Genomic DNA, 71,591 nt, shown 5'->3' with positions numbered 1-71,591 from the left:
ATAATCACAACTAATACCAACAGGATTTAGCAAACTTGGATGAAAATTAACATGGATTCAGCAAAACACAACCACTAATAAATGAAAACCTTACACCAATAGATTCTAACAATCACAACTAATACCAAACAATAAAATCCACCAACTATGAACACACATAGAGGTAGGCACACATGTAAACTAAAATGCTATGCTCTATAAAGTGTAAACTATAATGCCCTATAATTCATTAAATACTAATAATTGAAAGAATAATTGATAATAGAAGTTACCAGTGGAGTAGTGGACTGAACTGATTGAAAATTTGAAGGCAACGACAAGCACGGATACAGAGCCTCAGCCACTGACCACAGAAGTCCGAAGCAGAGGCACAGAGAAGGTGAGAAGCAGAGGAGGCAGTGAGTGAGAGTGAGAGGCACCAAAGTTTGAGGTAGAAGAAAACAAACAAACAATACACGGATTTTTTATATGCATAGATTCAATAATCCCAAATGGGTTTGTAAAAAATAAGAAATATATAATAAAAATAGCACAATGGTGTGTGTATTAAAGGAAAACGAATTTAAAAAAATATATATATAGGAGAAAGATTCCGGGAAGAATGGAAAAAAAAAAAAATCAAATAGCAAAAAAAATGGAGAAGATCATACCTGTCTCGATTGGAGAGGAAATCAAAAGACCCCTTGGCTGGAGGAAAAAAAAAAAAACGGAAACTAATGAGTACATGGTAGATAAACGAATGAAAAAAAAAAAATTGAATGTCATATGAAACCAAAAAATCAACAAGAAAATGAGGACAAGAAACAATAGATCACGTTGAAGAAGAAAAAAAAGAGAGAGGAGAACTTGGACCACTGGACGGTGTGCTGTGAAGGTAAGATGAGAACATGAGAAAAAGTGATAAGGATTTGTGGGCAAAAGTCATCAGGTGGGGTAGGTGAGAAGGTCAAGAATAAGGGTAGGTGGGAGGGCATTATGGTAAAAGTGCTATGAGGCACTTTTCTCTCATGGCTTTTCCTCTTGATTTGGGAGGAAAAAATTTGTAGGCTCGAGAGAGAAAATTTTCTCCTGGGTTTTCCACCCTTCCTATTTTCTTTCTTTTCCCAAACAGTGGAAAACACTATTTTCCACCCTATTTTCCTTCCTATGTTTTCCATCCTTCCTAAATTTACCCCAACCAAACATAGTGTAAGAATCTCACATTTCCTAAAGACTAAAACCTTACTCACACACATACCTCCTCCACCATCTGTTCAAAAACACATTGAGTATCTTTGAAACTCAAAAAACTCTTAGGGCTTCCTAGCAAATTGAAGTTTCTCTCTCTTTCTCTCTAGAGTTTGTACTAATAGGGATAGTTTAGACCTCCTAGTCTTAAGTTTCCAACCTTTTGCTTACAAATCCCTCTAGAAAGTGTTGTCTAGCTCAAAGTGCTTGGAGTGCTTAGGAGTGTTGATGCATGTAGGTAAGATCTGAGCTTGGAGTGCTTAGGAGTGTCCTAGACTTCCTCTTCATTTTTATGCCTTAACTTTTTAGATCTGATCATGACATATTCTTGTATGTGTGCACGTTAGATCTAGGATGTTCATAGCCATACATGAATTAGGGCTTTTCAATTTCAATAAACTATTCACATACTCTTAGCATAGGGATTTTCAATTCAAATAGTATGTTCATATACTCTTAGACTAAGGTTTGTCACACATCACACACATATTTACCATCTCTTTCAATATTCGACCTAGGCATGCCTAGAATAGGGTTTCATCATGTTCTTGGATGTTTTACCTTGCAATCACATGTTCTGGATGATATAAACTCTTGAATGATGTGATATGATCATTAGCTACCACAACGTAGAAGACTTGTTTCACCAGGCAGGTTTGTTGCCTAACGCCTTCCTAATCCTATAAACCTAGCATCCAAACTTAGATCAATGGTTAATAGATTAGAATTATCCTTGTAATTTTCTTTTTCTAAATTGTAACTAGGAATCAAAATGTTGTACTTTATTTTAAATAGTATCTAGGACCAAAGTAATGTAATTTTTTGGTTATTACAAAGAGATATACATTTTCAATTCATGAATAAGATGATGTACTTTTCAATTTTTGGTTTTCTTATTTTTCCGATTAATTAGGTGCCAACTTCATTGTAAAACCCTTGACCTAAGAGGGATGATAACAATAGTAGAACCTCCATTGTCTCTTAAGAGACAATAAACACAACTCTACCCATTCGTGTGGGTCAATGCCCAAGACCATTTGAAGGTTCGGGGCTTGGGGGGCTATGGTCTCTCTTAAAATTTTACATTGGGAACCTGTATAGTAAGATTTGTTGCTAATTTTGCTAGAGCATTGGCTTGATTACTCTCACTCACTGGGACATACATGATATTAGCACAATCAAACAATTTCAAGAGCCTCGTGGCATATTTACAATATGGGACTATTTTAGAGCTTTGATGGTTGGGTGTTTTTTTTTTTTATTTTTTTATTTTTTAAGGCTTTAGAGCTTGATTCCAATAGAACTTCAAGGTTTTGAACAATGATTTAAATTAATACTCTTCAAATGTTCTTCGACGCTTGAAATGTTGGTCACAAATGAGCTAGGGATGCCCTGCATTTATGGTGTTTTCTCAAAACAAGTCATTAATCTTTGAGGATAATTGGTCAATTTTAATTAGCCCAAAATCAAAAGGTCCCACTAGGACTTGTGTCTATTGATAATCTATTTTATTTCTTGGTGAAAATACACTTTTGGTCTCTTCTTTTAGGTCAATTTTCCACTTTGGCCCCCACATTTTTTGAGCTCCTATTTTGGTCCCTAAAATTCGAAAATCATTTTTTATTTAGTCCCTACTATGATCTCACTAACGAAAATAGTCTAGGTGTCAGACGGAGTGCACCGCTAGTAGGTATGAAGTTGAAGGGGTCATAATAATAATAATAATAATAATTTATTTGACACTTGAAATATACTACGTTAACATTTTAATTAAAAAAATTAAGCCACATTAGAAAATTTAAACAAGAAATAAATTAAATTGAAAAACAAACCTTCAATCTAATTAAATTAAATAATTAAAATAAATTTTTGTTTTTGTTTTTGTTTTTGCTTTTCTCTATTATTTTTTTGGAAGAACATTCATGTTCTTCCCAAATCAAGACATACCCAACCGACTGACCCACTCACAATCAAACTCATCAAATTTTAACAGAATCAACACCGAAAGCTCCAGCAAATCAAACTCATAAACCCATAAAATAAACACATAAACCTAGCAACCAAACCAATCTTTAGAAAATCCAGAAATCTAGTAATTTTCTTAGGAAATAAACACAAAAAATACAAAAAAATTACCTCAAAACATAAGCTTTTGTTCTTCCACAAATCAAGACATACCCAATCGACCAATCCATCCATGATCAAACTCAGTAAGTTCTAACACAATTAACACCGAAACCTCCAGCAAATCAAACTTAAAAACCCAAAAAGTAAACGCATAAACTCAACAACCAAACCAATCTTCAACAAATTTGTAAACCCATAAATTTTCTTAGGAAAGAAAACACATAAAAAACCTAGATAATTCAGCTTAAAAACAAAACAATAAATACCAAAGCCCCCATTCTCTCAAACCTAAACAAAATCATCAAATCCCAAAGCCCTAAAGTACCAAATCAATCAAAAAATATAGCCAACCCAAATAAAAAATCTCAAACAATCAAATCAGCACCATCGATCTCAATCTCTATCTCTCTCTCTCTCACCCAGATTAAACAATCAAACCTAGATCCCAAAACTAAGTCAACCCTCACCACTGGGTTTTCAGCTAGGGGTTTAGAAAGAAAGCCACCGCCAGTTTTTGGCCATGGATATATATATATATATATATAGAGAGAGAGAGAGAGAGAGAGAGAGAGAGAGAATTTGAACCACTAGATTTGGTTGGTTGTGAGAGGAAGAGCCATTGCCGTTGGTGGCAATGGCGTGATCTATAGGCTAGGCCTGACTTGGCCAATCATGATGATTTAAAAGAATGAGATAAACTAGTTGAGAGAGAAAATTGAACTTGTTGAGAGAGAGAGAGAGAGAGAGAGAGAGAGAGAGCTTGAAATTTTTTTAAAATTATAAGTAGGTTGGGGACCTTGGGGTTTTGAATTGGGTTTGTGGAGTTTCAAACGATTTTTGATGATTTAGTATTAGGTTGATTTTTATGTTTCAAGATTGGTAAAATTGATTTTTGTGATGTTGTGTTTGGTTGTCAAAAAAGTTAAAGAAAAATTGAGAAAATTACTACAGATTTTTTTTCTCTCAATCTTTAAAATTAAAAAAATGTAATTTTTATTTTTATTTTTAATTAAAATGTGGTATATTTTAAATGTCAAATAATTTTTTTTAATATTATTATAATGATCATGTCAACATCGTGCGTTCTAGCAGTGCAATGTAAGATATTTTCATTAATGAGATATTGGTATGAACTGAATTGAGAATAATTTTTTACTTTTGGGTATTAAAATAAGAAGAAAAAAAAAATAAGGATCAAAATAAAAATTGTCCAAAAAATATAATGACAAAAATGGTATATTGCCAATGATAAACACAGTTGTTTGAATATCCAAAATCTATTGGGTCGAAACATCAAACATAAACACAAATTTCAGAGACAAAAAAACACAAACACAAACACACGGAAAAATTCAAATGCTGAAACCAAACCTAGACGTTTGGAGACGAACTTGACTGCTTCTCCAATCTTGAAAACCTAATGATTTTAGTTTTTAGCGAAAGAAAATTAAGAGAGAGAGAGAGACAAAAGAAATATCATATCATTCGTTGATCCGCGCTGCCATATCGGGTGTTCAACTTAAGGTATGCCTTCATACACACTGAGCGCAATGAGTTATCTCAAAAATTCATGTGAATTTTGTATCGTCATACAAAACCTGTTACCGGGATTTGTATTTTGGGTTATTTGAGATGATTTAGCAAATTAAGCTTTTTCTTATGATATTTCTGTATGTATATCTGCAACCAAATAGAGTTTATATATGTAGTATAGGATTTGAACTTCAATTATGTACTCTCAACTGTTGGAAAAATTGTTAACGATTAAAGAATTTGAGGTTCATGAATTAGTCAAAATTAGGATATATGTAATGAGGGTGTACTGAATTGAGGGACTAAAATAAAATCATTCACGAGCTAAAGTTTGAGGACTACCAATGTATTTTGGTTTGAATTTCGCTTCACTAACAGAGTACTTCCTTAGTCGCCTCGCCTGTGATAAGGTTTGCTTGCCGGTGGAGGGAGGTGGTTTAGGGATCCGGAAGGTTGGGTTTGCTTGGCAAGTAGTTATGGCAATTTGGGAAGGAAGTTAACCGTTTATGGCATCAAGTTATAACTAATAAATACATTGAGGATAAAGGGGGCTGGTACTCTAGAGCTGTTAGAGGGACTCATGGTTATGGGATGTGGAAAGAATATTTGGGCAGGTGCAGAAAGCTTCTTCGGACAAGTGGTGTATGCTGTGGAGAGGGTCATCGTATTTGATGCTAGAACGATCCTTGGTATGGGCATACTCCTCTAAAAGATCTGTATCCCGATATGTTTGCTTGCTTTGTTTCTAAAGAAGCTTGGATTTCTAACTTGATTATTCCTGCATTAGAAGGGGTATAGATGTTAGAATTTATAATTTCACCGAGCTTTACATGACTGGGAATTGGAAGGTGTGTGTAATCTTTTCAAGCTCCTTTACTCCAATATGCCAAGGGGTGAGGGTGATGATAAATTGACTTGGCAGTTGACTGGACTCGTATTTTTTGATGTGTGCTCCTACTATAATTTTTTGTCCAGTCCTTTTACTTATCTTTTCCCTTGGAAGAGCATTTGGTGTTTAAAGGCACACAAAAGGGTGTCTTTCTTTTTATGGAGAGCAGCTAGACGTAGTATCCTTACCATTGATAATCTTGTTAAAAGAGGTTTGCCCCTAGTTAATTGATGTTGCTTGTGTCATTGTGATAGGGAATATGTGGATCACCTTTTGATCCATTGTAAGTTTGCTCATGCCCTGTGGAGTGAAGTTTTTTGATATTTGGGATCCAGTGGGTCATGCTGAAGAGAGTTGCTTCTCTTCGTTTTGCATTGAGGAATTGGTTGGGGAAACATCATTCAAATCTTTGGAATATGGTACCGGCTTCTTTAATGTGATTAATATGGAGAGAATGCAATAACCGCACTTTTGAAGATACTGAAAGACCTTTAGATCTTTTGAAGTCTCTATTAGTTGGGACTTTGTATGAGTGGTCTCTTATATGGGGTTTTACACTACTTATTTCCATTTCTGAAATCCTACTTTCTGTTAGGCCTTTTTCTTGATGTATCTGTTATTTTTTCAATTATATAATGTTCATCTTTATGAACACGATGTACTTTTCTTTCAATAAAGCTTTTATTACCTATTAAAAAAAAAAAAACACTAACAAAGTACTTCTTAATAGAGAAATTTATATGTGAAAATGTGGAAATGTGAGCCTCATGTTGTGAAAAATCTGCTTAATGTATCTCCAAGTACTAACTCATCTACTTTTTTTCATCCATTCTATATTAGTTTTCCCCATAAATAGCACTATGCCCTTGTTTCTGAAGTGACATTGTTTATTGAACACTTTGAATTGAATTGAAGTAAGATACTCCAAATTCAGGTGTAGTTTGATGTCAACTGTTTGCGAAGGATGCCGTTGAGCATGGCTTAAGCAACTGTTGATGCCATGTGTTTGGGCCTTCACACTGAATGTCTGTTTATCCAGTACAGGTCTTTAAGTGTTATAATGGACTAATGGTACAGGTCCAAGCATTCTGGAAGGTCATTTTCTAAGACTTGAGCTACCTTATTGATAGCCTTGATTTCACTGTTTTACGTTTTTGTGATTCCCTACCCTTTTTCTTGTATAAAGAACTAATCTTTCTTCTAGGTATCCTTTTTACGATTCAATTTTGAACTGATATTCCCATGTTGTTTATTTTCTATTATTTATTGAATTAGTAGGTACATATGATACAAAAATCTTCTTCTTCTTCTGTTTTTTCTTCCCCCCCCCCCTCCCTTTTTCTATTTTGCTTGATATTCTTTATTGAAATGTCTGAAATTACACAGGAAGAAAAGAAATGGTTGGAGTTGCTCCTAATGAGGGAAGTCGACGGCGTTTACCAGTATGGATGCTGGGTGTAGCTGCTGCTGATCAAGAGAGAAAGTCTGATGATGTAGATAAAAACAATCACCATGCAGATGAAGGACTTTTTCCCCAAGCTTGCCATTCTGAAGCAAAAAATATGACTAAAGCACCTGGAAAAGGGATTCTGGTCCAAGAAAAAGGGGTGAATTCACATTTTCTTTTAAAATGTGAAACAAAGAAAAGAAGAAAAGCAAGTCTACAGGATTCAAACCTTGATGGTATCATCACTGAAACTGTTACCAAGAAGAAAAAGGATAATAGGCTTGGGAGAAAAGTTAGAGAACCTAGTGCACGGAAAAGACAAAAGGCAAAGGGTTCTGACTTTGGAAGGGGTGAAGATTTTGACATTCAGCTTCCAAATGATGATGATGTGGAGCTGACAATGGATGATCTGATGACCATTGCTGAAGAGGTGATTCGCTCTTTCTCCATAATTAGAAATAGCTTGTCTTGTTATTTGATTCTTAAAATTTGCATAGATATTGTTTACTAAATATTCTACATTTATTAAACAGTGTTTAAGGGTTGTGCAATTTAATACATGATAATTAAGTGGAGAAAATTTTAGCTATGGATTTGTTCCTAGAACAGTTCTGTTAAAAAATCTTAAGTTTCTGTCATCTGCTTGCGGTATGTCAAAGCTGAGAAGAATGGATTTGTTCCTAGAACAGTTCTGTTTAAAAATCTTAAGTTTCTGTCCTCTGCTTGCAGTATGTCAAAGCTGAGAAGAATAAGGAGCAACAAGTGTCAAATAGTGAATGCAGATCAGAAAGAATAGTCCCCACAACGGTCTCTTCCAGTAGTGTCTCAGTGAGTTTGCTTGATGCCCCAAATGGTAACCAAAGTTCACCCACTGAAGAAGTGACAGCTTCTCATAGTTCCACTGTGAGTTTAGCCAGTGAAGAAACTGCAATCATTGACAGGAGAACAGGAGATCCTGCTCAGGACATGTTGGATCTGTTTTTGGGTCCCTTGCTCAAGAAACCCTTTGAGCAGGAAAATAGATCTTTTATAAAGGATATGGAATTTGCCTATGAGTTTCAAAGGCAAAGTCAGAATACTGTTGTTGGAGAAGAAATAGAGCCCCTGATGAAAAAGAAGAGCAGTCTCAAAGATAAGGTAGCAATGTTTCTTGACTAAATTAGTTATCTGAATTTGTTTATACAACCTTGTACAGTACAATACAGCATTGAGATGTTCCATGATCTTGTATAGCACTTGGTTAATCCATTGGGCGACCTTTTCAGACTTATCATCTTAGTCACGTCTTCAGCTCCTCGCCTCAGATGATACTCCAGTAGGTGCATACCTTTGACCCCTAGTCTTTCTCTGTCACTTTTTATTTGATTTGTCAGTCTTTTAGCTAGTGTTCATATACATTTTTAAATTTTGAGACAGTGAAATGGGAAGGGAATTCTTTCTGTAAATATTTTGGACATAAAGGAATAAAACTTTATAAGAGCAGATCAGTAGTCATTTGGGTAAGTTAATCCTTAAAATTTAACTTTCTTGCTTTCTCCTTTCTTTTTCCTTCCTCCCTTAACTTTCTTGACTCTTTACCCACAAGACAGTTGACGTTAATTTAGCATAGAAAAATTTTCCCTTTGCTTATCACAAGTGAATCTCTCTGTCAATGTTGACTGTTTACAAGAAGTAGACCTATCTATTTGAATTTTCGAGACTTAGTAAAAGTTTTTAGAGTGCCTTAATTGTGAATGCCCAAAGATTAGTTTAGAAGTGTTGCAAGACAAAACAAAAATGATGCAGTAATAAATTGAAGAACTGAAAAATGAAGAATAGATGGTGCAGGTAGCGTAACCAAAATAATTTTTCAGATATTTTTTTTTCTTATTTAAAACTCATATATTATTTGTTAAGTTTGAATTTAATGTTGTTTAGGATATTATGAGTTGTAATGATGACTTTATTTACTTGTTGAAGTCTATTAAAAGAGACTCTCAGGATAGTTTTGGGGATTAGAATTTGATTATTTATTTATTTTTGTTAGAGATGGTTATCTAAGCTTGGTGGTGATTCCAAGCACCCCTAGGTGGTGAAGTATAGGATTTCAAGCAAATTTAAGTTGGTGATGCATAGAATTTGTCATGTTTTCTCTTCTTTTCCCTTATTTCTATTTTGCCACCAACCTGTTCTACATCAATAGATAATTTAGGGGTCAACATCTAGGCTTGCTTGGAGTCAATACCAAGGGAGTGAACCTCCAATAGTGAACATTTAGGGCCTGTTTGAATTGAGGGGAGAGAGAGGGAGAGTAGAGTAGAGTTGGCTGAAAATAGGCTAATTTTGGGTCAATTCTTATCTACTCTACTCTACTCTCCCTCCCTTTCTCTCAATCCAAATGAACCAGAGTAGGTTGAACTCAACACCAAACCATTGGAAAATTTCTCAAAGAAATTTTATTCATCAATCAAATTGTAATATGATACAATATTGTGCCAATATGAACTACAAGGATTAAACCCTAAATATCATAATGCTTTTGTCTAAGGAAGATTGATCTTAGATTTGATACTCATAGTTAACGAGTCTCTAGACAGTAGACTATGAGACAGGAAACCTGGAGTGTTATATAGGTTACGAGGACTAAACCCTAAATATCATAATGCTTTTGTCCAAGGAAGATAGATCTTAGATTCGGTAATCATAGTTAATGGGTCTCTGGACAGTAGACTACTGAGAGACAGGATACATAGAGTGGTAATTAAGTTGGATAAAAAAAGGCATATGATCATATAAACTGAAACTATTTATTTTGGTTAGAATAATGTGGTTTTGGGGAGAGGTGGTGGAAGTGGATAGCCTTCTGTCTCTCTGTTGTGTGCTTTCTTAGTGTTGGTGAATTTGGGTTTATTTAGTAGCTCCAGAGGGTTGCGCCAAGAGGATCTTTTATCTCATTTACTTTTTATATTTGTGATAGAATGAGATATATTATTATACGTCCAGTGGTAAAATGAAACATGTTAATGTACGTCCAGTGATAAGTTGAAATTGAAACAAAAGGGTTTCAACAATTAATACATATAAAAATTCAGCAGTAAAAGCTAGTCGTTTGTATTAAATTTGGGCCTTTTTTGGGTTTTGATGAGAACCCAAAACTATTATTTCTCGCTTGTGTAAAATAACATGGGTTGTCCAATAAAAATTGTGCCTTGTGGTTGAGGAGGAAAAAAGTTCCTCAAGTGATAAGTTGAAATTGAAACAAAAGGGTTTCAACAATTATCACATACAAGGACCACCATACACTCTTGGTGCAATAGTTACTCCATAAGTATAAGTGCTTGTGGGGTGTGAGGGGGAAGAGCCGGGGTTCAAATCTCCAGGAGGGAGTTTTACACACATATACACTTCGATTAGGTTAGAGTAGAATTTCTATCTTGTATATATAAAAACATATAAGGATTTAACAGTAAAAGCTAGTAGTTTATATTAAATTTGGGCCTTTTTGGGTTTTGATGAGAACTCAAAACTATTATTTCTTGCTTAGGTAAAATGACTTTGATGTGGTATGGGGTTGTCCAATAAAATTGCTTACGTTAAGGGTCTATTTGAGATTTACTTATTTTGCTGAAACTGAAAATTGTTTGCTGAAAATACTGTAGATAGAGGTAAAAGTTAGCCGAAATAGTACAGTGAGGCCTATGAATAGTGCCAAAAAGGGCAGTGGATCTCATGAATAGTAGCAAAAATAATCTGAATAGTAAAATAAGTTGGTTTTTTAATTTGGAGCCAAATGTACACTAAGATTTTTGATTAACTTGGTATTTATGAAAATTTCAGATATGTGATTAATGGATGTGTGTATAGTATATCTATATGGATAATTGGATAATGATATATACATGAAGTTACTTAAAGGATACACAATGTTTGAAGCATACAATTTGAAATCTTGTAGCATGTATTCTATCAATCTACGAAGATCCTTATAGAAGTAAAAACAATTTGGACACGTGGTACAACCATCCTACTGAAAATCTATTGAAAGAATGATTTATGAATAATCCAATTTGTCCATGTATTTTTATTAAAAAGTTATTGATTTGTTATTGTTGTAGTATATGTTGCCAATCTTAATATTGTGGGAGCTCTTAAAGACCTCACAAAAACCGCTAATTATTTATTTAGAGTTTGATGCCAAAGATCTCTATAAATCAAATTTTTTGTCTCAACCTGCAAATTGAACATCTTTCATTTGAAATTCTTGTTCATCCGTCGTCGCACACAACAAAGGTCTTGTAGCCCTTTCACATGGATAAATCTTATCCTTTGACCACTCTTATGGTAGTTTGTCACTTGATGTAAAAGAATGACACTTTTGCCATCAAGCAAATGATGATAAAACTCTTGGCTCTGAAGTACCATATATCAATATAATGGGTGTTTTAATATATTTTGCGGAGTACACAACTAGTTCAATCTGAACAACCACCGAATGCGATGGTTCACGACAGTAAGATAGTTGGATTGATATTTGAGCAAATTTGTTTTCTAAGACCAGCAAATAAGGCCATTATTTTGAACGAATTTTCCCACCATTTTAGAAGCTATTTGAAGATTAATTGGTTACTTTGTCCAAGAAGTCAAATAGCAATTAATTGGGGGTTTCCCAGGGAATATTCAACTTTTATGTTTTAGTTCTCCTAGATAGACAAGTCTTTTATTATGTTTCTAGTTTCCATAAGTCAAGGTTTTGAAAGTATAATGTTTTTAATTGCTATTTTCATTCTCCCATACTTAGAGGAATGTTTTAAACTTTTATATAAGTTATTTGGCTGATATGAATAAAGGAGAGAGATATTTTTATCAAAAAATAATAATAATAAAGGAGAGATATAGAGTGCTTTTAGAAAACTAGCATTTTTGCTTTTCAAAAGATGGATTTCTTCTAAATTGATTCTTAACCCTTGGGTGGATTCTTTTAGGTGGCGAGTTTGGTTTATGTATCTCTTTGGGTGGTGATAATCTGTATACTATTGAGTGATGAGCTAATTTAGTTTTGTATCCTTAGCTAAATTCCTTTGGGTGGTGATATATGTATCCTTTTGGTTTGCTTTGGTTGTGAGCTTATCTATTTTTAATACTTGAGTTTTTTTTTTTTTTTTTTCCTTATTACCAACAAGTATTTAAAAAAAATAATATATCCACCCATCTCTCATTCATCATATAAGACTAGTTTGGGTTCCCCCTTACAATTTTGGTATCACAACCCCATTTGGCAATTCAATTGTCTCAGTGGCGATTGGATTTGTTGGTTACCAACGGTTGTTAAACAACCCCAAATATGCAGACATAGAATATCTTTTTGATTGTTACAAAGGTGATTTAGAACAAAATATTTGTTCACTTGTGGCTGTTATTTCATGGAGATCTGTTAAGAAAGCAACATCTGCTACTTTTTCAAATCACTGAGAGATTATAGCAGTTCATGGAAGGAGTCATGAAGCATTTACTAGAGATTGATAACTCAACATATTCAAGAGAAATGTGTATTATCCTCAATGAAATATAGTCTAACGACATTATATGAATATAATGTTGTTTGTGTTACACATATTAGAGTAGGCTATATCAAAGGTGACAAAACAAAACACATTTCACTTAAATTCTTTTAAAAACATGAGCTCCAAAAGTGTGGTGATATTAATATCAAGCAATTATGATATAATGATGATAGATTTATTCACTAAATCATTACCAACTGTAGTATTAAAAAAGATGTACAACATTGGAATGCAACAATTGAAAAATATGTTCATCATAGACATGCTTTGCATACTTATGAGGGATAGTGGAGGATATGTATTGCTTGTACTCTTTGCTATTTTTTCCCCTCATAGGGTTTTCTTTGCAAACTTTTAATAAAATAATTTTTTTTTGAGAGTTTCAACTTATGGTGTCTGCTTTTGATGATAGATGACTCTTTATCATTAGATTAAGACACTAATCAGGTTTTGGTATGACGGTAATTGAATCACAGATCTCTTATTTAACTATCAGAGATTTTACTAATTAAGCTATTTGAAATCTTTAATAAAGCAATCTTAAAGTATTAAAAAAGACAAAAGAATACTATATTCTTTCCTTTGTCAAGAATTTTTTTCCTACTAGATTTTTCTTTAACAATGTTTTGATAAGACATTTTTGGTGAGTGGTCATCCGAGAATGGTATATGACAAGTGGATACTGCCATTTAGTGCGCATTAAGTGCTGCCTATGTGGCCAATCTTAGGTTGGCTTAACTTTTAGTCTTTGTTTGGATTCGTGTCCACGTCTATGTGTTTACGTTTTCAGTTTTTTTTTTTTTTCCTCAGCACGTGAATAGTAACATCACATGAATTTACTGTATAGGAGACAAAACGCACTGTTCACGCATTGTTTATGCATTGTTCATGCATTGTTTACAGGTCTTACGATACTATTCACACATTTAAAAATCATTTTGTTATAGTGTTTTTAGTTTTCAGTTTCAACAAAAATAAGTTGTATTTGAATAGACCCTTAAACTTGAATATAAACGAAGTATGGAGATTATATGCATTCAAGGAGATATAATATTGTATGGATGGACTTCCTCAAAAAAAAAAAATTGTATGGATGGCGATTTGAACAGAGAAGTTGATATATTTTCTCATCTTTATTTTTCTTTATATTTTGTTTTTTCTTTTTTATTTTACAACAATGTAATTGACACTGGCATATCAGCGTCCAACCCAAAATAAAAAAAGAGAGAGGAAAAATATTCTATTTTATTTATCTATCCTTGAAATGGTAAACACTGGAAATTAAAAAAAAAAAAAAAAAGGACTTTCTCTTGAATACAAGAGATAAATAACAAACATCACGTGCAGTACTGTTGTATTCTCTTGGGGCAAACAGGAAAAATAAAAGCACTGCTCTATTGTCTCTCTCTCTCTCTCTGCTTCTTCTTCTTCTTCTTTTTTAATAGAAAATTTTAAAATGGTATTGTATGTATGAACTTATAACGTATATAGATGGTGGGATATAGGGTTTTTGGCATCAATATAAACGTGTAATCTAGATTGTTCTTGGTGCCTTTTTTTTTTTTTTTTTTTTTTTTTTTAAAAAAAAAAAAAAAAAAGGACTTTCTCTTGAATACAAGAGATAAATAACAAACATCACGTGCAGTACTGTTGTATTCTCTTGGGGCAAACAGGAAAAATAAAAGCACTGCTCTATTGTTTCTCTCTCTCTCTTCTTCTTCTTCTTCTTCTTTTTAAATAGAAAATTTTAAAATGGTATTGTATGTATGAACTTATAACGTATATAGATGGTGGGATATAGGGTTTTTGGCATCAATATAAACGTGTAATCTATATTGTTCTTGGTGCCTTTTTTTTTGTTTTGTTTTTTTTTTTGTATCCAAATTCCAAAAGCGTTGGATATAGTGTTTGACTTGACTACTTGTACTGCAGCGATGTCCTGATTGTACTATATATATATATATATATATGTCCTAAACAAGAAATCTTGGAAGGCCTACTTTATAGCCGTTTTTTTTGACATCTTCTTGAACTTGGCTCCTGTATTCTCCGAAAGTGAACTTCCTATATATTGAAGGTTCTCTGCAACTCCCAATTAAAGAATCATAGGAAGGGCAAAGGAAGTAAGCTATAGAATATCTTTCGGTCGTCCTATTAGCCATCACCTTGTGCTCCACGCTTTTATAAACATCATTGCTCCATGCCTGTAATTTCAATTTTTAGTTACCACATGGGAATTAATTTTTTTAACTATCAAATGTTGTAAATTAATAGAAAGTGGCTTGGTTTGGTCCATCCTTGCTTCAAACCTTTAAAGCTTAGTTTGAGAGAGCAGAGATAGATGCATGACCAGACCAATTACAAGCATAAGAGCAACCATATCAGTGGCTGCAAAGCCTTGCAAAATATAAAAAAATAGCTCATTTTACACATTTTGACCGTGTAAATATGTATGATTATTGTAGCTCTTTTATACATTATTTTAGTATTATTTCTCTCCCCTCACATTCTCTCTTCCCTTGACTCTCTCTCTCTCTCTCTCTCCAACTCATAATCTCAGCACCACCACCCACATCGCTACAACTTAGCACCTCCAAACACCACCACCGCAACCCAACACTGCCAACCACTACCACCACAACTTGGACACACCACCAAATCAACCAAAAATTAAACAAACCCACACGCGGTCACACCACAAAATCAATCAAAAATCAAACACACCCACACCCACACATGGACACACCAACAGAGATAGAGAGAGCATTTTTGTGAACTTGTGATTGTGGGTTGATTGGAACGGTACTTGTGGTGCTTTGATTGTGGATCATTGATTGGTGATCGTGGATCGTGGATTGGAGAGGCGATTTCATCACCGTCGCCATCGCCACCGTTGCATGTGGATCGGTGATGTGGATCGGTGCTTGTGGGTTTTGATGGTTGTGGTGCTTGTGATGGAGTGTTGATGGAGATTGGTGGTGCTTGTGGGTTTTGATGGTTGTGGTGCTTGTGATAGAGTGTTGATCTGACCGTGAGGGAAAGAAAAGGAAGAAAAAGAAAGAGGAAATGGCAGAGAGATAAGGAAAAAGAAAGAAGAAGAAAGAAGAGGAAGAATAGGAAAAACAAACGGTAGAGATAAAAAAAAAATTTAAAAAAAATGTAAAAATATTATTTATAAAAATATAGTATATAATAGATGAACAGATGTGAATGTTTTGTAAAAATGATGATGTAAAATAGAAAAAGTAAGTTTTTGTGTAAAATATATGAAATCTTTTAGAAAAGCTTATGCAGTTGCTCTAAGCTCATTTAAGCAATTTTATGAGCTAGGATATTACTTAGTGACGATAAATTGTTAATGATTGACAATGAAATGATGTTGGTGATGAGCTCATATATGAATCAATAAAAATTTACCAATTTAGATTTGAAATAATATTGTAAATGTAACATTATATAGCATAATAAACACTAGAGTACATGGAGATTTAAGAACAGACTACAATTATAGTATTCTTAATAGCAGACACTCTTTTTCAATTATACAATTTTTAAAATATGATATAAAAATGAAACCAAAATTTACCTGGAAAAGATCTCCAATGTTGACGATTAGAGCATCTTGGTTGGGTTTTACTGCTACCCATTTGGAATCTTTCATGAGTTGAAGCCCACCAACTTGATCTTGATAGAGGATTGTGAGGAAATCACTATCAGTGTGGGGCACTAAGCCAAACATTTCTGGTGATAATGGACATGCTGGGTAGCGGTTCAAGCGAATAAAGCATGTGCTTTCATCACAAATATCTTCAAAAACTCCCTTTTGGTGGCCCAAATTCTCTGCTAGAATCCCTGCTAGTAGCCTAGCTAGTTCTGACATAGCTGCGGCAAATTCCTTCATCACTTCCCTGTTGATAGAAGTGAAAACGAAAGTATAAGCTTGTGCTTTATCCATCTAGTCTATGGCATTTCCATATTGCTTTTGGCAAGTTGAGACGGCCATTAGGTTGTATTTGGAAGCAAATAGAAGGGACCAATTCAGGGTTAAGGAGGCCATGGCCACAGGCTATATAAATTGCTTGCCTGCTTGAGATTGTGTACCAGTAGTTGCAAGTAAAATTATATTTGTACTCTTGAATCACATGATTCATTGTATCATTTAAAAAAGTCACATGACTTATTTACAAGTGGATGCTTGTTAGAGTTGCCACGTAGTGGGTAAGAGGAACTTTACTTCAAATTGGAAAATTGTGTCCTATTTGGACATGAATAGATGGAGATAAGAGATAAGCTTTAGTAATAATGTAAAAAAAGTAGAAATGTTGAAAAAGAGTAAGCGTTATGTTCAACAAAGAAGTTAGTACCTTAGAGAGCTAAACTCTCCATAGCAAGCTTCTTCTGAAATCTTTGTGAGAGGAATGTGGAAAGCTTCAGACCAAGAGAACTGCTTTGGATAAGTAGCTGTTGGTGTTCCCCACCTGTATGAATTGTTTAGAAGCCCACAAGAAGCTTTACTCTCAAAGGGGGTTTGGAACAACTTCAGTTGCTCTTTCTTCATGGTCCCAAGTAACTCGGGGCTTATCCCGTGGTTCACAACTTGGAAGAATCCCCACTCTGATGAGGCTTTACATATTGCAGTAGAACAAGCTAGCCTCTCCCTTTCATTGTGATGTTTTATTAGAGCACTGAGGTCTATCAATGGGAGTTGGCATTCTTCCATGACTGGTGCATTCTGTCTCTCATCAAATTCAAGTGCAGGAGGAACTTCAACTGGGTGGCGGAAAAGTGCTCCATAGTGCTGTAGGAGAGGTGGATTTGGTTCGGTCATTATTACTACTAGTTATAGGCCTAAAGTAGTTAAGTAGCTGGAATTGTTTTAAGAGAAACAAAGCAGCAGTACTGTGAAATTGAGAAATGTTCTTAAGTGTATTTATGTGGCTTAGGGGGGAGAGAGTCCAAGGAGAGGCAATGAGGTGAGGACAAAGAGCAGAATGGCAAAGCAAAGAGGAGGAGGGAGGGAGCTTCCAAATGGCGTCAATTGTCACAAGGAGAGATTGTTTCTCATTGAAATTGTCCAAGGGGAAGAGGGCCAAGTCTACACAGATTTAAAAGACATGTCAAAGGATGAGCAAGCATAACAATAAATCAGCAAAAGAAAGATTTTAACATAACAAAAAGAAGTGGGAAATGATAAAAAAGAATGGATCCAAACCTAATTCATCTTTTGACTTTATTGAAAAGGTCTATTCAACCCTTTCCCTGTCAAATGCCAAATTTGTCCCCCATTTGTGGAATTCTTCTTCTTCTTCGACCGCCACTTTTTATTTTAATCTAAGATTGGTTTGGAAGTAGGAGAATTTGTTTGGGAGCCCTGACCTGTCATACAAATTTGTATTTGGTTGGATGATGTTGATTTTGTTTTAGTCAATTTATTTTGATTATTGTGTCCAAGTACAATTCTATTAAGAAAAAAGTGAGATGAACCAAATAACTAAACAAAATCAGCTAATGGTCTTTAGATCTTTCATAGTAGTTCAAGCAAAATTGAAGAACCGAAGCTTGATTTCCAATTCATGGAATTGGTCCATATTGGTTCTTCTGAAAGGAAAATTTCTGTTTCTCAAAACAAAAACATAATAATAATAATAATAATAAAAATAAAAGGAGAATCTCTCTCTCTCTCTCTCTCAGAGGTGAAATAGAACTGACATGTGTCTTAAAATAGTTATACATTAATTCTACGCTCAGTATTGTGTTGCTGTGTACTGAACATAAACCTCACTCCAAAATAATAACAAGAAAAAGAAAAGAAAAAGTAATGCCTATGCAATATATTCACAAATTGTATATGTAATTAGCCACCGGATTCAATTGTCAACGCTTGGTGTGTAAAATGATTGCATACATTTTCTTTTCCATGTTCATACCGTTTACTCTTGCATTAGAATCTTCAGGTTTCTTGCAATCATTAAAGTAGTCGTGTGAACTGATTGATTTTTGACTCCCAACTAACTTCGGCGCAATATACAGGAACGGATTTTGGCTTTTATGATGAAGAATTACAAAATGCAAATATTGAAGATAAATACATGAATTACAGAAGAGGGAGAGACGGTGATTCAATTTGCATTTGATAAGGTTCTCCTATCTAAACAAACTGAATAAGTTATTAATTCTATAATTCAATATTTTTCATAAATTATTTCACTGCTAATATGATTTTTTGTAATTTTAATAAAATCACTTTTATGTAGATCCATTACTTACATTACCTAATTATGTACTCAATCACTTCAAACTATTTCAGTAATCATGAAAAAAGTAGTGAAAAATCTTGTAGGCCATAATTATTTCATGCCTAATTTTTCCCTATGAGCCCTCTAGACTTATTTGGACAAGGAGTTATATCAACTTTATTTCCTGCGGGATATCCAAAGAGGAATTATAGGATCTACTCCATTTGGAAACATTGAAAAGAAAATCTATCTAACAAAAGGTAGTGAATCATCATTTACAATCTTTAGAATTTAGACTCCCCTTTTTCACTCCCAATTTTGACCTATGGGGTAGGACTGATCCATGAATGATGATAAGCCCCGATTGGGCAAAAACAGAAAATAATTAATGTGAAAGCACCATTTTTTTCATTTCTTTTAAGTTTTATAATGATATTTAAGACTTCAAATTCTAGAAAATAAATATTGCCTAAACTTTATTTTTGTCAATCATTAAGTCTCCAACCACTGAACTCTTTACTTTAAGTGGAATTTCCCCAAATCTTATGATCCGTTTAGATTGAGGGGAGAGAGGAGGAGTAGAGTAGAATAGAATTAACTCAAAATTAACTTATTTTTAGCTAACTCTATTTTACTCTATTCCCCCTCAATCCAAACAAGCTCTTAAAGTTTGGGAGGTTAGGAGTTTAGGTAGTAGTGCAGAAACATTTCTAACCAAGATTAAAAAATATATATATATATATATCATTACGTCCCCAAAACAAACACTCTCACTAAGGAGTGTAGTGGCACATAAATGACAACGCATTCTCTTCAAGTATATGCTACAACATGAAAAAGAGAGTAAAAAAAAAAAAAAAAACCCTTGGAATATGGCCTAATGTCAAGTGCTACCAAGACTTCTTAAAAATATCTAATTTGTTATTTGAAACACCATTTAGGCTATTTCCTCCAAAAACTAACTTGTGGTCAAATTACAATCCTTGCATCTTGACTTTCACCCTCTCCAGCTACCAGGATGGATGGAAAATTTATCACCAAAGTTGTTTAAAATCGGTCTAAATAGTGGGTTATAATTGAATCTCATCAATGAACTTGGATACCTTTGCTTATATTCAATAGCTGATTATTCGGGAAAAAAAAAAAAAAATCAATAGCTGATTTTGATTGTACAAGTCTTATAGTGACTACTCTAGGACCATTATATGCACAAGAGAGTGTTTGGGTAGTAAATGATAAATAGATAGCAGTTAAACATGCAAAAATATTGTACTTTAAGAAGTAAAGAAACTTTCTACAGATGTTAAGTTTCATTTTTGCTTTAGGATCAAAGTGGATATATTGTCATAATATATATATATATATATATATATATGTATATATATATTTTTTAGTTTCAGCATTAAATGATATTAGCCCAACCTTTGTACTTAGTTTTAAATTAAAAAATTCTCAAAAAAAAAAAAAGTTTTAAATTAAAAAAAAAAAAAAACAATTATAGAAAAAATTGATAATGATGGTACCTTTAAAATTGAACATACATGACAGGTTTACTAAGTATTTAAACCAAAAAAGGTTTACTAAGTATAAAGTTGAAAGTTTGAAGCACACGTGAGGAGAGCCGAAAATGATACTGAATTCAACGACACAGTGCCGCCCAGAAGAGTCTAGGCCTGAAATTAATTAGGCATTAACAATCTGATGCCGCCCTAACATGTCTTGTCAGCAATTATAAGACTGGGAGACCAAATTGTACAAGACCACCCAAAAACAATAGTGTATTACTGAGCTCTATAATATTTACTTTTATTGCACTAAAGGAATAAATCAAGCGGCGAAAAGTATCCTGTGCTCAAGGTAGTAAGGTTTATAAATAATAAAACAAATGGATGGTTTGATCCTTGTCTTGGTTGCATATATATGCACTATTTATTTTGAACAAGGAACATGAGCCTTTTCTGTTTGGAGGAACATGTTATTGACGAAGGATCGCTTTTTCTTTTTCTTTTTCTTTTTGATGATGTCAAAAGAAGCATATGCATCATAATAATTAAAAACAAAAAACAAAAAAGCCCATCAAACTCATACCCTATTAAGCCGAAGGTGTTACTTTCTGAGTGGAGAGAAAGTAAGTCTATTCAAAGCATAAAGACAACTTGGGATGTAAGAAACTGTGGTAATATATTTAGCTGGGAGTGACTGAGTGACTAGTTTTTGTCCGTTTTCATTTGGTAGTTAGTGCATAAACAGAATGTTATGTGATAAACACGTTCTTTGGTATTATGCCTTTTTTTTTTTTTACCATATCATTATCAATTTTACTTTTCTGGTTGAAATATTCGGAAAATAGTACGGTTTTATAAAACCATAGTAATATGACTCAAATCCATAATCGGTCCAATTTTTTTATGGAAACGATTGACAATTGAATTTAATATTTCCTTTTAAAAGATACTGATATTGGAAAAGCTAAAAGAGTTAATCCCAACTGAACCACGTAAAATTAATGTGCTTAGTAGTCAAAGTACAACATGATTATCTTGAAATTATATGCTGATAAAAAGGAAGATGGTAGGAATGGCAATGGGGTGAGGTCCCATCCCTGCCCCGTCCCGCATGATGAGTGATAAGGGTAATTTTGAGAAAGACATTAGTCTTGTTTACATAAGATAAAACCATTGGGCTCAAAGAACCTGTAGCTTTACTATGCAAAGACGACGACTCTGCCCCAAACCAATGGCTTTTAGTTGGATGACCAGACCGCCTGGACATGATAGAAAGCTGAGGGGGTGAAAATGCTCTTGACGGATCCAGCATGGCTCTTTGCTTGGGCTCCACAATAGGTTATAAGGAAATATCTTATGACCCACGGTTAACCCTAATCAAAAGAGCCCCTATAAGGAAAAGATCAAGAAAATATGCGCATTAACAACTCCAAAACCCTCACAACAAGTACGCATAATTTCTCTTAGTTTTGACAATCTAAAGTTGTGAAAGTTCTCTAACTTGACCTTCGGAGGACATTTGGTCGTACACATCGGTACTTTATTAAGGTCTTTCTTTTCTGTGTTGTGTAGGTGTTGTCTTGAGCACATGAGGACTGTGTGACTTACTGATGATTTTCGCATCATTAGTTGGCACCGTCTGTGGGAAACACAACTTGTAAGCCCTACTATCGCTTCCCAGACAAAGAGTTGCATGGTGTTTACTCCTCGATGGCGACCATCAACAATGTTCAAGGAGACGAACCATGCACCACTACCCTCGAGAGATAGGTTCAAACTCTCGCCGTGTCGTAGAAGCCTCACCAAGCAAAACCATAATCTAAAGAGCAACTCGCCAAAAGAACGCGGGTTAACACTTAGGAGGAGGACCAAGAAGGCACCAGTGCTGAGAGAAGGGACCAAGAAAGGCTGGAAGGTAGCAACGCCCTAAGCAGACTAAAGCGGTAGGACACGAGTCACCCATCTGCTGTAGATATGGCTCTACCTCACATGGTCGCGGAGATGCAAATGATGAAGGAACGATGGACTTCATGATGAACGCCCTCAGAGGATGGGTGTCTAGTGACCTCAATGACTTGGTCCATAAACTGATTCACCATTCACTGCATCCGTCACTTCGTTCCCCTTTCCATCGAAGTTCCATTTGCCACAGGTGGAGACCTATGAGGATTTAAGGATCCCCTAGATCACCTGAGTCTTTCAAGACCTTGATGCACCTACAAGGAGTGTGTTAGGTTCTAAGGTCTTAGGATTTTTATATTTAGAACTCTAATTTGTAATGTTGGCAAACCATGATCAAACAATGTATTTAGTCTTATTTAGACTTGCTCAAAGTTGGTTTAATATTGTACAGTTGGAATCGAGTGGCTTAATTACTTCACACCATTTAATTTAATTTATTAAAAAAAAAAAACTAACTAACTAACTAACTAATGGCAGCGATCCTAGCCTTGCTGACATTCACATTCTCTGTTTCCAGTAAAGTCAACATTTTTTTGTTTGTTTATTTTTAAAACAAATCACGTTATTATGATTATTATTTATGCAGAAATTTATTTAACTAACGTTAAATCATTCCAAAAGCATCCTCTGTGTTTGTAATTTCACAATCACTGTTGGTATAAGACTGGAGAAATTCAGATACTATAAAACAAAAAGTCAAAACCCAGGAAAAAAAATCCGTCTGTTCCTCCCCTTTCCCTCTGCTTAGACTGCTTTCTCATAATCCAAAAGAAATCGAAACATATAAATAAATATAAAAACAAAGAAATAAAACAGAGAATTCACACAAAACATAGCATAAGAGAAGAGATAGGACCTTGAGGATGCGAGTAGGCTTGAACAATTTGGTGGTAGAAAAAACTTTGTACGTGCTCAGTTTGAGAGAGAAAAAAAAAATAGAGACAATAATTGAAGAGAAACACTATTATAGTTTTATGTTGCAGTGTTAAGGAAAGTTGTAGGAAGTTTTGTTATTGGAATTGCCTTTTACCCGCTCCACTCCACTCCTACAGAGAATCAAATACCTCCTAAAAAAGAATCAAAGTTATTGGCTTTTTTTTATTAGTTGGATAAGATTCCTGTGCAACATGTTCTATATTTTACAAAGCAAACGAAAAGAGGAGGAAAAAAAGAAAGAGTACTTTGCCCAGTGTAAAACGATGATTTGATGTTATAATTTCAACACCTGGTCCTATGGACGAATGCAAAAGGACACACCATGTGAATGTGAGTCGTCCACTAGTATTATGCTCACTTTTCTTGACTCTCGTAAATCTTATCTCACCGTTCAACTATGCTTTTAAACAGCTAGTGGCACTTGGAAATGCTTTAAAGATAATTGAAGATCTTGTCCCTATCTTATTTTACTGTTTAACTATACTTTTAAATAGCTAGCGGCACTTAATTTAATTAATACCTGTTAAAATGTCCTTTTTTTTAGACTTTAAGATCAATTTTGGCCTTACCATCACATTTCATGGTAAATACTAGTAAATTATAAATAAATTTAATGATACTTAATTTTTTTCATAATTACTTATGTGACTTGTTATGGTTGATGTGTAATAAAAGTAGTATTAATGTTAGGTTAAAGTGAACTCCAATCACAACTTACCATTTTATCAAGTTATGACCAAAGTCAATAACTTTTATCTCTACTCTCTAACATTACTCATAAATTAATTATTTTTAAGTAATGACAAATTTCAAAAACTTTTGTCTCTAACATTACTTATAAATTAATTATTTATTGGTAGATGGAGTTTGGCCACAATAACATAAAACTGTTATAATATAATCATGGAAATTGCAGTGAGTATTTTATTCAAGAAGCTTAATGAGGTTAGGAAAAGATGATTCATTCAAATAACTAATGAAATTTTGATTGGGAATTTAGAACTTTAGCAAATAGGCCTCCATAATAGTATTTAAGCCAAGAAAAAAAAAGGGGGGAAAAAAGGAGTGAGGAGATACAACTAAAACTAAATAAACAATACTAACAAACTAGTTAACAAATAACAAATTCTAGCTTTTTACGAAAGACACAAATGAAAAAAAATACAAAAGAAAGAAATATATATTGTGATTTGCCCTATAAATAAATATTAAAATAAATAAATAAATAAAACAGAGAATTCACACAAAACATTGCATAAGAGATGAGAGAGGAACTTGAGGAGGTGAATTGGCTTGAACGATTGGTCGTATAAAAAATACTATCCGTGTGCTCAGTTTGAGAAAGAGAAAAAAATAGAGAGACAATAATTGAAGAGGAAAAGTATTATAATTTTATGTTGGAGAGTTAAGGAAAGTTATAGGAAGTTTCATTATTGGAATTGCCTTTACTTGTGGGATCAGATAATTAATCTTTGTTTCATTTTCTCTTACCTACTCCACTCCTGAAAAAAATCGAAGTTATTGACTTTTTTTAGTTCATGTCTTTGTTAATACAAGTATATGCCCTTTTGCCAATGTTGGGTGGTTCCTGGTTGTTTCTAAATAGATTATATTTTTTGTGTTTTTTTTTTTTTTTTGATAGTTTGTATTTATTAATGATTTTAGATGTAACCATTTTTTAAAATGAATAATAATAAATGAAGATTGAAAATGTAATCTTAAAAACTATAGTGTGAACCCCATCTTCAAAATTCATGACTCTGCGAATGGATATGCGTCATGAGGTATATGAGGGATTCGATAAGTTCACTAAAGACTTTTAAATTCTCTAAGCACTAATGAGATTTCTCAATACATTACCAAGTGTTGTGAATTCTCTACAACTGTTTGTGTTCCTTGGCTGAATGATCATGTTATGCAGCATAGCAATAATTCACTACTACACGCTTGAAAAGACTAGATGGTTTTGCCCTAGATCCTTCTAAATTGGAACAAATTATGCAATTTTCATCATTCCATTAACAAACAAGAGAAGCTATTCTAAACTTTATTTATCTTCTTATTATTACCATTCTAACCCATCTGAGCAAAGTTTTTCTATTGGAAATTTATATAACGTGACTCAAAAGACGCATATCTTGTTGATGCACAACAAAAAAATGTATACAATTGTCCCCCAGCTAGAGCCATTAAATGGTCAAGTCTTTTTTTTTTTTTTTTTTTTTTGAGAAACCAGACAAGAAGCCTGGGCTTTTATTGAATAAGAACAAGGACTAAATGAACATCAAATAACAAGGAGGAGGCAATATCCTTAGGTGGATCGTTGAGCCACACCTGGGTACCCCGACTGCCTTAGCTTTTTTCGCTAAAGCATCAACACAGTTACAAGAACGATGGCTGAATCCCTTCAAAACTTACTCTCTGCAGACCAATCTCAGCAGCAAATTCGACAGCTTTTCAACACGCTAAGGCTTCCATATCAGCAACGGTATGAGACAGCGGCACAGAGATAGACAACGCGCCAACAAATTCACCACTCCAGTCTCTAACAACTACTCCAATTCCAGCCGAATTTGTAGCTCTGAATATTGCAGCATCAAAGTTGACTTTGTGCTGGTTTAGCTCCGGAGGCCACCATTGTTGCAGGATGGGGGAGCGAGCCACCACCGGGTCCAGTTCTTGAGTAGCCAGGAAATCTTGCAGCAAGTTACCCGCCAATGAGATGATATGAGCCGAAGGGTGCACCGGTCGGCCAAAATGGATAGCGTTTCTCCGATTCCACAAGAACCAAGCTGATATAGCAAACACCTCCTTTCTGTAATCTTCCTGAACCTGCAAAAACCGAGAGAGTAAGTCACAAAAATTCAGGTGTTGGGGGTGCTCGATTGGTGGAAGCATTGGACTGAGCTCCAAGTACTCTCAACATCCTTGCAAGACCAGATGGCATGCAACGGGTCTTCTGGGCAGAGTTGGCAAAGTTCACACTTATCAGAGGACGTAATGTGCCGGCGAAAGAGGTTGCTCATAGTTGGCAGAGCGTCATTACAAGCTCGCCAAATAAAATGTTTAATCTTGTTAGGAACCCGTAGCCTCCAAACTCCCTTCCAAAAATGTTTTTGAGTATCCATATTCGAGCTTCCTGCATGACTGACAGCATCATCGGATACAAGAAGCTTATAGGCGCTGCTTGTGATGAACAAACCCGATGGGAGTAAGCCCAAGCAACTTTATCTGGAGGGAAGCGACGACTCAACTTTATCTGGATACACTTGCCTTGGTACTTTCCTGCAGTCACTCTGATCTGCCTGATGTGCAATAGAGGCTTATGCATACCTGCAAAACAAAGCATTATCACTTCTTAAGCACACTCTTTTGCACCCTTAACCATCAATCTATACAAATTTGGATCATCCATCCATTGAGCTAACCACTGCTTCAAAGAGCAAGGAGAAATTAACTTAGTTCTGAGGCTCAAATCTAATCCAAACAAGATAGCATGAGCACTTAAGGGATAAAAGATCCAAGTTTTCTCTTCCTCATTGCATTAAACACACTGTCACTCACCATGTTTTGTTTCACTATTTTGATTTGATGAGTAAGTCCTCATACGTTCCACACACAAATTATTAACTTCAAAGGAAGCTTCAATCCCCACAAAAATGTCTCCTATAACCTAAGTTCCCCTACGTTCAATGGTAGCTTATTTTGACCTTATATCATTGAGACCATATCAGCTTATCAATAGCTCCTTACCTTGAGATAGGGGTGACTAAAATTTGACCAGACACCTCAGGAGAGTATCACTCCCTAACTTGGTGCTGTTTCCAAGTCGGCAGTGTCAAGATAACTTTGAATTCCTATTAACAGATGCAGGTTGTTTTGAATGACAAAAAATATAAGATTTTCAAAAAATGAATGACAATGATTATGAAAGCTTTACATGTTTCCACTATGATTATGATACATCCTTCTAAATAATAAACCCAATGGAATTAATATGAGAAAACTTTAATTCTAGATGTAATACAGCAATGATAGCAAGTAAAACAGGAGGGCTTACCAATCTAGGCACTAAGCAGGCTACCTTCTACAACTTTCAACCTTGTCAACACAGTTGTTTGCCTTCTCGAGTCTGATTACTGTAAAGATGAATATGTCTCAGATGATATGCTTAGTAATATATAATCAAGTTTGTTGTATGGTCAGGTTCTCTACCGTCTATTGCTGTCCTTTAATTTAAATTCTAGTCAAGTCTCTTTGCTGGGTATAATCTAATTAAGGTATGATTCTGAGATAGGACTTTTGGTTTGTTTCAGCTCTGCCTGGTCTGGTAATGATCTGAAATGGGTATGGACAACCTTAAGCCAAGAATTTGATTCAGAGTGAAAGTTTTAGAAAGGTGGAAAAACTTTCAAGTACATTAAGGGGCAAAAGCACAAAAATCTTATGGTAAAAACTTACATAATTAAGACTTTTAAACTGCAAATTTTACATAATTCATGTCGTAGCAACCGTGTTCTTTTAAACTCAATCAAGGTCTCATCAACACTTCTACACAAGCAATACATAGGTTATAGGACAATGATGTGAACGATGATTTCCTTACATTCCAGAACAAAAGCTGCACATAGCTGATTCATCATGGCATGTCTAACAATCGAGCAATATATAGGCATTCAAAACCTGTTGTGGTGACAGATAAATCAAAATTAAATGCTTTTAGCATAAAGGATTGTCTCCAGTGAGAGCTTTTTATTTAGATGTTTATCACACACCTGTTTACATATAGGTACAAAAGCTTAGCTTCCTAATTATGATAGCTTAAGCAAATTACTAAAACCGCTACTGTGTAGATATAGATCCTTTTCAGTTGACCCACGAATCAACTGAGTTGAACCACGAATCACATTAGCATCCTACTTTTTTTTTTTTTTTTTTTTTTTTTTTTNCTACAAGGATTCTTAAATTACCTTTGCTCCTTTCCAAAGTTGTTCAATGTGGCAACAACACATGTAAAGTTCAACAAGATCATTTGATTGGAAATTTAATGGCAAAGATTTTGAAGGGTATCCCCCCCACTCAAGAAATCTTAAGCCAATAGGAAGATGTTTGGGTTCATGGAGAAGTTGAACATTATCAATTGTGAGCAATTTAAGATGATGCATCTTTAAGAAAGATTCAGGATTCCAATATGCCTCTTTTGATTCAGGCAACTTTAGGACTATGCCTTGAATTGCTTCTGTTCCCTAATAATCATGAACAAAAGGGATTAGTTAATTGCAAAATGTCTGATTACCAAAACTACTCTAAGTTGAACTTTTTTGAATAATATTATAGGGTATATGTTCAAGTTTTCTAAATAACCTCTTACCGTATTTTTTGTTAGTACACTATTAATGTCTTCGAATGACCACAAAATACTACGCTTTCCAGGCTCTTCAGGGCACTCTTCATGAACTATTTTCCTGCCCATGTCTTGTACTAAATCATGCATCCACACTCCAACTTCATTCATTTTTATGAGAGATTTCTCAACTAGAACCACTAATCCAATAGCAGGGTAAAGGTCAAGATAATCTAGTTTCCTCACTACACTATTTTTGTTCTCATGATTAAAGAAACATGCAATATACAAAAATATTTTTTTCTCTGTTTCATGTAGTCCATCATAACTTATTTTAAGTGCTTCGAAAATTGCACGATCTGGAAATTTTTTAACCCTAAATAATATACTTTTCCATTGATTGATGTATCTATTGAACAAAGTGGAACCCAAAATCTCAATAGCTAAAGGAAGGCCTTTAGTATATTGTACGACATCTTTGGATAGCTGTAGATAATCTTCGGGAGGGTGGTCTTTTTTAAAAGCTTTCAAACTCAAAAGATGAAGAGCTTCATCATCGCTCAATGTTTTAGTCACGCATATTTCATCTACTTCATGTGTATGTAGTAAATGCTTATCTCTTGTTGTTATGATAACTCTACTACCAGAACCAAACCAATTATGCTCCCCAACTAACTTTTCCAACTGGTCTAATTGGCTAACATCATCAAGAACGAGAAGAATTCTTTTATGACGTAATCTATTTTTGATCACAAAAACTCCCTCATCGACATCTTGTATACTTTCGTTTAATATTTTTCTAATAAGTTGTTGTTGCAATGGAAGTAAACCTTCTTTTTCACAAACCTCCCTAACATTATGGAGAAAGCAACAACCATCAAACTCCCTCGAAACCATATGAAAAACAACTCTAGCAAGAGTTGTTTTACCTATTCCCCCCATCCCCCAAACCCCTATTATGCGAACATCATTAGACCCTATAGCCAAACATGATTCCAATTCCTTCACTTGAGATTCTATTCCTACAAGGTCTTTAGTATCTTCAAGGAATGCATAATTCAATTTATGCCATAACTCTCCCACAATATCTTGGATAAGTTGTGCCTCAGACCTGCAATGATGGGAGAATGATATCTAGTTAGTACCACCCTTAAATAGTACCAAAAAAGAAAGTAGACATCCAATGTTCTATTATGTTGGCTAAACCAAAAAAATGTAAATAACTTTGTGCAAGAAAAATTTGAAAGAAATACAAAATGTAAATTAATTAGATCAAGTCAAAATAAAAATGAAGTGTGAACATCTATGTTGCTTTACTCAAAGTTCAAAACAAGGCTTAAGATAAGAAGAGTACTTATTTGAAGTTTGAACATTTAGAAGCAAGTAATATGTCAAATTGGATTACCTATCCAGTAGGTGCCACCCTTTGAGATTTGCCACTTCTTCTAAAGCAGCTTTCCACATTTGCACTTTCTCTATGTCGTCCTTGAAACGTTCTTCATGTTTAGAAAAGGCTTGGGCAAAGGTGCCTGTTTGTTTTCGTACATCAGATGGGTCCACATCATAAAAAATTGGCAAAACAGTCGTGGTCTTCTCTTTTAGGCATCCAACTATCTTTGTAAGTTCATCCAAGCACCATGTTGATGACGCAAAGTTTCTTGAGAGAATGACAATTGCAAATCTTGATTCTTTTATTGCTTTCAAGAGTTCCGGTGAAATTGATTTTCCTATCTCAAGATTTTCCTCATCCCTAAAGGTAACTATGCCCCTTTGTTTCAAAGCAACATATAGATGGTCCGTAAAATTAGAACGAGTGTCCTCACCTCTAAAACTAAGAAAGACATCATATTTCCACCAAGGTGTTGAAGATGAAAATGATGACGAAGAGGAGGTCTTCTGAGAGCTAATAGAAGACATTGGAAATATGTTGACGGCAAGTATTGAACTACAATAAAGATTAAAAAAAAAAGGTAGTTTTCAATTAAACTTTGAAAGAAAAATTAAAAGAAAAAAAAAAAAAAGATTTGATATGGATCTTTCATTTTAAGGAGGGAGTGAAAGGATAGAATAAAAGAGATGAATGTGTATGAAAGGTTAAAACTTACTGATTTGAGAAATGAATTTGCAGTAGTGATTGTAAAGCTCAAAAATATCTTAGAAACAACACGATTCAATTCCTATTATATAATTGCTTTTTTAATAAATGAATGATCATTATTTTTTCTTTTATTTGTGAGTATGTGAAAGAGAGACGAAAGGCATTAATAAAACTAAGGCCACAACAATCTTTCAACTGCACCCAATTAACAAGTTGCTAATTACCTTGCACCATATAATTTTGTTTAAAAAAATAATAATAAGAAAAAAAAAAAAAAAAAAAACTAGTGTCAGTGATCCTAGCCTTGTTGGGCATTCTCATCCTCTATCCTCTGTTTTCAGTGAAGTCAAAATTTTTTTGTTTGTTCATTTTTTAAACAAATTTGATAACTTACGTTATTATGATTATTATTTATGCAGAAATTTATTTAACAAACATTAAATCATTAAAATTCTCAAAAAAAAAAAAAAAAAATCATTACAAAAGCAAAACCCGGGAAAAAAAAGTCATAACCCAGGAAAAAAAATCTATTTAACTAACATTAAATCATTGCAGAAATTTATTTGTAATTTAACAATCACTGTTGGTATAAGAGGAGAAATTCAGATACTATTAAACAAAATGTCAAAACCCAAGAAAAAAAAAATCTGTATGTTCCTCCCATTTCCCTCTGCATTCTCATCATCCAAAAGAGAAATCGAAACATATAACTAAATATAAAAGGAATGAAAGAAAGAAATAAAACAGAGAATTCACACAAAACATTGCGTAAGAGAAGAGAAAGGACCTTGAGGATGCGAGTAGGCTTGAACGATTTGGTGGTAGAAAAAACTTTTTGTGTGCTCAGTTTGAGAAAGAATAAAAATAGAGACAATAATTGAAGAGAAACACTATTATTGTTAAAGTTGGAGAGTTAAGGAAAGTTGTATGAACCATGAAGTTTCGTCATTGGAATTGCTTTGACTCGTGGGACCGGATAATTCATCTTTGTTTGATTTTAGTTTATTGGCTTTTTTTTTAGTTGGAAGATTCCTCTCCATTATGTTCCATAGTCTACAGAGCAAACGAAAAGGGGAGGAAAAAAAGAGAGAGTACCTTGCCCAGTGTAATGATGAAATAGGGCACACCATGTGAGTCATCCACCATTATTCAGCTCACTTTTCTTGACTTCTGTACATCTCACTTTTACCGTTCAACTATGCTTTTAAAAAGCTGGTGGCACTTGGAAATGCCTTTAGTAGCCAAATTTATTTTGTTTTATTTACTTGATAGCCACATTTTTTGTTAAGTTCTAAATGTTTAGAATAATTGGCAAATTGTGAACACAAACTTGTCTAGATGTAGATCTTAGAGTATATAGGTTTTATTAGATAATGCTCAAGGTGATTCAAGTCAAGATTCAAGAACATACAAGCTGCAGGAAGAAGACTTCATATTCTGCCTGGTTCGATCAATCGAAGAACAGGCTCGATCGATCGAAAATTGTATCTGCAGAATTTTAAGTCGGCCCAAACAGTAGCTTAAGCCCATTAAGGATTAGGGTTTCAGATCTACTTCTCCCACTATATAAAGGAAACCCTAAGCCACGTTTTTGGAGAGCTTTTGAGGGAGAGAGAGAGAGATTAGAGTGCCTCTTGTGCCTCATTTTATTTTTAGGGTTTTGTACCCAAACCTCTCTAAGCCTTTGTTGCTCATATTGCTGTTTTGTGTAAATCTCTTATGAGATCTTTGAGGAGCTTTCCTTTACACAAAACTTAGGGTTTTCAAGGTGGAGATATTATCAAAACCTTGATGATCATTTAGTTGCAGATTCAAAAACTTAAAGATTATCAAGCGGGAGTGCTTGTACTTGATTGAAGAATTCAAGAAAGAAGGAGTCCGTGGATTCGGAGCTTGCACGTGGTCGTGTCAGTAAGTTCTACTGGTGGGTAGCATTAGGAAGTCAAGCGAGGAACTTGTAGTTCTTCTGTATGAACTTCGATTCTTTCGCATAGTGGATTCAGGTTTACCTTGAGGATAGCTAGGTCAAATCCTCCCCAGGTTTTTACCGTGTGGTTTCCTGGGTGATCATATCATTGTGTCTTTTACTATTCCGCTGCTTTATTATTTTGATATGATTATTTGATTGCTTTAACCTAGAATGCATAATTTAACTAAGTAACAACTTGGCTAATTAATCTAGGCTAACCAATCTAGTTGTTTTAAGGGGTCTAAAACCGTTCATTTTTCCTCTTAGGTTCGGCATGTTATAGGCTTGGCATTTCCATGGGATCTTTGAGAAAATATCCAGTTACTGTAGTTCCTAATCATCCACGAAATCATTCATCAGACCCATAAGTGCCCGTTTGTTTGGGCGTTTTGAGCCCAAAAGTTGGCTTTTTTAAAAAGCCAGCCTAAGTTCAGCGTTTGGTGAGTACAAAACGCAACTTTTGTCAAAAAGTTGCGTTTTATATTTCTGAAGAAACGCGCGTTTGAGTTATGGGAGAGCTTCGGTCCATTTTACAATATCTTATTCATCAGATGTTTTATTCTTCAATTTCATACATTATAATAATATTTACGACACATTATATTAATATATTAACTCTTCTCATCATCTACAACAACAACAACGGCACAGCCATCACTGCCACAATGGCCACCAACAACAACAACACTGACAACCACCACCGACACAAACCCACATCCAACAACTCCACCTTAAAAAAAAAAAAAAAAAAACCACAAAAAAAAAAAACCACAAAAAAAAAAATCCACAACAACCCAAAAAATAACCACCATAACCACCAAATTACCGCCACAACCATAGTACCACTGCCATAACTAACCCAAACCCACCAATTTCACAAACCTCAAAACCCATCCCAAATCAAACAAACCCAACCTCTAATCCCTCTAGATAAACATGAACCTCACAACCTAACGACAACAACAAAAAAAGCCACCACCACTACCCATGAAAATCAACCAATAGCCACAACAATGAAACCCACGGTAACCAAAATTAAAAAATAAAAAAAAAACAAAAAAAAAAACCCACAACCAGAGAAAGGCAGAGTGAAAGGCGGACAAAGAGGAGAGGGAAGAGGGGGAGATCAACAGTGGCCTCGAGGTGAGATCGGCCGTGACTGGCAGAAGGTGAGACTGTGAGTGAGATCAGCGAGATCGAGCATGGCTGAGCGAGATCAATGGTGGCTGACGATATTGACAGCGGTTGGGCGAGTTGGACCATGGGCGAGATCAACGGCGGCGGCTTCAAAGGGTGAGAAAGATTGAGAGGAATCGGTGAAAGGAACAGGGATAAGAGAGATTGGGAATCGGTGAGAGAGAAGAGAAAAGAATAAAGTGAAAAGAGAGGAGAGAGAAAAGAGAATAAAAAAAATACTAAACTTATACAATTTTTTGTCTGTACGCCTCATATTTGAGAGTGTACTGTTGACTCATGCCAAATATTTTGGCATATGAGACATCTCATGATGGTTTTTTTTTTGGTGTTTGGTGTGCCAATGCCAAATATTTGACATTTGGCACACTTGATGGGAATGCTCTAAGCTATGCTTGTCTAGGCCCAAATGTGACTATCCCAAACACAGTTGAGACCCAATTGTATAAGAAATTTGGCCCAATGACCTTGTAAGAGCATTCTCATAAGCTCTCTCATAAAAAAAATGTCATTTTAACATACCAAAAATCTACTTTATCATTTTAGCACATCATTTTATAATATCCTATTTATCAAATGTTTTATCCTTCAATTCTATACATTAAAATAATACTTACTACACATTAAAATAATATATTAAATACTTCCCATCATCATCATCATCAACAACAACAATGGTACAACCACCATTGCCGCAATAACAGCCACCAACAACCACTGCCACAACAACACCGATAGCCACCACCAGCGCAAACCCACATCCACCAACGCCACCTCACCAAAAAAAAAAAAAAATACCACAACCAAAGAGATCGGCACAAACCCACATCCACCAAATCAAACAAACCCACATCCCAAATCCACCAAATCAATTATAAAATTAATTACAATTTACACTAAAATCATAAATTGAATCGGACATACACTGAGACATTTTTTTTTTCTCTCCTCCTTCAGTGTTTGTTACCTTTCAAGAGCGACAATCAGATTAGGACAACCGCCTTTGTCGCTGTCGTTGATGGAAGTTTTCACTTCTGGCCACCGTGTCCTTCACATTGGAGTTCCTCTTCGTTGCAAAGTGGGTCAGTGATCAGTGGCGAGCCTGGGTGGTCTCTGTCTCTCGGCGTATGAGATTATAGATCAGTGAGGAGAGAGCGAAAAAAGGGGAAAAAAAACCGGTGAAGGAGATTTTATAAATCAGTGATGGTGGAATTAGTGAGATGGTAGAGAGGAAATCGGTGGTGGCTCATGATTCATGAATGGGAAGAGAATAGAGCAAAAGGGAAGAAGGGAGAAGAAAAGAGTATGGGAGAGTGGAGATGAAGAAGCAAAATATGAGTGGCTGAACATGAAGATGATGATATATTTTAATCAGGATGAGAGAGAAAGATGAATAAAAAAATAGTAAACGCATATAGCATTCTCATCCGTACCATGACAAAGATGAGAGCGTACTGTAGCATGTCTCAAAATTTTAGCACATTTAGCACACCTCATGATGCTCTGTTTTTGGTGTTTGGTGTGTCAAATGCCAAATATTTGGCATTTGGCACACCTAATGAGAACACCTGATGAGAATGCTCTAAGTGAACATTTTAAATAGAAAAAGGACACGTAAGGCCCTTCTAACATTTAATTAAAGTTAGGCCCATGGGACAACAATATACATCGATCTCTCTCTAACAAAAAGATATACCATGCATCTCATGGATGTATTGCCCATTTCACATTGGGGTGGGGCAATACATGCACCTAATACATGGTCTAATACCACCTCCTCTTCAACCCTTAACTACATGGTAAAAAACAAAAATAAGACTTTGTTTAACCACTAAACCATATAATTACAATATAATTATCCTAAATCTATTGGTATTTCATAGGAAAAAATTGCTAAAACCATAACAAATTATACTAGTTTTGCTACAACTCACCACATATCATTACAATATAATTATCCTAAATTCATAGGTATTCCATAGGAAAAATATACTAGAACCACAACTTTTTGCCATGTGGCAAGTTGGGCTGGAAGTTGTGTAATCTGTTGCGATAAGTGGACATAAATAAATAGAAATCTTAACCATAAAATTGATAAAATGAAGAGGATTCTATTACGAGACGCATTAGAATTCAGTGGACTTGAATAAATTTTTTCCTCTAGAAAAACATGAATAAAAAATTAGCTCAGAATCCACTAAGTTAAAACTATGGTTTACTCTTTTTTTTTTTTTTTTTTTTCATCTAATCTTTTGACTTTCTTCATAAGGGGTTTAGGTTCAAATTCCAAAACAACCTCATGAATAAAATCCTCTACATTTCATTAAGTGGCTCATTAACTAATTATTAATACAATTTGATAATATTTATAAAATATTTTTATCTATTTTGCTTAAAATTTCAATTAATTCGAGGATATACTACTAATAGTGCTTAGTTTACTCAACTCAATTGCCAAGGGACAGTATTTTCAACAGAAACCTTCAAATCTTTCTTCCCTCATTATAACTATTGAAATTATATATATATTTTTTTTAAAAAAAATGTTTACTCAAATGGACACTTATAAAAACACCACTAATCTAAAATCTCAAAAAAAAAAAAAAAAAAAAAAACACCAATCTACTATTAATTGTCACATAAACCACCAAATCCACCGTCAAATATTCAAAATGACACATATACCCATTCTATTAGTCTAAAATTACCACCAAAAAAAAGAAAAATAGTACGAAGTAGCTCTATTTCCATGCTTTCATTTCCTATTGTCCAATGCTAAAATCTCTCTCAGAGCTCAAAGAGATCACTTGATCCCTTAATTTTCAATCGACACTCATAAAAATTATAGGTATTAATATTTTATTCATTTTTCATTTTTTTATTTTTTGAATAAAAATTTTGGTAGAATTTAGGCTTTTTTTTTTTCATTACATTTGGTGACTTAGAAAACCAAGGAAAATTAAATAATTGAAAAGGAAAAATAAAGTGTTTAATTTTAAATCTTGTGCCTTTAGTTTATTTTTTCATTGTTCTTTGAAAGAATGAGAAACTAAGAGTTAATCATGATCGTGTTAATAGGTGTTGTATTGGCGATTAAACGGTGCGTTTTAGTTGAATTTGTTGCATAGATATTGGAAGTAGTGTGTTTGTACGTGCAAATTGGAGTTGCATTAGGATGTGTTTGGTAGCCAAGAATAGCAATGAAAAGTGAATAATATAAAGGAAAAGAATTGATTTGAGGAGTTTGATTGTTTTCTCTGTTTGCTGATTTGGTTTTGTGATTTCAGTTGTGCTTGGCTTTTGTTTTTGTGATTTGATTCCATTCTTGAGCTTATTTTCTGTAATATGAATATTTGTTTCTTTGTTCAGGTTTTTTAACTTTTATTGGTTTCCTTACTCTCTGTTTGGTAGCCGAGAAAATTGAGGAAAAGAGAAGGAAAGTAAAAGAATTGAATTGAGAAAAGAACCTTACTATTTGACTTGTTTGGTTTTGTGATGCAAGTAGAATGAAAAGGATAGAAATGGGAATATAATCTTGTTGGCTTCATTATTATTGGTTTGGTTGTTGAGAAAGTTGAGGAAAATAGAAGAAAAGTCAAAGAATTGAATTGAATCTTAGTTTGATTGTTTGGCTTTGTGTGTATGTTAAATGAAAAGGAGAATAAATTTATATATTGGTTAGCTAAATGATTAGAATAGGCTCACTAATCACTATTGTGAATTTTCATTTGGATTGCAATGGGGTTGCCCATATTTATAAGTATTTTAGTTTTTTTTTTTTTTTAAATCCATGCTCATTGGTCTTAAAAATTGGTTGATCCTCAAGGAGAAAACTTGTATTGAAAATCCTTTAGCATAAGTTTTGTAGCTAAAAATATGGAGGAATATATATAATGTAGAAATTTGAATCTTCAAATCTTATTTTAGCTGTTTTTGTTTCTTGAGAACTGAAAAATAACTAAATACTTAAATTAAGTGCTTAATGTGGCATCACCATAACCTCACATGAAAATGGACGGTTCACTTGTTCAGCAATTGATTGAAGCTTTTCTTAAATTTTTTTCTTACTTTTCTGTTGAAGATTCTTTTTTAGATGAACAAAAGGCAGTTGAAGACATTATTACTGATTTTAGATGCAACCGTTCTTACAAAATTAGTAATAAACTAATAATAACTGAAGATTGAAATGGAATATAAAATTCAATGGGAACCCCATCTTCAAAATTCATGATTTTGCAAATAGATTTGCATCATGAACTATATGAGGGTTTCAGTAAGTTCATTAATGACTTTTTCCCCCTCTAAGCACCAATGAGATTTCTCAATACATTTAGTAAAACATTTAAAATTGAAAATCTATCACAAAGCACGATGTCATGTTCTAGAATTTATTAGGATGATGCTTTTTTCTTTTTTTCTTTTTTCAAAAATATTCCTTGAAGTAACATATAGATGAAAGATGAATTAATTACACCTTAAATGGATCACAATTCTATTACATATTAGCCTATATTCTTAAAGGGGTTCATTCTCATTAATAGGATCAATTACAAATATTTGTAATAAAAAATTTATATTTAAGGCTATGTAGCATCTTAAATTTTAAGGTAAAATATATTTTACACTCTCAAAGTCTAGGGTCACTTTTAAATTGATTCATTAGTTTTAAAAACTTATAATTTACACCATTTACCATTACAATGATATCAATGTGTCAATTTCATCATAGTCCGTCACATTTTTGTGGTAAACCCACCTAGAACAATATTTTTTTATATTTTCCTATTCAAAGTGATATCTTATCTTTTTTTGAGTGTATTGAAGACAAGATTCAAATGAATGTTGATAAAAATGGCAAATTGATATCAAATCAATACTTGATTGTGTAAATTATAAATTTATTTAATATACTTGGTGTATTACACCTTCTTCTCATATAAAAGATGGAATCCATATAAAGACTCACATTTATATAAGAAAGAGGTGTAATATTCCAGATTTGGGGAATAATTTCTCATGCAAATTGCATACTTTATAAGTAATCAACCGCCAAAGGCCTTATAGCTGAATTGGCACCTCCCCATACACAAAGTGCTTGGGGGTTTAGGGGAGAAAGGGTTAGCAGCAGGTTGTAATTATCTTTAAAAAAAAAAAAATTAATCAACCAATTTCAAGAAAATCTTAAATTAGGTTGTGTGAATGGCATTTTAGCATATCTTTTAAGATCGACATGTGCCCTTACCACATGAATTGGCGTATTTATGACCTATATGCCAATCACAATAAAATCATTTGAAATCTTGAATCTTGTTGATCAAACATTGCTTTGCATATCCATGTTTGTAAATATAATGGGTGCATACTAGGCATCTTTAATTTTAGCCATTTGAATTTGATGGGGTTTAATAAAAAAAATTATCAAGTAAGTCATCGACATAATTACCATGAATTAAAATCATGCTTTTCAATTTAAGAACCAAACCCTTGGTTTTTAGAATTTGTGATTATATATAAGTATAGTCCGAATTGGTTTTCAAAAGACCCTTAAAACTTTAGATCTTAAACTCATACATTCTCTCCTCCCTAACATATATATGCTAAATACGCGGATGATGTTATAATTTCAACACCTGGTCCTATGGCTGCATAAAATAGGTCACACCATGTGAGTCATCCACCATTATTGTGCTCACTTTTCTTGACTTTTGTAAATCATATTTTACTGTTCAACTATGCTTTTAAATGGCTAGTGGTGTAAAGGCAGGTGACATAACATCTGATAAGGCTAAGGCATGTGACAAGGCAGAAGGCAAATGACCTGCAGTAGAGTAGATTTAGAGACTAAACTGTATGTAGCTTATGCTTAAATGTAATGATGAAGTCAGTTATGGTTGTAAGTCCACGTGTAAGCAGCTGATGAGTCATGCTACAATTAGTTACAGTGATCCCAAACTTTACGGAATAAGTTGGGTATATGTACTAGATTAAATGAAGGAATGAAATCAAGAAACTCAGATTTTAGTTCATAAATTTTTTTATCTCTTCTTTGCTTTCTTCTCTGCTCTTTACTCTGTTTCTTCATATTGCTTTTCATGGTATCAGAGCCACCATTAATGGCTTCTGCTCCGAGCTCCAATTCTGCAACAACTCCTTCTACTTCCAGTACAACAACTACTTCTACAAACTCCTTAGTGAATCCATCGTTGCTACTCTTATCTAGTATGGCGAGTATGATGACGATGAAGCTGGATTTCACCAATTATATGGTCTGGAAACACCAAATCGTTGTGATTCTTGAAGCTTATGCTATGATAGGTTTCGTTGATGGTTCAAGTGTAGCACCTAATCCTTTCTTGAAGGATAGTTTTGGAAGCTTTACCAGTGAGCCAAACCCTGAGTATCTCAGTTGGAAGAATCGAGAACAAGCCTTATTCATATTCATCAACTCCACTTTGTCTCCATCGGTTTTAGCCATTACAGTGGGTCAGAGATCTGCCAAGGGAGTCTGGAATGTTCTTGAGAAATGGTTTGCTTCTGTTTCTCGATCTCATGTTTTAAGTTTGAGGAACGAATTGTTGAGTATTAAGAAAGGTTCTAAGAGTATTGATAGTTTCTTTCAAAGAATCAAAGAAGTTAGGGATAGATTAAGTTCTGTTGCTGTTGTTATTGATGAAGAAGAACTTATACAGCTAGTTCTTAAAGCTTTGCCTCAAGAATATGGTGCATTTTGTTCAGCAATAAAAACTAGAAATGATGTGTTTACTTTAGAAGAGTTAAATACTCTGTTAAATGCTAAAGAGAGAGCCATTAAAAAGAAATTTGAGGCTAGAAAGGCTAGAGATACTTCTATGGCTATGCTTCTTCAAAGTGGGTTTAATTAGAACAACAATAGAGGTAGAGGCAGGAATGGTAATTAGAGGGGTCATGGTAGAGGTTTCAATAACTTTGGTCCTAATTTTGGTTTTAATAATGGCCAAACATCTGGGAATCCCAATTTTGGATTCAATCATGGTCAATCTTCTGGGATTGCCAATGTTACTCCTTAATTTCCTGGTTCTCAATCACATTCTCAGTTCAAGAATGGTGGACCTAGTTCTGGTTTTCATCAGGTTCAAGGTCAATCTTAGAATTCTAGACCTACCTGTCAAATTTGTGGTAAAAATGGACACACAGCCTTAGACTGCTATCATCGTATGAACTTTGCCTATCAAGGTAGGCATGCTCCAACTAAACTAGCCTCTATGGCAGCTAGTTCTATGACAGCTTCAGCAACTGCTAATTCTGCTTGGCTCATTGATACTGGATGCTCAGACCATGTGACTCCAGATTTATCTCAGCTTTCCTTACATTCTCAGGTCACTTCAGGGAATGAGTCTGTTATTGTTGGCAATGGGCAAGAATTGCCTGTGACTTATATTGGAAATGGTAAGCTTCTTACACCTTTTCATCAATTTTGTTTAGACAATATTCTTAGAGTCCCTGCTTTGGCTTCAAATTTGTTGTCTGTTCATAAACTTTGCTTACAAAACAATGCTTATTGCCATTTTGATGCCACTCAGTTCTTAATTGTGGGCTTACCTACGGGGAAGGTTCTCTATCAAGGCCAGAGTAAGAATGATGTCTATCCAATCCCTCTTTCCTCTCAACTATCTGCTGTTCCCACCCTTCTTCATCCTTTGCATTTCAATCATCTGTAAATAGTGCTGTCTCTCCATAAGCTTTGCTATGGCATCAAAGACTTAGACACCCTTGCTCTAAGCTTCTTCAATCTGCCTTGTCTTCTTTCAATAATACTATCAAAATTTCTGTTAATGATGACATTTGTTCACAATGTACATATTGTATAACTGCTAAGATGCACAAGTTTCCTTTTCCAAAACATGTTATGTCAAGTACTTTTCCTTTACAATTGGTTCACAGTGATGTTTGGGGCCCTGCTCCTGTGAATTTTGTGCTTGGCTATAGATTTTATGTCATTTTTATTGATGATTTTACTCGATTTACCTGGTTATTTTTGCTTAAGCACAAATTTGAAGTGTTTACTATTTTTCTGCATTTCAAAGCTCTTGTAGAAAATCAGTTTGGGTCTACCATCAAGACTCTTAGGATTGATGGTGGGGGTGAGTACACTAGTAATCATTTCAAGTGTTTTTGTCTAGAAAATGGTATCCAACATTAGTTTTCATGTCCATATTCCCCTCAACAAAATGGGGTAGTTGAAAGAAAACACAAACAAATTGTTGAGAGTGGTTTGTCTATGCTTCACCAATCTAAGCTTCCTTCTTCTTTTTGGTGTTATGCATTTAGTACTACTACTTTTCTAGTTAATAGACTTCCTTCATCTGTTCTTGGTTTCAAATCACCTTGGGAAAAACTATTCCATACTGCTCCTTCTTTGCAGGGTTTAAAAACCTTTGGCTGTGCTTGTTTTCCCTTTCTTAAACCTTATAATGACAACAAGCTTCAACCAAAGTCTACTTAATGTATTTTCCTAGGATATCCTCCTTTATCCAAGGGTTACATTTGTTATGACCCTCAGTCACAGAAAGTGTATATCACTTCACATGTCATCTTTCATGAATCAGTCTTCCCTACTCTTCCTGCACCTTTATCTGTTCCTCCCTCATCTGCTCTTGTGCCTAACTCTAGTATTGTTCCATCACAATCTGCCTTTTCTGAGTCCCATAATTCTGTCATTCAGTCTGATTCTTCTTCTTCCCATAATACTCATCCAATGCTTACCAGATCCAAACATGGCATATTCAAGCCCAAAGCCTTTGCCATTGTAAGGGATTATTTTCAGGTAGAACCACCAAGTTTTAATGTTGCTTCTCAGTTTCCTCATTGCCTTAAAGCTATGGATTCTGAGTTCCATTCACTTCAGAAGCAACATACTTGGTCTTTAGTTCCCCTTCCACCTGGTAAGAATGTGGTTCATTGCAAATGGGTGTACAAGATTAAAAGAGGCAGTGATGGTGCTGTTGCTAGATACAAGGCACGTTTGGTTGCCAAGGGGGTTTTTGCAACAATATGGTTTAGATTATAGAGAGACATTTAGCCCTGTTGTCAAACCAACTACTGTGAGAATCATTTTAGCCTTGGCTGTGTAGAATCAGTGGTGTTTGAAGCAATTGGATGTGTCCAATGCTTTTCTTCATGGTATTTTGCAAGAGGAAGTGTTCATGTCTCAGCCCCTTGGCTATGTTGATGCTGCTCACCCTGATCATGTGTGTCTCCTTCATAAGGCCATTTATGGTCTAAAACAGGCACCACGGGCTTGGTTTGACAGCTTCACCTCTGAACTATTGCACATTGGTTTTAAGGCTTCTGATGCTGATTCTAACTTGTTTACCCTTCATCATGACTAATTTGTGGTTTATCTGCTGCTATATGTTGATGATATCATTATCACTGGGAATAGTCCTTCCTTTATTGCTCATAATGTTTCTAGACTTGGGAATGCTTTTGACTTGAAGGATCTTGGCCCTCTGAAGTACTTCCTTGGTCTTTAGATTGAGTACACTTCTCAAGGTCTTTTTGTGCACCAGTCTAAATATGCTTCCGAGTTGATTACCAAGATCAATATGTTGGATTGCAAACCTTGTCTCACTCCTTGTTCTCCCACTATGCATGTTAGCTCTCAAGTCAGCCCTTTACTTCCAGATCCTACTATCTATAGGAGTATGGTTGGGGCTTTGCAATACTTAACATTCACAAGACCTGATTTGTCTTATTCAGTTCAGCAAGTTTGCCAATTTATGAGTCAACCTACCCAACATCACTTAATGGCAGCCAAAAGGATCCTTAGATATCTCAAGGGTACCTTGCATCATGGAGTTCATTTTCAGCCTGGTCAATTAGCTCTGTCTGCACACTGTGATGCTGACTGGGCAGGTGATCCTCTTGATCATAGGTCCATTACTGGCATGGTGGTTTCTCTCGGGAATTCTCCAATTACTTGGTCTACCAAGAAGCAATTGACTGTGGCTAGGTCTTCAACAAAGGCTGAGTATAGAGCCTTGGCTTCTACAGCTGCTGAACTGTGTTGGATAAGGATGATTCTTAAGGATGTGGGGGTCTACTTATCTCTCCCTCCTATGCTTTGGTGTGATAATGTATCAGCTTTGGCTTTAGCTTCCAATCCTATTTTTCATGCTAGAACCAAGCACATTGAAGTCGATTATCATTTTATCAGGGAGAAGGTTCTTAATAGGGACTTGCAAATCAATTTTATTTCCACACATGATCAGTTAGCTGATATTTTTACTAAGGGTTTTTCTTCCCCTCAGTTTATGGATCTTGCATACAAACTGATGGGTCTTCCTCCCCTCAGTTTGAAGGGGGATGTAAAGACAGGTGACATAACATCTGATAAGGCTGAGGCATGTGACAAGGCAGAAGGCAAATGACTTGCAGTAAAGTAGATTTAGAGACTAAACTGTATGTAGCTTATGCTTAAATGTAATGATGAAGTCAGTTATGGTTGTAAGTCCACGTGTAAGCAGCTGATGAGTCATGCTACAGTTTGTTACAGTGATCCCAAACTTTACGGAATAAGTTGGGTATATGTACTGGATTAAGTGAAGGAATGAAATCAAGAAACTCAGATTTTAGTTCATAAATTTTTTTATCTCTTCTTTGCTTTCTTCTCTGCTCTTTACTCTGTTTCTTCATATTGCTTTTCAAGTGGCACTTGGAAATGCTTTAGAGACAAGTAAGAAGAGGATAATTGAAGGTCTGTCCCTATCTGCCTAGAAGCAAAATATTGAGTAACACATGTGAAATTATTTACTAGGTTTGGCATGTTAGGCTTGGCATTTCCATGGGATCTTTGAGAAAGTATCCAGACTCTCGGAGTTCCTAATTATCCACAAAATCATTAACCAGGCCCTAAATTGCATTATCTTTAAAATAATAAAAATAAACATAAATTTGCATTACTTACTCGGCTTGTCAAGGCCCAAATCACTATCCTAGACACCGCTGAGGCCCAATTGCACAAAAGTTTGGCCCAACAACCTTGTAAGTGAGCATTTTAAAAATTAAAAGGGACATGTAAGGCCCTTCTAACATTTAATTGAAGTTGGGCCCATAGGCCAACACCATACCTCTCTCTCTCTCTCTCTCTCAACTACATGCTAGAAGATAGAATTAATAACTTTTTTTTTATCCACTAACCATAACATTACAATGCAAATATCATAAATTGATAAGTACTTTGTAGGCGTTTTGTGCAAGTGTTTCAGGTTACAGATATATATATATATATATATTCACTTTTCATTACTATTCCATAGGGTAGATGCATATACCAAGGGGGAGAAGACATTGAGTTAATAAGAAAAACTTTGTTTTGTCTGTCATTTCTTTATAATTGTTTTGGTGTATGATCAAGTTACTCACATGTTTCACATCATGTTTACTTGATCGCAATTTACTTATTACATTATACTTGTCCTTTTATGAGTTACTTTACCTTGAAGGTCTAATGTGTTTTATGTAAGTGTTTCAGGTTACAGGTATATATATTCCAAGTGCATCACAGCTTCTCATCATTTTGAAGGGGAGAAACTTTAAGCACTTTTAGTTAATTTAAAATACTTTATAGTTTGTACTTGTTGCTTTTGTAAGATTTTAAGGTTTTTGTATCCATGCTTTGTAGCTTAAGTACTTGTTGTTAAATGTCATGAGTGTTAGACATGCAAATGATACTTTGCAATTGAGCTTATTAGCTTGCATGTCTGGATGTTCATTCCATGTGTGAATGAGCATTGTGATAACTTTTTATAGTGATTGTTCGTTTTTGGTCAAGCCTTGGTTTATTACTTATTTCCATTTTGCTTGATTTTATTGTACTTGCTCCATATGCATTACAAGTTTTTCTGTATACAATGATCATATTGTGTTGTTGTGTTTCGGGAGATACTTGTTCTTATGGTTCAAGAGCTTCTCAGATTCTAGAGTTAGGTGTGAGTGAGTTTTGTTCAACTGTTCCCAACTCACGCGTTTAGTCTATAGTTTGTTGTAGGGTTTTGTCACGGAATAGCCAAAAGGGGAGATTGTAAGGTTGAATTTAATCAACCATTGTGTTGGCTTTATTCCGTGCCAAATTTGCTTGTATTTAGCATTTAATAACCCTGTATTTAGGTGGGATTCATGTAAGGGTAGTGAGTGAGAAAGTGTGAAGAAATGCTCCAGATTGTGCAAAGATGCAGAGACTCGCAGCTGAGACTCGCGGGTGACTCGTGATTAGCAAGCCGCCAACTGTAGCACACGAGTGAAGCATGCAGAGAAGATAAACAGTCACGCCAGCTGAAGCACTATAGGACAAAAAGTCCAACCTGGCTGTTTTGTTAGCTTGCAGCTTGAACTCGCAACTCAGTCAAGTCGCGATGCCAAGCCGCCAGCCAGCTCTATTTTGAAAAACCTGACTCTTCACATTCCAGTCTCACCCCAATATAAATACCCCTTATACCCACGAAATGTAGAGAGTTTTCAGAGAGAATTTTGAGAGAGAAATTCTAGAGAAAAACAAGATTGATTTATCCACAATCTTTACATAGAGACTCTTTAAATTCCTCTACTCTCACCCTCTCCATTGTTACATCCTTGAAAGGTTCTTACCCAAATCCTTTTCTTACCATACTCACATTTATGAGAAGGCTATTTGGTGCATTGGGAAGCAGTTAGGAAGGGACCAATGGTTATTGGTTGATGCTATGGGCTATAGCGGAATCCGGTAAGCTAAAGAAGACAAAAGTTCGAAGCAACCTCGTTGGAGCAAGAAGCTTAGAGGGCTTAGGTACACTGGGTAGATTAGGCTTGGAGAGTCTTCTGCTGTTCATGTATCCCAACTTCAATCTTTAGTGGATTATTGACCGCTTGGAGGGTGGTAGAGAGGTTTTACGCCGAAGGCTTCAGTTTTCTCTTTGATAACACATCGTTGTATTTTCCTTGTGTTTGCATCTATCTTCCCTTAATCTTTGCCATTTAATTTTTGCTATGGATATGATTTTATTTGGTTTAAATTGGNAAGAGGAACGCTTGACTCACTAAAGCACCAAATTTTTCCCACAAACGATGCCAATTGTAAAGGCCTGGTTTAGGCTCCCCAGCCCAAAGATGGATGGACTCAGGCCAAAAAGCCCAAAATAATGAATTTGTAGAGAATGAGTTGGAAACCTAGGCTTCAATGAATCAGACAAACACCAAAATAGATTCGTATGACAAAAGAATGAAAATAAACAAGTTTATACTAAAGAAAATCGTCCTCGGCAAAGTTCGAGGAGAATGGTTCTTATATATTTCTCTTAGGTTGGATTACAAGATTAGTTCTTGATGCTACAGTCTTTTTTCTCTTAGTTTTTCAATCCCCTTTCCTCAGGGGTCTCTTACGTTATATATCCCGCTTAATTGATCTTGGCCCTCCATTTGTTAATTATCCAGGCTATTACTTGAGTGCTTGTCTCATTGGACACCTTCTCTGACCTTCTGTGAATTGGGATAGCCTAGGCAACACTGTTCAAGGGTTTCCTTCACATAAATACAACCAGAAAGTTAGCTGCAGAGCATTCAATGAGATGACAGCAGATTTTCCTTCAGATACCTATGAGCCTCCACCTCTCTTGTACGCTTGTAATACACATCCCTATCAGTAGAGTCTCTCGGAAACCTACTCTGATCGACAGGATATACCTTTGATCGGTGTTCTGTTCATTTGAGGAGGTACTCCTCCTTGGGTCACCTTCCAGCTTGTCTGCTTGCATCTTACTCATAGGATTCTGCGCTTGACACCCTCGCTATTGTTTATCCGTCTCGGAGCAACTAATGTCCTCCAAGGCCCAAGGCTCAATATACAAATTTGGGCCCTTATCCCTACACTAGGCATCTTTAATTTTAGCCATTCGAATTTGATGGGTTTAATAATAAAAAATTATCAAGTAAGTCATCGACATAATTACCATGAGTTAAAATCATGCTTTTCAATTTAAGAACCAAACCCTTGGTTTTTGAATTTGTGATCATATATAAGTACAGTCCGAATTGGTTTTCAAAAGACCCTTAAAACTTTAGATATTAAACTCATACATTCTCTCCTCCCTAACGTATATATGCTAAATACGTGGATGATATTTCACTTTATAATGCACAATGGTTTACTTCAAAAAAAAAAAAAAATCTTCACATGATTTAGGTAAAGAAATTCTTGAAACAAAAAAAAAAGAAAAAAAAAAAAAAAAGTCATGATAAGATAAGCAACACTTACATATGGTGCAGCTTTAATAGCCATCCTTATCCAATGTACCAATTAGCAACATGGGTCTTGGCTTTCTATATAGTCTACAAAGCAAAAGAAAAGAGGAGGAAAAAAAGAGTACTTTGCTCCAAGGTTTTCAGACCCGGACCGTTCATTGAACCGTAAAAGGGAGAGGTTCAAGGTTTTTGAGGTTGAACCGAGGTCGAACCGGGGTCGAACCGTGATGACGTCATAATTAATTTAATAATTAATTAAAGCCTAAATATAGGTATTAAATTTATAAAACTAATAAAATTGACTAATATATCTATATATGTGAGGGAAATTTAATGATTTTCAAGCATATATTTAATAATTAAATAAGAAAGTTAATAAAATAAAATAATAACCATGAAAACATTAAAATTTATGATTAATTTTTGAAGTAAAGTTGAATATCTTTGAAGGATTTTAATTATAATTTTTTTTATTCCTTGTAAGAGATGGATAATTTAATTAAGTAGAATAAAATTGTGTTAAGTTGTTTTTAAAAAAAAAAAAAAAAATTGTTAAAGGGTTGGACCGCACGGTTCTTGACCGGTTCGTACGGTCCAACCCCGGTTTTAGGGGTTCACGGCATTGCCACATATGCCCGGTTCTTTATGCTTAAAAAACCGGTTTTCATCACGGTTCACGGTTTTCACGGTCCGACCTCCCGGTCCGGTCCGGTTCTGAGAACTATGCTTTGCTCAGTGATTAGATGATATGATGTCATGATTTCAACACCTGGTCCTATTGCTGCATGAAATAGGTCAGTCATCCACCATTATTGTGCTCACTTTTCTTGACTTCTGTAATCCATATTTTACTGTTCAACTATGCTTTTAAATGGCTAGTGGCACTTGGAAATGCTTAAGAGATAAGTAAGAAGAGGATAATTGAAGGTCTGTCCCTATCTACTTAGAAGAAAATATTGAGTAACACGTGTGAAATTATTTACTAGCCAAATTTATTTATTTTATTTACTTGATAGCCACATTTTTCGTTTTAGGTTTGGCATGTTAGGCTTGGCATTTCCATGTGATCTTTGAGAAAAGATCCAGACTCTCGTAGTTCCTAATTATCCACAAAATTATTAACCAGACCCTAAATTGCATTATCTTTAAAATAATAAAAATAAACATAAAGAAACATAAATTTGCATTACTTACTAGGCTTGTCTAAGGCCCAAATCACTATCCCAGACATAGCTGGGGCCTAATTGCACAAGAAGTTTGGCCCAACAACCTTGTAAGTGAGCATTTTAAAAAGAACAAAATTTCTCTCCAAACTAGTTTACACTCAAAAAAGAAATATAAGAGAAGTTTGAAGAGTTTCTCTCCAAACTAGTTTGGAGAGAAACCCTACAAACTCATCATATATATTTATATTGAGTGTGAATTTTGAAAATCTAACCGTTAGATTACATGTTCTTATTACATCCTTAATGCTTACAAAATTTTAAGAAAATAAAAAATCAATTGCTATGTCATCAAATAAATGTTATAATTTCAAGTTTTTGTAATCGAAAGTTGTATATAAAAAATAAGTTAATTGATCAAATAGTAAATAATATCCAATTTGAACGAAATTTGATATGCATGTTAAGAACATAAGGAATATGAAATTCAACAGTTAGATTTTCAAAATTCACACTCAAAAAAGAAATATATGAGAAGTTTGAAGAGTTCCTCTTCAAACTAGTTTGCAGAGAAACTTTGTTCATAAAAAATTAGCTCTATTTCCATGCTTTCATTTCCTATTTCCAATGCTACCCTCTCTCTCTCTAAAAACCTAGATCTCTGAGAGCTCAAAGAGATCAACTTGATTCCTTAATTTTCAATCGCACACTCATACAAAAATTACGGGTATTATAAATCATTTAATTCATTCTTTTTATTTTTTTTTATTTTTTTATATTTTGTTAGAATTTAGTTTTTAAACGTTACGTTTGGTTACTCAGAAAACCGCTACTGATGCAAATATAGATCCTCTTCAGTTGACCTACAAATCAATTATGAAGAATGTAGATGATATTTGGATATATCAAGAACTAGTTGAATTATTTGTTCAATGAAGAAATTTTGCATATCCACGATAGTTACTCATAAAAGTAAGTTTTGCTCAAGCGCCAAATGTTTGAAATTTTGAACATTCACTAACTGCAATTTTATTCGAATAAAACTGCAGTTAGTGAATGTTCAAAATTCGGAAGTTTATAGCTTTATGAGAATCACGTTAACAATGTCCTCAAACATGCTAATACAAATCATTTTAATAAATTTTATGATTGTTATCCTACTTTAAAATAATAAAATTTCAGAGCAAAGCAAGGGAAAAAAATCACCTAAACTCTTTATAAAAAAAAAAAAAAGCATTTTCATTGGTTGAAGGTTACTAAACAAAAGTATAAAAGAGGAAGCTAGATGCTACATCTAGCTATGCTAATCATTGTGATTATGATATAATATGTAATGACAAGTTTTTTTTTTTTTGGGGGGAGCAGAATATGTAATGATAGTTGATTCAAAGGAAAGAAAAAAGAGACAATGCTTCATAACTTTAATTAAGAGAAAAAGTTGATTAAGAAAAAAGACAAGTTTAACAATCTTCAATGATACCCTTGTTGCAATGAGTGCCAATAACGAAGCTACTAGCAATATAATATTTAGAATTTAAATTAAATCAAACAAAAGTACAGGTATATTCCAAAAGATATTGTAGGAATCAACAAAACTGAGATTAATAAAAAAAGACAATGACTTACAAGTAATCAAGATAAAAAAAAATAGGAATTAATTTGGATTTATTGACTTACAGAGTATTTGAACCCATTTTTGAATTCATCTAAATTCCTGCTAATCACTGCGTGATCTCCTCGTTGCATTCGAAGTACTCCTCACAATCAGAGTCACCATGGGGCTTAAATTCTGCGAGCCTTTCAATTCTTTTTGGGTGTTGCACATCATTAGAGCTTCCTTCTCCACTAGGTCCAGAACCATCATAATCGTCACAAATTTGCTTTGCTTTTTTACCTTCCGCTACCATTGTCAAATTGTCAAAATTATGATGGAGAACATCCAAGTCTTCATAAGGAATGATGCTGGTGTTGCTACTCTGAGCCATAGTTCGATTGAGTTCTTCTATGTCTTTCTTGTATCCCATACGGAACCCGCATTTCTTCACTGTTATGTTTGAATTTTTGGTTTCAATTTTAATGCCATTCTCACTCAATTCATTTGCTTCACATTCCTTCAGAAATTCTTTGTCCTCCTTCTTAACATAGTATTGACGGAGCAAATAAAATAGCCAAATATGATAAACCAACTTTTAGGTGAGGAATGCTTAAGAAAGCAGACATTACTTTTCCATTTGCTATGAACTGAAAGGAACAGGATGATGGCCATATGAGAATAGAAGAAAATACAATGCAAACAACAATCCCCATCCACTCATCACATAAATGAGAAGAAGGTTCTTTTATATTCACTTCAGCCCCAATACTTTGATGGATAAACCACTTTGGAATTACACTTCCAGAAATAATCATGTCATATCTCCAATTGTATGATCTAGAATCATACCTACCATGACGAGAGAGTCCCTAAAACAAACAAAGCAGGTTGTTTATTACATACACAGAGAGAGAGAGAGAGAGAGAGAGAGAGAGAGAAGAGAGAGAGAGAGAGAGAGAGAGAGAGAGAGAGAGAGACCTGATGGTGCTTTCTTATCACTGCCAAAAAATGTCAATATAAATCTTGATGTCAGCCAGTTTACAACAATTTGAAAGATAAAGCTCTCCCTTACAAAAGGAATTAGGCTTTTGGAGATCTGGTACCGTTTCCAGTGAGGTACAACCATCTCCCCAAATTTCTACAATATCTACTGGAAGCTTTGGCAATGATCAAAGACTCGTGCAATTGTTCAAATACATCCTTTCTAACTTACATAGTTGACTGATGCTATCAGGAAGGCAAACAAAACCTATTCTCACTTAGATCTATTTCTTCTAAAGAGAATAAGCAACTAATATCATTAGGGATTTCCCCTAAGATTGCAGTCTTGTAGATCAATTCAGTCAAAGAATAAAACCTGATAGAGAGGACAAAACCACGGGATCTACAATTTTGGCCTTGAGAAAAATGGGAGGATATCATACCAAGATGTAGAGTGTAAATGATAAACCCCTTACAGCCACTAGAAAGATAGCACTTTAAGATTTTTTAGGAGACCCAATGGACAAGAAGCACCTCTCTATAGCAGTTCCACTCACATCTAGTTCCTCTACACTTTCAGCATTCCCACTTTCTCACTCTCAAGTTTTAGGCATTCCAACATTCCATCTTTAGCAACTTCAAATTAAAAATGCTGCTTGGTAGACACGTAAACTTTTGCAATCCCTACATTCATAAAACAGGCTAGTCAAATGCCAATTGATGTGGGTAATTTATTAATAGAAGTTCCATCCAAATAAAGCTCTAATACACGTGCATGTTTTCTCCAAATTCTGGAATCTTTTTTAGTTTTAAGCAACGAGAAAGAATAGAACCTCAAGAGACTCCATTTCGAACTTGCTTGGAAGAGTTTTGACATTTACAACGCCTTTTAGATAAGAAGAGTAAGCCTATTATGAACCAAAGTTGAAGGTAATCTCACGTAAATTTAAACAAATATTCAAGAACCATTTCCTCAAATTCAGGACTTTGATCAAATCAGGGGTTTCTATAAGGTCTGGAGACCTATTCATTTGGATGATTTTCAACTTCTCAAAAGACTATTAAAAGCAAAAAAAAAAAAAAAAAAAAAAAAAAAAAAAGAGAACAATTAGCTTCAATGAATCCCTAGAATTTAATGGAACTTAAATATAAATAAGTACAAGGATGCTTAAATTACCTTTGCTCCTTTCCAAAGTTGTTCAATGTAGCTACGGCACATGTAAAGTTCAACAAGCTCATTTGATTGGAAATTTAATGGCAAAGATTTTGAAGGGTACCCACTGCACTCAAGAAATATTAAGCTAATAGGAAGATGTTTGGGTTCGTGGAGAAGTTGAACATTACTAATAATGAGAAATTTAAGATTATGCATCTTTGAAAATGGATCTTGATTCCAATATACCTCCCTTGATTCAGGCAACTTAAGGATCATGCCTAGAATTGTTTCTGTTCCCTAATAATCATGAACAAAATGGTTTAGTGAATTGCAAAATGTATGATTATCAAATCTACACTAAGTTGAACTTTTTGAATAATATGATAGGATATATGCTCGAGTTTTCTAAATAACCTCTTACCATATTTTTTTGTTAGCACACTGTTAATGTCTTCAAATGACCATAGAATGCTACGCTTTCTAGGCTCTTCAGGAAACTCTTCATGAACTATTTTCTTGCCCATATCTTGTAGCAAATCATGCATCCACACTTGAAGGTCATTCATTTTTATGAGAGATTTATCAACTAGAACCTCTAATCCAACAACAAGGCAAAGGCCAAGATAATCTAGTATTTTTACTACACTACTTTTGTCCTCATAATTAAAGAAACATGCAATATAGAGGAATATTTTTTTCTCCATTTCATGTAGTCCATCATAACTTATTTTAAGTGCTTGGTGAATTGCACGTTCAAGAAATTCTTTAATCCGAATTAATGAACTTTTCCATTGATTGATGCTTCTACTAAACAAAAAGGAACCCATAATCTCAATGGCTAAAGGAAGTCCTTTAGTATATTCTACGACATCTTTGGATAGCTCTAGATAACCTTCAGGGGGATGGTCTTTTTTAAAAGCTTTCAAACTCAAAAGATGAAGAGCTTCATCATCAGTCAATGCTTCAGCTTCGCATATTTCATCTACTTCAAGTATACGTAGTAAATGCTTATCCCTTGTTGTTATGATAACTCTACTATCAAAACCAAACCAAGTATGCTTCCCAACTAAAATTTTCAACTAGTCTAATTGATCTACATCATCAAGAACGAGAATAATTCTTTTATGACATAATCTATTTTTGATAACGTAAAGTCCCTCATCAACATCTTGTATACTCATACTTTCATTTAATATTTTTTTAATAAGTTGTTGTTGCAATGGAATTAAACCATCTTTTTCACAAACCTCCCTGACATTAGAAAGAAAGCAACAAGCTTCAAACTTATTCGAAACCATACAAAAAACAACTCTAGTAAGAGTTGTTTTACCTATTCCCCCCATCCCCAAAACCCCAATAATGCGAAAATCATTAGAGCCTATAGCCAAACATGACTCCAAATCCTTCACTCGAGATTCTATTCCTACAAGGTCTTCAATATCTTCAAAGAATGCATAATTCAATTTTTTCCATAACTCTCCCACAATATCTTGGATAAGTTGTGCCTCGAACCTGTAAAGAAGTGAGAATGATATCTAGAAGTACCAGCCATAAATAGTACCAAAAAGAAAGTAGAGATCCAATGTTCTATTTTGTTGGCTAAACCAAGAAAATGTAAATAACTTGATGCAAGAAAAAATTTAAAGCAATACAAAAATGTAAATTAATTAGATCAAGTCAAAACAGAAAAGAAGCGCGAACATCTTTGTTGTTTTCATAAAGTTCAAAACAAGGCTCAAAGATAAGAAGAGTATTTATTTGAAGTTTGAACACTTAAAAGCAAGTAGTTTGTCAAATTGGTTTACCTATCCAATAGGTGCCATCCTTTGAGATTTGCCACTTCTCTTAAAGCAGTTCTCCATGTTTGCACTTTCGCTATGTCATCCTTAAAACGTTCTTCATGTTCAAAAAAGGCTTGGGCAAAGGCGCCTATTTGTTTTCGTACATCAGATGGATCCACATCATAAAAAATTGGCAAAACAGTCGTGGCCATCTCTTTCATGCATCCAATGATCTTTGCAATTTCATCCAAGCACCATGTTGAAGATGCAAAGTTTCTTGAGAGAATGACAATTACAAATCTCGATTCCTTTATTGCTTTCAAGAGTTCCGGTGAAATAGATTTTCCTATCTCAAGATTTTGGTTGTCTCTAAAGGTAACTATGCCCCTTTGTTTCAAAGCAACATATAGATGGTTTGTAAAATTAGTGCGGGTGTCCTCACCTCTAAAACTAAGAAAGACATCATATTTCTACCGAGTTGTTGAAGATGAAAATGATGATGAAGAAGAGGCCTTCTGAGAGCTAATGGAAGACATTGGAAATATGTTGGCCACAAGTATTGAGCTACAATAAAGATTATTAATAAAAAAAAGAAAAAGAAGAAAAAGAAGAAGGTAGTTTTCAATTAAAATTGAAAGAAAAATTAAAAAAAAAAAGAGAGAGAAAAAAGAAAAGAAAAAAAGAATGATTCGATATGGATCTTTTATTTTGAGGGAGTGAAAGGATAGAATAAAAGAGATGGATGTAAATTAAAAATGAAAACTTACAGATTTGATAAATGAATTTGCACTAGTGATTGTAAAGCTCAAAAGTATCTTAGAAACAACACATGATTCAATTCCTATTATATAATTGCTTTTTTAATAAAAGAATGACTATTATTTTTTCTTTTATTTGTGAGAATGTGAAAGAGAGACGAAAGGCATTGTTAGGTTCTAAGGTCTTAGGATTTTATGTATTTAAAACTTTAATTTGTAATGTTGGCAAACCATGATCAAAACAATGTATTTAATCTTGTTTAGGCTTGCTCAAAGTTGATTTATTATTGTAAAGTTGGAATTGAGTGGCTGCAGAAGTACTTGGGACTTTCGGCCTGGCTCGATCAATCAAAGAATAGACTCGATCGATCGAAAATCACACAGGTTGTTTTTTCTGCAGAATTTCCAACTCAGCCCTACTTCATTAAACGTTTAGGGTTTTATGTTTTTACCCTAGGTATATAAACTAAACCCTAGCCACGTTTTTGGGGGTTACTCCAATTGTATTGTTGCTCATACATTGCTGTTTTGTGTAAATCTCTTGTGAGATCTTTGAGGAGCTTTCCTTTACACAAAACTTAGGGTTTTCAAGTTGGAGATCTAATCTACATCTTGATGATCAACTTGGTTGCTACCATTGAAGCTTAAAGATACACAAGCGGGGGTGCTTGTAGCTGATTGAAGAATCCAAGAAAGAAGAAGTCCGTGGATTCGGAGATTGCACGTGGTCGTGTCAGTAAGTTCTACTGGTGGGTAGCATTAGGAAGTCAAGCGGGGAGCTTGTAGTCCTTCTGTATGAACTTCGATTCTTTCACATAGTGGATTCAGGTTTACCTTGAGGATAGCTAGGTCAAATCCTCCCCAGGTTTTTACCGTGTGGTTTCCTGGGTCATCATATCAAAAAAAAAAAAAAAAAAAAAAAAAAAAAAAAAAAAAAAAAACCAAACTTAGTTTCAGTGATCCTAGCCTTGTTGGGCATTCACATCCTCTATCCTCTGTTTTCAGTGAAGTCAAAAAAAATTTGTTTGTTTATTTTTTAAACAAATTGGATAACTTACGTTATTATGATTATTATTTATGCAGAAATTTATTTAACTAACCTTAAATCATTACAAAAGCAAAACCCAGGAAAAAAAATCTATATAACTAACATTAAATCATTGCAGAAATTTATTTGTAATTTAACAGTCACTGTTGGTATTAGAGGAGAAATTCATATACTATAAAACAAAATGTCAAAACCCAGGAAAAAAGAAATCTGTAAGTTCCTCCCATTTCCGTGTGCATTCTCATCATCCAAAGAGAAATTGAAACATATAAATAAATATAAAAAGAAAGAAAGAAAGAAATAAAGCAGAGAATTCACACAAAACATTGCATAAGAGAAGAGAGAGGACCTTGAGGATTCGAGTGGGCTTGAACGATTGGTGGTATAAAAAAAAAAACTCTCTGTTGGAGGAAAACTATTATAGTTTTATGTTGGAGAGTTGAGGAAAGTTGTAGGAAGTTTCGTTATTGGAACTGACTTTACTCGTGGGACCGGATAATTAATCAACTCCTAAAAAAATCGAAGTTATTGATTATTTTAGTTTCTCTCTACCAGCTCTGCTCCATTACAACTTACTATTAATTGTTTAAAGTTCATGTCTTTGTTAATACTATAGTATATACCCTTTTGCAGTGTTGGCCAGTTCGTGGTTGTTTTTATTTTTTGTGTATTTTTGTTGTTGATAGTTTGTGACTTTCTTTTAAAGGATAATTTGGAAATGTAAGATCTGTGCAAGTATCCACATTTAAAAAGTCATATTTCGCTCAGTTCTTTGTTCAGGTTTGAATGAGAAGATAGAGAATAGTATAACAGCCAGGAAGTATCGATAGGGATAGAGTAGACTCTAGGAAATCATGGGGTTCACGTTGGCAAAGTCGGTCCATGAAATGCACTTTAATCCCTAAAATATACTTTTTTGTATCCTTGAAAAATTGTAATGTTTTGAGAAAGAATGACAAGGATCGATACACACATGAATCGTTTTTTGGCACATTGAAACAAAAAGGAACAAAAACTACAGAAGAAGAAAAGAGTACAAAATTAGTGGCAGAGAATGGCTCTCTCTTCATGGTTAATTGCCTTGATCCTAGAGTCCATAGACCATAAAATAGAGACAAAAGACACCGAGAAGTACTTTATCTGCCTGAATCGAGTAAGGTTGAATGAAATTAATATTAAGGGACACGTCAAACCAGATTTCTGTAGATGTTGAGGGAAAAAAAAATGGCTTAAGGTTTATCTTTCACACAAAGGACACAATTCTTGAGTCCAGATATATCTTCTCAATCCTACAAAAATGGTTCAAAGTTTAGCGTCCTCACTTAAGCTTGTGTCCGTAAGATAAATAACAGACCTGCTCGCTTGGTTTCTACAATTCCTAGCATGCAACAGCCAGAATACTTTTTCATCCAAATAAGGCACAGAGTTAGAAAGATTCCTTAAAAGCATGTCAAAAGCACAAAAGTCATATATGGTAAAAACATGCATAATCAAAGAGCAATGCTATTAATATTAGCAGCTGATTTTCTCTATATCCACTCCACTCCTAAGAAATATGAAAGTTATTGGCTTTTTTCTCTCCAGGTCTCTATTTTCTACCGGAGTATGTCTTCTGTCTGCTACCACAACTTTGGCCATAATTTGCCTACATGAGGAGTCGTATGTGGTAGAAAAAAATATGATGAATCTATATGGGTCCACAATTACACCACCCATAACTCTATACATATATAAGTTGCGACAAAATCATGAGAGTGGTTGAGGTATCAGATTTACTGAGAAATTATTAGGTAGTCTAGACTACAAGGCCAGCATGCTGACTTTGTACTTCCAGCTAATAAAAATGTGACAAGTAAGATAAAGTGTTGACATCAAATCATAGGAAACCAAGTCAAATCTCAGCCCCTAAGTTAATCCAACGGTGGAGACACATCCTAAACCCACCTCTTTGTTTCTCAATTATTTCAAAAAGGAAACTTTCACTCTCAACACCGCCGTTGCCGCTGCCACCATCACCTTTATGTGACGCCGAGTTGTCGCACCAACCACTGCCTTGGCCTCTCTCCCCAACGATTCCTTGTGCTCTCTTTCAACCCAACTGCGACGTCGCCGACACCACTGCCGAGTAAGTTTTCTGTTTCTCTTTATCTCAGTCTTTTTTTTTTTTTTTTAAAGGATTTTTTAATGAGCTCTGTTTGTTTGCAGGGAAAGCGAAGAAAAGTAAGATCTGTTTTGTGGGGTTCATGGGTTGTGTTGATCTGCTTCTCTTTCAAAAGCTATGGGATTTATGGGTTTTTCATGTTGTTTGGTTCCGTGGTCTGCTTGGCTTTGATTCTTGAGTTGTACTCTGTAGCCTATAACAGTGCAGTCATGTATAATTTTGAATTGTAACATTGCTTTCTCTTGTAGTGATGTTTCAATTTCAAATGAAATGATTACTGTAATATTAATATATATGTATATAAGAAATCCATAATTTACTGGAAAATAAAAAAAATCCATATGATTTGCATAAGTTAAGAAAAAAGACATGAAATACAACATATAATAAAAGCATGAGTGATTTTTATAAGCATAATTAGCCTTGTATTATTAAGAACCATTAACTGGGAGATGTAAGTGCCTGCAAGTGCTTTAGGTTCTTTTAATGGAACTTCAATTAACCCAAAGGTGAACAAATGTTAAGCAGGAAGATTGTAGGCAGTGTCCAATTAGGTCCTTCGACCTTAGCTTTCAAATTTTTAAAAAGTTCAAATTTCAAACTTGAAAGTTTAATATAAAAGGCATTGAATCTTGTTACACAGATATAGAATTACTTTAGACAACAATGTGATATAAAAGAAATGAACTTTGAGTGCATTGTCTCTTTTTAAAATGCCATGGTTGTACACACCATCTGAGAACTCACTGCATTGTCTATAGAAGACATAGATATTGTGAATAATTAGTTCTACTAAAGGTTTTTTTTTTTCATCAATATCTCTCTTTTCAACAGGTAATCATTAGGTGTACTACTATTCTGATGCTATATTTCATCATCGAGTATTTTTTTTTTTTTATGTTTCTCTTGAGGATTTTTTTTTGTGTGTGTGTGTGTGTGTGTGTGTGTGGATGTGGTTTGGGTGGTCTTCTTCTGCAATGTGAATGTTGCACATTTTCAAATGGGGTCTTGATTTTGCCAAAGATGTGCTCATAGACAGCATTGTTTCTACTTTTATTCCCCTTCAATTACCTGATATTAAGAAGTTTGTGAAAATCCCACTTGTTGGCAAAGTCCATATTTTTTCTTCCAAATATTACAATTTTTCATGTTGATATTGCTTCTTCATATATTAATACTGGAGAGATAGGCATTGTCTTAGTTGCTTTGGTTACCACTACAAATTTGAGCATGACTTGGCTGTATTCTTAAAGCATTTGGTTGGTTTGATTTGCAATTACAGATAATGGTGGGCATCCGATCAAGTATACAACTAGGCTTTTTATTTGACTTCTGCTCTAATTGCAGTAAATGATTGATAAATTCCTGAATTATGGTAGATTTAGTTTTTCTTCTATTGGGTTGCCTTTGTCACAATCTATATTTAACCAAGCTTGAAATAAGGGCTGTTATGATTCCAAAAGGTGTGGGCTGTGTGGGGTACTAGAAAAGTGCTTATAGCTACTATGATTCAAATTCCAATCGAATTGCTGGTCTATCTCACTTGAAACCAAATGAATCATATAGGATTTTTGCTAGTAAATAGAGGATTGGTCTTCTAGGATGTTACTGTGCAAATTGAAATTTGTTTTTTAACCTTGCAGGATGATAGGCCCCAGCCAAGCTACATTGCCAGAAAAGGTTTTGAAGCATTCATGAGAGATTGAAGTCATTTATCTTTGAAGTTAGCGGGACTAATTTTCAGTTTTACTAAAGTTTTAGATTTGATACATGTTAACTTATTTTTAAGTAATGAGGCAAAAAAAATTGAGTATTATGTTTTATTGTCCAATTTTGACACTTGAGTATCTTCATTTATACATACAAATCCATTACAAGGATGTATAGTACAAACCAAGAGAATATAATAAAATGCAGTTATTCTTTTCAGTATCTATAATGATTGTTTGTGATTCTTTTGAAATGTTATGAAGCCAATTATGGTTGTTTTAATTTCATAAAGAAGATGGTAAGAGAGTTTATTGTCTTTGGACATTTTTTGTTCATCAAGATTAGTAGGCAACACATAATTGAGTAACCAATTTATTGGTCATGTCATAGAGTATATAAGACACCTAGCAAATCAGTTAAAAGGCTGATCCTTTGAGCACACATGCAGAGATGTGAATTATGAAACTCATAAACTTCTTGCAAGACATGCACAATTCTAGTAAGATGAGATCATATGGCTGGAAGAAATTTCTGACTGTATTGCAAATATCATTCATGATGATGTCTTGTAATGGGCTTTGAAGTTTTATAAAAAGTACACTCTCTCTCTCCCAAAAAAAATGACAAATGCAATATTAAAACAAAACACACATAAAAAGAAAAAGAAAAAGAAAAATTGTTCCAAAACTGAACAAATTCAATTGAAATGATGAATTTGATTACAAGGCCAATTTTCCCACCATTAAAAATACATAATTCATGCAAAAAATAAAATAAAATAAAGGAAAAAATTTGGGCTTCAAGTTCATTTGCTTTGTTGATCTCAAGTGGAACAACTATAAGTACTTATCAAAAAAAAAGAAAAAGAAAAAAAGGTGGCCCTACTATAGGTGCCATCAACTCTTGTCCAAAGGCTACCTATTACCATCTAAGAATATTAAGCATTTGTATTGCCTGCCTTATGTACATGTTTAAACTCAACACTGCAAAAAAAAGGCCATCTCATCTTTGACATTATGTAATAGATGACCAAAGCTTATGTATTGAATTTGATTGAGTAGAATTGAATACACCAATAGCCAAACACATTCAATGTTTAAATCCTGTAAGTCAAGTTCTTGACTAGAACGAGAGCACCTTCAAAGCCCTTGAATAGCTTCATAGTTGGCTCACTCCATTGTTGCACAACAAAGGTGTGGAAATAAGCAAAGCAAAGAGTGACAAACTTGAGCAAGCCAAATACACAAAAGAATCAGTCCTTAAAATCTGGTATCAAGATTTTGCAATCAAGCATCAATTTCAAAATGCCACTCCCGACCACACAAATTCATAGCTAAAGTCCAACAAACCAAGTAATGAGACAAAAATTTCTAACATCCTCATGAATACCATATAATAGGTTTAAGATAAAATAGCAAATTATAGCAGAACTATAGAAATGAAACAAAAAAAAAAAAAAAAAAGCGAACTTTTTTTAGAATCAATTACGTCTATCAAAATCTATTATTAGGTACAACTTTGTTCATAACATTTAAAATATAAAAATGAACTAAAATGCAGGATAGAATTACAGCTTACAAGACTAGCTTCTATGACAATGACCCACTTCAAATTTTCCCATCAAAGAAAGACTCAAAAGGTGAAAATGAGATACACCCAACTAATAAACAAATACTTGCTTCTTTTTTTCTATATCATTGTTGCAATAGCAGAAAGCCAGAAACATAGAGACTACACAGAACATTCTCATGCAAATGAAACTTGGGTGGGGTATCAAAACAAGCCATAAGTCCCATAGCTTTTGGAAATAATAGTACCATAACATGCTTCAGAAATATATAAAACTATATTATAAGATTCTTGTATTGTTGCAAAGTACCTAGTAAAAATTAAAGATTAAAAAATTTATAAACTATCATAAAAATTAAAGATAAATCCGATTTTATTTTTGGAAGAAAGCCAAAAAAAAGAAAGACACCAATATAAAAGATTAAAACTATCATAATCAGATGTGATAGATGGATTTCATTACTTAAACAACATGCCATTATTTTTCATAAAAACAACACAAGATGCAAGAAAAGAACAAATTACCAAACAAATCTAGTTACTCAATATTCAATTGTCATAAAATGACGCTATCTATAGGAAACTCATCCGACTAGCTACTGATAGAGAGGCAAAAGTTGTAAATTGAGGCAACGATTTATACCCAATAAACCATTTTAGTTTACACTATAGAAACATCCATAGTTATCATTAAGTTCTATTTTCTCAAACTGCTCATGCGCAAAATTATCAAACATATGAACACATGTGAAAAGGGAAAAAAGACTAATGCACTCACAAAGACCTCCTTCAAGGAAAAGCTCGGACTCACAGGTCAGTAATAGAAATAAAGATCAAAAAACGTAACAGTTTAACCAGGCCAAAGACATAAAGAACAAGAACCAAAAGGAAATATTTGAAACAAAAAGAACATGAAATTGCAATTGAAATCCAACGTATTGATTCTCATATCTACAAGGTTTGGATTGCCCATCAATCATCCGTACCCAAAGACATGGGGTGAAAGAATGAGAGAGAAAAACATACACTTCATCTATTCAGGACAAGGAAACACGGAGGAGTCTTGCGGCAATGAGCAGGGCAGTGCCCATTTCTTTGTCAACAGTAGCATATCCTTTTGCAGTGTTGGGCAGTTCCTGGTTGTTTCTAAATAGATTTTATTTTTGGTGTTTATTTTTTTTGATAGATTTTAATTTTTGTAAAGGATAATTTGGGAATGTGAGCTCTATGCAAGTATCCTCATTTAAAAAGTCGCATTTCACTTGGTTATTTGGTCAGGTTTGAAATTTTGTTAGTAGCAGAGAAGATAGAGAATAGTACAAATTCTATAGAATAAAACAGAATGGTCAGTCTTAGTTAGTTCTGAGGTTTGGTGGTGCGTCAGAGAGTTGCATCAACAGCAAGGAAGTATGCGGTTTAAATTCTAGGAAATCATGAGTTCACCCAGGCTAAGTCGGTCCATCAAACACACTTAATCCCTAAAATATACTTTTTGGGACATTCTGGCATTTTACCCCCTTTTATTTTTTTAATTGGCAAAATGCCCCTGTTTCGAAACTATATAGGTGCGTGCTCCTGTTTCGATACTCAATGACCCTAAAATCGAGTTACTTAAAGTACTCGATTGGTTTAAAATCGAGTTATGCCCGATCAAACTTTAAAAAAAAAAAAAAAATTCATGAAACTCGAGTAAATGGAAATCGAGTTCTAAAACGTCACTATAGGGCTTAAAAACGTCACTATAGAGATAAAAAAAATGCCGCTATAGGGCCACTGAAACCTGGTATAAAATTTTTTTCCAGAAAAACGCCACTATAGGGCTTAAAAACGTCACTATAGGGCTTAAAAACGCCGCTATAGGTCTCCCTGAATATTGGGCGATCACACTTGTAAAATTTTTTTGCATGGAACTCGATTTCCCTAAGCTCGAGTTACATGCAATTTTTTTTTTTATATTTTTTTTTTAAGTTTGATCAGGCATAACTCGATTTTCTACAAATCAAGTATTTCATTGAAACTCGATTTTAGGGTAATCGAGTATTGAAACAGGGGCATATCCCTATATAGTTTCGAAATAGGGGCAAATTGCTAAATAAAAAAACCATTAGGGGCAAAAGGCTAGAATGTCCTATACTTTTGTATCCTTGAAAAATACTAATTTTTGAGAAAGAATGACAACGATCGACACACACATATAAATCGTTTTTTGGCACATTGAAACAAAGGAACAAAAACTACACAAGAAGAAAAGAGTACAAAATAAGTGGAAGAGAGAGGCTCTCTCTTCATAGTTGCCTTGCTCCGAGAAGTCCATAGACCAAAAAATAAAGACAAAAGACACCGAGAAATACTAAATGCTCTCTAAATTGCCCTTGACACCCTTCCATGCCTGAAACGAGTAAGGTTGAATGAAATTAATATTAAGGGACAGATCAAACCAGATTGCTGTAGATGTCGAGGGGGGAAAAAAATCCTCAGTCCTACTATGTCTTCTCAATTCTGCCCTCACAGGATGAGCATTCAATAAAATCCTCCAAATAAAGACGATCATTTAAGAAGGTAATTATGACAGACAAAATGGTTCCAAAGTTCAGTGTCCTCACTTAACCTTGTGTCAGTAAGATCAATAACAGACCTGCCCACTTAGTTTCTACAATTCCTAGCATACAACAGCCAGTATACTTTTTCCACTATGATAATGATACATCCTGCTAAATAATAAACCCAATGGGAAGAATATGAGAAAACTTTAATTCTAGATGTANCCCTGTCTCGTTACAACCTATACTTGAACTCCTCTGTCCCAACGACGAGAAATCTATCTGTTACCAAAATGATAAGTATCATGTGTGGAGCCCAATGAGCAAATGAACCCAAAAGTGGCCCAATACAACCAAGCCTAATTATGACCCAAAAATCAAGCCCCAAATCCCATTTCTAATCTAATTTGGCCGAGGCTTACAAAAGGTGTGTACCCTGGGTATATAATGCATACACACCCAATCTATAGCGTACACACCTTCTAGACAGAAGTCTCAAATCACTCCATTTCCATTTTGGTGAGATCCTAAGGCAACTAGCACGATAAACTAGCTGCCCAAACGTCCCACCAAACCCTATAACACTAGTTCCCCTATAAAAATACCATCATTTTCACCATCCAAAGGGTCCAGACTCTTCCATCAACCAAAAATTTGCTAAAATACCGTCCCAAACCCTAAATTAAAGAGTTGAAGGCTAGAAGGGTAGAAATAACCCTAGCCAAGTAGTTCCAAATTGTTTTGCTCCACATACATAGCTACTATAGGTAGTTTCAATCAAGAGGCTGGTCATCAATAACACTATAAGTGCTACGAGGAGGAGATGTGGGTATTTCCCATGATCCATATTCTCCCCCTCGAATCCTATTTATTTTGTGTTTTTATGTTATTTTAATTTTCTAATATGTTGTTCCTATACCATAGCATGTTCTATGCCTGTTGCCTACTTCATTTTCCTTGAGCTTCTTCAAATCTGTCAAAAACCCAAGAATCTACCTTAGGATGTGTCCCCATGAAATGATGTTTGTATGCACCATCATATCTACATACTCATGTTTTAGATGGCTAGCGTTCATGTTTTGGTCTATTTTTTGAGAATATGTCTAAAGCCCAAATATGTACACCAATAGAAGGATGCGTATGCAACTTTCTTGCAGCGTATGCCAATATAGGCAAAATTTAGACTTCTTGTTTTTTGTTTCATTTGTTTTTCTTAATGCCATGTTTTATTATCTTTCCTTAACTATTTCATTTGCTTTAAATGTATGTTTGCGGTCTTGTTTGTTTCATTTTGTATCACATGTAATAAAACCCAAAATACTTAAAAGAACCTCTCTTTTCTTTCTCTCTTGAATCTATAACCCTAAAGCATATTCTCCTTCTCTCCTATCCACTCTTTAATTATGATTTGAACCCCGCAAGGTAATTAAAAGAATTAGAGATAATTAAGGAAGACTTTTGACTCATAATGCTAAATACTCTCTAAAAACCTCAAGTCAATGATTAATTAAATTCCAATTAATTTTGGAAGTTAATTATTTATTTAAATATAGAGGAAAATAGCATTCAATTAAAGCTTAACTAGAAGAAGATATCTTAAAAGCTTCAAAGTAATTGAGGTAATTTAGTTGAACTTAAATGGAAACATAAAAGTCAAATCAATCCTTCATCAATTAATCAAGATTCAAGTTGATCCTTAAAACATGGAAAATCATTCATGATGAACAAAAATCATTTAAGTTTATATAAGGGAAGATACTCAAACTTTAATGAAGACTTGATCACCCACCACTGAACAAAGCTCTTAACCTTGGTTGGTACTATCATGTAGGGACGGACCCAAGATTTTTAGTTTGGGGGGAAGGATAAGTGAAAAAAAAAAATGGTTACTAAGTATTTGATTTTCCCAAGATCTACAAATTAAATAAGAATTACATATATTATCTCTCACAAAAGGACTAATTGTATTAATTATAAATCTAATATTTTTCAATTTATAGATTTACTAGTTTTCAATTATAAATTTATCTAATTTAAAACTGTTAGTTATTGTATGAGTTAGCAATGTGGGCAAGTAATATTTTTATTTTATTATGTATTTTTCTTTGTCTCTTTATCTCCATCATTTTTTTTTTCTTTTTTTTTTCTTTTTTCTAAATTTGTTTTGTAACCGTAGGTTAAAACTTAAAATGGGTAATGGGTTTTAATTTTTTTGGGTTAGGCTAATAATTTTTTTTTTTTTTTGGTCTGGGGGGGGGGGGGGGGGGCCTGGGCCCATCCTTGCTAACATGCATGTGTCTTGTACACATGCATGATTGGTATAAACATGCACACACTTTAATGTTGTTGTTTTGATGTTGTCCATGTTTGTATGGTGCTGATTTAAGTATGATGCCATTAGTTGTTTGCCTTTATCTGTACCTATCTCTCCATGTGCTTACTTGATCACATGTTTTACATGTTTTTCCCTTTTTATCTCACATGACATTTAGATCGCTCCCTAGGCTTTAGATACAATCATGCATCTGTTTAAGCCTTTAGGATACCTTATACCCCCATCTAGTTATTCAACGATATATGAAGGCCAATTATGGCTGGGTAGGTTTAGGGTGTCTAAGCTCTTCCTATCTTGTACCTTAACTCCGGAGTTAGTTCAGTAGAAAGACCTTCATGAAGTCATGTTTTGATTCCTAAAACTATAACCAGGTGGCGACTATGTCATCTCTTTATAAGAGGCTTTGCATACTCCCTGGTTCGCATTGGCTTCGAGTCTCAAACCGCTTTTAGGGAGGTTAAATACCGCTCATCCCACTTTTATGAAAAGGAACCAACATGCCAATATGTCATAGAAGGAAATACGATTCACATAACTTACATATGGAGTGTCAGTTGGTTGATTGAGTACATGCTTGTCAATTAGTCCTTAGGTCAACCTCGACGGGCGACTAAGACCCTTATCAAATAGTTAAACCTTGCCAGTCACTTTGCCTTAGAGAAATGTTCACTATCAATGAGGATTATTATTTATCATCAAGATAAGATACCAATTGAAATTTATTGTAGGTGAGGTTCGAATCTCAAATCTCTTATTCAATAACAAGAGACTTTATCGATTCAGAAAATTGAAACCCACCATTAAATTGTTAGTTTTGACCTTTATATATATATATATATATTGTATGAGACATTTTTTTTTTTTAAAGAACAACCCTTATATATATATATATATATCATTTTATTCAAGCAATTGAGTTTTTCATTTATTAGAATTTAATATTTAGGGAAAATGTTGTTAGGTGTTTTTTTATTTTTCTTTTTTTAACAGTTATGGAGACACTGATTCTGAAGGGAAAAAAAAAAAAAAAAAAAAAACGACAACGATAATAACTATACAATTATTTGATTTTATACGTAAATGAATATTAAGCGAACCCCATAGTGAGTATATATATAATTATATATGGGTATTTTAAGAAATGTGATTGAAATATGATTCCATTCTATCATAAAATCATGATATATCAACTGTGAAGTACATATTCATGGTTCTATCTGTGTTATTATTAAAAATATGCATAGAAATAGTTATTCCATTACATCTTTTTTTTTTTTTTTTTTTTTGTAATACTTATTCTTATTTCCAAATAATTATCATTATAATGTACCAAACATGCCTTCCCAATGTATATACACTAAAACTTTCTGAACATCAATACTAAACCCTTACTTCAATATATCTTCTCCCTCTTTGCCTACCAATAAATGAAAAATAGTCCAATTGACATTCCATCACCATTGAGGGCTAGTGACCGTGGATTTGATGTCGCGGATGTGTGAGGTTAATTTATTATAGGAAAAAAAAAATCATATGTCCACTTTATACTTAATGCAGTTTGATGAGGGGCACTCGATTTGTGAACACCTACCAAAATTATAGAGGCTTGATGGCATGCGGGCGGGGAAGATCCTCCGATGCTTTAGAGTTGGTGAGGATGCTAATTATATGATGGTTGGGGATTGAATTAGTATGACATTCTAGGGGTTTGATCTTATCAAATATCTTATCTTTAATTACGATCGGGGCCATCTTCATCTATTTTTTGATTATCCCATACCCGTTATGGAATTGGAGGCATGAAACATGAAGGTGATTATGAGATACCTGGATCTTTCCTTTAGGTGGAGTTTGGTACATGGAAATTCACATTACTCCTAGGCCCTGGCATCTAGATTACTGGGAATGTGATGCCTTGTAATGTGAGATTATAATGTTTGGTTTATTCCTAGGAATCTTAAATGAATTATTTATTTTTTCCATACTATTCTTAGATTTGTAAATGCAATATCAAGTTTTTTTTTTTTTTTTTCAATACTCCTACCAAATAAATAATTAAAAACAAAATATAAACTATAAATTATGGCAAATTCATTAAAACTATAGTCTAAAATTTCAAAATGACAAGTACAATACAAAAATAACTATTTAAATTATTTTTCTTTATCAAAAATCACATCATCATGTCTTGTTAATAAAGATAAATAATTTATTTTACTTTAGTATCTAATCAATCCCAAATAGGAGATATAAAATGGGAAATTTTTTTAATTCTTAACCATAATTTTAAAAAGAACTTAATCCATAACTAAACAACCTGACAACGTTTATTAGACCTTAGAAGTAACAATAAAAATAAAGTAGTTCATCAACAATGAAACAAATGTATTTATTACATATATAATGTATTCACCCCTACATCTGTGAGCACTTGAATAACATAGTCATACCTAATGTCCCCAGGCAATGAGTAAAAATAATCTCATTTACGTGTATCAGCTATTGTGGGCGCAATAGGGGGAGTACACCTCGGCTGAGTGGACTGTGGCAGAGAAAAATTGAGTCATCATCTAGATTAGGTTTAGGAACCATAAATATAGTGTCCTTATGGAAGGATTGATCTTTACTAGAGTACATGTCCAAAGTTTATGTATAGGGATGGGAAGGTGTCAGGCACCCAACCCCACTCAACCCGTAGGTCAACCTCCATTCATTGTATTCCAAATCTTAATCCCATCAAAAGTTCCTCTAACATGTTATTTTAAACTCACACACACTAACATGCAAAACATGGCCAATGTCCCACACTCGTCCACAGCATAAAAACCCTACCATTCATCTACCAAAATATAAGTATATCACAAGGCAGAAACATTAACAAGGCATTAATCATCAAGTATATTCAATCATTCAAACATAGCATCATGGTATTCATCAATCAAGGAGTCCAATTATCATATTCAAAGATGCATGTTCGTATGCATGACTTACCTTCACTTACCTCGCTACACCATAACACCTTAGCACCTATGCATCAATGCATGTTCAAGACATAAGCCCTAATTACCAATTCAACAATCAAAGCATGTGAAACATGTTATTCTACGAACTCTAGACCTAAACATATGAAAAATAGACTCAACAAGACCTAAATATGTGATTAAAACTAATCAAAACAAACAAAATAATAAGAACCCTAAATCTGCATTTTCGGGCATGAGTATGCACATGCATACATAGGGTATGCGTGTGCATCCCAACTGTATGTGTACGCATACTTTGAGTATGCGTATGCAGAGCATATGCACACATACACGCCCAGAAACACAGTTTCAGAACAACAAACAAAACAGCAATTTAACAAACCCTAGCATGCTTCTAATATAAAACTAAACAACCTAAACTAACCAAAAAAAAAAAATTATTCTTATACACGCATTGGATCTAACAACAAACAAGAGCAACACTTGACACATCAAAACGTGTTCATTAATATATTCAATCATTCAACTCTCTCATCAAAATATGGTGAGACACAACAACTCAAAATAAAATAAATCAAATTATATTTCTAAGCATGTATAACATATAAATCAATTAAGAACAATAAGAACACAAGTTATAAAAGCTCTAAATTAAGGAAAAGCCATGAAGAGAGACTCACCTTGTTTATGGAACACCACTTGATTGATATTTAATCAGCTCCTCAATGCCTACACAACAAGATTCAATGAGATATCAAGGAAATCAAATGATTCAATAGTTTAGGTAATCACTACTCAAGAAAAAAAAATGGGTTTGAAAAGGTTTTGAGAAATCCGCTTGAGAACAAGTTTCTGCCTTAGTTTTGTGCTAGAAAAAGGTTTTGAATCTCTATCCTAAAAACAAGGTAGCTGCTGCCCTAGGGTTTTGAAGAGAGAAAATAGGGTTTAGAAAGCAAAGAAGCACTCTTTTTAGCTAGGGTTTGGAGGCATAAGGTTGTATTTATATGTTTAAACTAGGTTTTTCAGGCTCATTTAAAGGGTTTTGGACATTCCAAAGGGTCTAAGGGGTAGGCACCAACAAAGAGGGAGGTTTTGGGTCCAAAAAAATGACGTTCTGGGCTTCTGGAAAAGGCCCTATGTATGCAGGTTCAGGGCATGTGCACGCATGCATGGTTCATGCATATGCATGCATCCCTAGAAACCCTAATCTGACCGTTCTAATAGCCCAACTTCAAACGACCATAACTCACTTAATATAAATCCAAATTAGGCAAAATTTGTATTCAATTTGAAGCCTGGGATGTCTACTATCCAAACCCTTTTCCTTAAACCCTACGTGAGAAGTGCCCCTAGGAGGGTGGTTGAAGGCTTCAAGCCTCCCATTCCTTAATAGGAGGAAGGACTCATCCAGTTTAGGTTTAGGAAAAACAATATATTTTTTTATTTACTTGTTCATCTATTGCTTTATTTATTTGTTTTATATCTATTGCTTTGTTCATTTGTTCATTCCTTTATTATTTACTTGTTCATCTATTTATTTGTTACTCTATT

The 71,591-nt window shown here is 34.3% G+C and overlaps 4 protein-coding genes and 2 long non-coding RNA genes across 15 annotated transcripts; 2 read left to right on the top strand and 4 right to left on the bottom strand.

Annotated features, from left to right (window-relative positions):
- The first annotated feature begins 4,487 nt into the window (after positions 1-4,487).
- Positions 4,488-8,705, top strand: LOC111985913 (uncharacterized). 7 transcript variants are annotated; one of them, XM_065764948.1, is made up of 5 exons: positions 4,488-4,878; positions 6,031-6,195; positions 7,163-7,653; positions 7,953-8,360; positions 8,457-8,705. In XM_065764948.1, exons 2-5 carry the CDS (start codon positions 6,072-6,074, stop codon positions 8,529-8,531), a joined length of 1,098 nt encoding a protein of 365 aa, XP_065621020.1. In that variant the 5' UTR covers positions 4,488-4,878; positions 6,031-6,071; the 3' UTR covers positions 8,532-8,705. The 7 variants fall into 7 exon arrangements, with proteins under 7 accessions (XP_065621020.1, XP_065621021.1, XP_065621024.1 ...); XM_065764949.1 differs by lacking the exon at positions 6,031-6,195 and adding an exon at positions 5,266-5,576 and having other exon boundaries at positions 4,493-4,878; XM_065764952.1 differs by lacking the exon at positions 6,031-6,195 and adding an exon at positions 6,711-6,871 and having other exon boundaries at positions 4,499-4,878.
- Positions 8,706-14,387: 5,682 nt separating this feature from the next.
- Positions 14,388-17,911, bottom strand: LOC111985912 (gibberellin 2-beta-dioxygenase 6). Its single transcript, XM_024017555.2, has 3 exons — positions 17,128-17,911; positions 16,350-16,671; positions 14,388-14,967 (listed from the first exon to the last, which is right to left on the bottom strand). Exons 1-3 carry the CDS (start codon positions 17,589-17,591, stop codon positions 14,737-14,739), a joined length of 1,017 nt encoding a protein of 338 aa, XP_023873323.1. The 5' UTR covers positions 17,592-17,911; the 3' UTR covers positions 14,388-14,736.
- Positions 17,912-25,420: 7,509 nt separating this feature from the next.
- On the bottom strand, positions 25,421-51,128 carry LOC136063914 (uncharacterized). Of its 3 annotated transcripts, none has more exons than XR_010625564.1 (3): positions 51,101-51,128; positions 27,463-27,740; positions 25,421-26,735 (listed from the first exon to the last, which is right to left on the bottom strand). It is a non-coding gene; the product is annotated as an uncharacterized LOC136063914 (long non-coding RNA). The 3 variants fall into 3 exon arrangements; XR_010625563.1 differs by lacking the exon at positions 51,101-51,128 and having other exon boundaries at positions 27,463-27,541; positions 27,618-28,346; XR_010625562.1 differs by lacking the exon at positions 51,101-51,128 and having other exon boundaries at positions 27,463-28,350.
- LOC112033265 (disease resistance protein RUN1) lies at positions 28,358-31,867 on the bottom strand. Of its 2 annotated transcripts, none has more exons than XM_065764945.1 (4): positions 31,632-31,867; positions 30,152-30,275; positions 28,774-29,857; positions 28,358-28,648 (listed from the first exon to the last, which is right to left on the bottom strand). In XM_065764945.1, exons 2-4 carry the CDS (start codon positions 30,208-30,210, stop codon positions 28,364-28,366), a joined length of 1,428 nt encoding a protein of 475 aa, XP_065621017.1. In that variant the 5' UTR covers positions 30,211-30,275; positions 31,632-31,867; the 3' UTR covers positions 28,358-28,363. The 2 variants fall into 2 exon arrangements, with proteins under 2 accessions (XP_065621017.1, XP_065621016.1); XM_065764944.1 differs by having other exon boundaries at positions 30,152-30,691; positions 31,632-31,829.
- A 16-nt stretch (positions 51,129-51,144) lies between the features above and the next one.
- LOC136063913 (disease resistance protein RPV1-like) lies at positions 51,145-55,147 on the bottom strand. Its single transcript, XM_065764941.1, has 6 exons — positions 54,960-55,147; positions 54,485-54,666; positions 53,595-54,220; positions 53,176-53,451; positions 51,647-51,886; positions 51,145-51,558 (listed from the first exon to the last, which is right to left on the bottom strand). The coding sequence occupies exons 1-6, from the start codon at positions 55,145-55,147 to the stop codon at positions 51,145-51,147; spliced, it is 1,926 nt and encodes a 641-aa protein (XP_065621013.1).
- A 3,360-nt stretch (positions 55,148-58,507) lies between these two features.
- Positions 58,508-60,831, top strand: LOC112033263 (uncharacterized). The gene is made up of 2 exons (XR_010625569.1): positions 58,508-58,866; positions 58,947-60,831. It is a non-coding gene; the product is annotated as an uncharacterized LOC112033263 (long non-coding RNA).
- The last annotated feature ends 10,760 nt before the right edge of the window (positions 60,832-71,591 follow it).

This window comes from Quercus suber, unplaced genomic scaffold (genome assembly GCF_002906115.3).
Source record: "Quercus suber isolate HL8 unplaced genomic scaffold, Cork oak 2.0 scaffold_594, whole genome shotgun sequence".
Classification (NCBI taxonomy): domain Eukaryota; kingdom Viridiplantae; phylum Streptophyta; class Magnoliopsida; order Fagales; family Fagaceae; genus Quercus; species Quercus suber.
This window is presented reverse-complemented; position numbering and strand designations above follow the sequence as displayed.

What these genes read in the sequence shown, in the direction of transcription:
- LOC136063913 (XM_065764941.1), bottom strand. Translation starts at nt 55,147, where the DNA reads ATGGCCACGACTGTTTTGCCAATTTTTTATGATGTGGATCCATCTGAT. An exon ending in GGATGGCACCTATTGGATAG is followed by an intron (nt 54,667 to 54,959) that starts GTAAACCAATTT and finishes ACTTCTTTACAG; the next exon opens with GTTCGAGGCACAACTTATCC. An exon ending in AACTTTGGAAAGGAGCAAAG is followed by an intron (nt 51,887 to 53,175) that starts GTAATTTAAGCA and finishes TGTTTGTTTTAG; the next exon opens with GGACTCTCTCGTCATGGTAG.
- LOC111985912 (XM_024017555.2), bottom strand. Translation starts at nt 17,591, where the DNA reads ATGACCGAACCAAATCCACCTCTCCTACAGCACTATGGAGCACTTTTC. An exon ending in GGAGAGTTTAGCTCTCTAAG is followed by an intron (nt 16,672 to 17,127) that starts GTACTAACTTCT and finishes TTCTATCAACAG; the next exon opens with GGAAGTGATGAAGGAATTTG. An exon ending in ACATTGGAGATCTTTTCCAG is followed by an intron (nt 14,968 to 16,349) that starts GTAAATTTTGGT and finishes TTGAAATTACAG; the next exon opens with GCATGGAGCAATGATGTTTA.
- LOC112033265 (XM_065764944.1), bottom strand. Translation starts at nt 30,663, where the DNA reads ATGTCTTCTATTAGCTCTCAGAAGACCTCCTCTTCGTCATCATTTTCA. An exon ending in GGGTGGCACCTACTGGATAG is followed by an intron (nt 29,858 to 30,151) that starts GTAATCCAATTT and finishes CCATCATTGCAG; the next exon opens with GTCTGAGGCACAACTTATCC. An exon ending in GTGTACTAACAAAAAATACG is followed by an intron (nt 28,649 to 28,773) that starts GTAAGAGGTTAT and finishes CATGATTATTAG; the next exon opens with GGAACAGAAGCAATTCAAGG.
- LOC111985913 (XM_065764948.1), top strand. Translation starts at nt 6,072, where the DNA reads ATGCCCTGTGGAGTGAAGTTTTTTGATATTTGGGATCCAGTGGGTCAT. An exon ending in ATTCAAATCTTTGGAATATG is followed by an intron (nt 6,196 to 7,162) that starts GTACCGGCTTCT and finishes GAAATTACACAG; the next exon opens with GAAGAAAAGAAATGGTTGGA. An exon ending in TGATGACCATTGCTGAAGAG is followed by an intron (nt 7,654 to 7,952) that starts GTGATTCGCTCT and finishes CTCTGCTTGCAG; the next exon opens with TATGTCAAAGCTGAGAAGAA.